General features: G+C 52.0%; 2 protein-coding genes across 4 annotated transcripts in view; one reads left to right on the forward strand and one right to left on the reverse strand.

Annotated features, from left to right (window-relative positions):
- Positions 1 to 4987, forward strand: part of PPP2R2C (protein phosphatase 2 regulatory subunit Bgamma) — a 161491-nt gene extending 156504 nt beyond the window's left edge. For both annotated transcript variants that reach the window (XM_040237297.1, XM_040237298.1), the window contains exon 9: positions 2176 to 4987. In XM_040237297.1, the coding sequence (XP_040093231.1) occupies positions 2176 to 2467 (292 nt within the window). In that variant the 3' untranslated portion in view covers positions 2468 to 4987. The remainder of the gene's footprint in view (positions 1 to 2175) is intronic.
- A 21026-nt stretch (positions 4988 to 26013) lies between these two features.
- Positions 26014 to 57212, reverse strand: WFS1 (wolframin ER transmembrane glycoprotein). Of its 2 annotated transcripts, none has more exons than XM_040237301.1 (8): positions 57058 to 57212; positions 49058 to 49290; positions 39927 to 40009; positions 39320 to 39464; positions 37221 to 37391; positions 35529 to 35609; positions 34506 to 34651; positions 26014 to 28789 (listed from the first exon to the last, which is right to left on the reverse strand). In XM_040237301.1, exons 2-8 carry the CDS (start codon positions 49287 to 49289, stop codon positions 26981 to 26983), a joined length of 2667 nt encoding a protein of 888 aa, XP_040093235.1. In that variant the 5' UTR covers position 49290; positions 57058 to 57212; the 3' UTR covers positions 26014 to 26980. The 2 variants fall into 2 exon arrangements, with proteins under 2 accessions (XP_040093235.1, XP_040093236.1); XM_040237302.1 differs by lacking the exon at positions 57058 to 57212 and adding an exon at positions 51106 to 53620.
- Positions 57213 to 70751: the final 13539 nt, after the last annotated feature.

Raw genomic sequence — 70751 nt, forward strand, 5'->3', positions numbered from 1 at the left:
CAGTCCTTTTATGGAGCTCCTCCCCAACCACCCAGTTGGCATGTGCCCTCTGCCCCCTTCTGCCTGGATGCCCCCAGAACAGCCTCGGAAGAGCCACTTTATGCAAGGGGTGTTGCATCCTCATGGCCCCCAAACACCCACCCACCCGTCTCTGAACACGAGGTCAGAGAGAGTTTGGGTGTCAAGAGGAGGTGGCGCCCATCACTAGCCACTGCAGTGGCTCTGGCCGCAGGTCATAGGTGCACGGCGTCTCCAGGAAACACACAGCCTGGGCAGGGAGCCACTCGTGGGCTGGAACCAAAAGAGCCTCTGACCCAGACGCACCAGGCCCCAAGCCAAGGAAAATTTCCTTTCTGTGAAGAATCAGAACTCAGAGGGCAAGACTGATCGGTGAGAAGGGAGACACAGAGCTGTGTTCTCACATGGGGAGACAGAGGTCACCCTCCCCTCGGCCTTCTGCTGGGGCCCCCCTCTCCCTGAGCAGCGTTAGTGACCTGGCAGGGGCCTCCCTCCCCAACCCACATCCAGGCCACCCCCATCAAGCCGAGACCGACGTAAGAGATGGTCTACAGGTGAGTTCAGTCCAGTTCAGTTCAGTTCAGTTCAGTTCAGTCGTTCAGTCGTGTCTGACTCTTTGTGACCCCATGAACCGTAGCACGCCAGGCCTCCCTGTCCATCACCAACTCCTGGAGTTTATCCAAACTCATGTCCATTGAGTCAGTGATGCCATCCAACCATCTCATCTTCTGTCATCCCCTTCTTCTGCCTTCAATCTTTTCCAGCATCAGGGTCTTTTCTAATGAGTCACCTCTTCGCATCAGGTGGCCAAAGTATTGGAGTTTCAGCTTCAAAATCAGTCCTTCCAATGAATACCCAGGACTGATCTCCTTTAGGATGCACTGGTTGGAGTTCCTTGCAGTCCAAGGGACTGTCAAGAGTCTTCTCCAGCACCACAGTTCAAAAGCATCAATTCTTAAGTGCTCAGCTTTCTTTATAGTCCAACTCTCACATCCATACATGACCACTGGAAAAACTATAGCCTTGGCGAGGTGACTTAATCACAACTTGTCCATTCTCAGGTGGGCCCCAGGGACATGGGCTTGCCCAGGTCTCCCATAAAGATGCTACAGGTCGGGGCCTCAGCTCCCACACTCTCCTGGTCCACCCAGGTGGACCCCTGCCCTCTTGTGTCTCCTCCACATGAGATTATTCCTGTAGCTTGGATGAAGCCATGGCTCACGTGTGTAACCCTTGTAAACCTAGCGGTCCTCGTGGCTCCTCTGGAAGCAATGACACCATCAGGAAGTACAGTTCATCTCCAAAAGGGAAGAGGAGTTCCAATCAACCCACGTCTCTCCTGAAGAACACTGAAGGGGATCACTTCTGTACCCTCAGTATTGCTTTCCAGAATCTGTTCCCACCTCCCCAGTGACTTTGTATGCTCTACCCCCAGATGCTCCAAATCCTTAACCCCCTTCTTTCTCCAGGCCCAGATCCATGTAGCTGCTATTCTTTCTCTCCCAGCTCTTACTGTGTAGATTAACATCCTTTCTCTGATTCAACAGGAATGCCTTCTCCTTAGGGGAGGTGGGGGAGAAGAGGTGGGCAGTGAATAGACAAACAGAGAATGGGCTTTAGCTGGACGTGGGCGGGGTGTGTGTCTGTGAATGCCTGCACATGGATGGTGTGCGGAGTGATCGGTTAGTCACGCAACTGCTCAGACAGCAGGAGGATCCTAGGTTTCTACCAGAAGGATATGTCTGGCTGATTCAGGGGGGCCTGCCCTTTTTTGGTGCTGAGTTTATAGCCCTGTGTCTACTGTTTGTTTTCCTTTGCCCTCCTTCTGCTGTTGCCTAGTCTCATTGAAAGTCTAGGGCTCTCTCGCCTGGGATACAGGGCAAAGTACAAGGGAATGTTTTTATGATGCTTGGGGCGCGTTTTCAACGGTCTCAGCTCCCGGCTCTGTCTGTGTGCTGATGCAGCCCAGATATGGGGTGGGGACAAGAGGACCCCCACCCCCACCCCAGAGAAGGTGGGAGGAGGCAGGCCTGTCCCCGTCTGCTCCCACGGGGTCCCCATTCCTGCGGTGATAGCTCTGCAGCCCCGGGAAGGAGCGGCAGGCTTCCTTCCTCCTCCTCCGGGGGCCCAGCTGACGCCTGCCTCTCCTCCCACCAGCGTCATCATGACTGGAGCCTACAACAACTTCTTCCGCATGTTTGACCGCAACACCAAGCGGGATGTGACCCTGGAGGCGTCGCGGGAGAGCAGCAAGCCCCGGGCGGTGCTCAAGCCGCGGCGGGTGTGCGTGGGCGGCAAGCGGCGACGCGACGACATCAGCGTGGACAGCTTGGACTTCACCAAGAAGATCCTGCACACGGCCTGGCACCCGGCCGAGAACATCATCGCCATCGCGGCCACCAACAACCTGTACATCTTCCAGGACAAGGTGAACTCAGACATGCACTAGGTGCCCCGGCGGCCACGCGCCGGAGCGGCCACTGGGGGGTGCGGGTGGGGGGGTGTCCCGGGCCCCGTCCCTCCAAGCATCCCAGGACCGGACCCACCTTTGTGGATGATTTCTATTGGAACACAGGACAAACAAGGAGTCACAGTAAACCGACGGGATCGTCGGCCTGGAAGTTCACTTCTTGCCTCCCGTACTTTAATCGCGTGCAGTCTTTCCCGCCTTCTTAGGATGTTTTCCGTCTGCGCGTTCACTTTTCACGCCAGCGGTTTCCTTTCTGGGGGCCCCAGGAGCCCCGCAGTGGTGTGTCTCGCGCGCCTCACTGGCCCCAGTTGAGGGCTCCGGGGACAGATAACGAAGCTCAAACAAGCCAGCCAGGGATTCTTTTGATGCTAAATGGAGCAGTCGCCACTGTCTCAAAGCCGAGGGTCTCACCGTTTTGCATTTTGGATCGTGAATCCATGCTGAGAATTTGCGAGCTCCTCTTTTAGGTTATTTTAATGTCTTTCAGAATATCCCAGGTCCCTTACAGTTTCTCGAAAGGAAGGGGAGCGGAATCCCCCTACAGTGGGTGCGTGTTTTCTTCACCACTTAACCACCCTTTTCAGAGCATTTGCCCAGTGCTAGGCGTGGTGCCGGCCCTCCAGGCCCGCGGGTGTAACCCCCATGGCCTCTGTGCCAGCTCGCCTTTCATTCTGCAGCTGTCCTCTGCATCTCCTGGATGCAGGAGATCCAGGAACTCGTCCTGGCTCCCTCTGTGATCTTCCTGAATCTTCATCATGACCCTGAGAAGCAAGGGCCCGTTCATTTCCTCCATACGTGCCAACTGCACACTGAGTGCCAGGCTCCATGCCAGGGATTAAAGGTGAATAACTTGTCATTCCCCACTGTGCGCATGGGAAAACTGAGGCCCAAGGCCTGCATCAACCAAGGAGGGGCCAGGAATTCCGTCCAGGCCTTCCACAAGACCCTTTCCCTCCCACCATGTTGGTGGCTCATGTTAAAGCAACATTCCAGCCTGGAAGGTTCTGGAAACATCTCTTCATCTTGTGAAGCAGGACAGAGCAAGTAGGATGATGATGATGAGGGTCGGGGAGAACTGAGACGCAGAAAGGAGAAGACCCCCCCAGGTCTCCTCACCTGTTTGGTGATAAGGAACTCTGCCCTCTCTCCACCTCAGATGTGGACCCCAGCTCCTTTTCCAGATGCACTGAACTGTCTCCAAAAGAAAATTGCATGTTATGACCATTTTAAGATACCTTTTCTTTTCTGACCCCTTGTGGGCCAGTGAGAATGCGGTGTTTCCAGGACGGTTCCCTCCTACTTTGTCAGGATTGGTTTGGCCCACCCGCCAACCACGCCAACTTGTCTTTGCCCTTGGAACTCCCAGCGGAACCACGTGGCTTGCATTTTGATTCAGAAAGCAGAGTGCAGAGGCCTGACTGAATCTTTTTGTTTGTTTGTTTTTAACAAGATGTAACCTAACCCAGGAAATAGACCCAACTCAAGATTTTTCTCAGCGATAATGGTCTACTTTTGTGTGTGTCAAAGCACAGAACGCATGTGCACTCACTTCCAGCCATACAATAATTACACAAGGAAATGGGTCCATTGATTTTTTTTTTAATCAACATGAATGAAGAATGTTTGTTTATATATCACTGTAAAATCCAGGTGACCTGGACAGTATTATATGTACATATCTATTCTAATTAAAACTAACAATCACAGGATTGGATTCCTTTTTTTCCCTTTGTAAAGAGGTTCAAGAATGTGATAAATTGTATAGAAATCTTGTTGAAGCCAAAATCCAGCTCTGAGGGCCTTATACAATTATTCGGATATTTGGCACGATCATTTCCCTTTGTGATTCAGATGCTGAGAGGCAATTTGCATTTGCAGATGGAGGTTACTGATCAGATCATAGATTTAACACAGACCATTTCTACAAAGCGCAAAGCTTACACTGCATTCAAAAGGAGGTCTCAATACAGTTCCTGGTTCCTTACTCTGTTTTAAACTGTGGACACCAAACCGAAAAGGGAGAAGAAAGGAAAAGATCTTCTCAGAAGAAAAAGCATGTCTTTGGATCCCTGGAAAATAATGATGTCCGAAGCGTAATGAATAAAAGCATTGTGAGTAAAATGTGTGTTGAGAAAAGATGTTGACGAGGGAAGATGTAAAACTAGACATGGCAGAAGGGCCAGTAACATAGTCACAAACTTTGCTTCCTTCCTGTTTAAACTTCCTGCTCTTTTTGAATGTACGCGCATTCACATAGTCATTGTGAAGTTGTTGGGTTGTTTTCGTTTTCATTTCAATACTCTCTGAGGACTGATTGCTCGGTGGCTTCGGATACGTGGTGGTAGATTAGACAGGCCTGACCATTTTGGACTCTGTAACTCATAGGTGCATTCTTGTTTTCTTGGGTGTCTCACAAACTATCCACCTGTTGAATAAAATTATAAATATGTTAATACCAGCTTTTTCCAATAAAATAACAAATGTTACATCGAAAATGAGGCTCGGAATGCTGTTTGTTTTTAATGGGCTCCCAGCAAGAGGCACATGGCAGGTGGGAACACACATGAAAAGTGGGGTTCATCTCCAGGCTTTCCGGCCTCCATCTCCCAATGCAACTTTTAACCTTCCTCAGCTCTATTTCATCACCAAGGAAATGGAGCTAATAATAATACCAACCTTGTGGTCTGGGGGTTGTGGGGGGAAGGGCAAGATTAAATTGGACAACGGCCTGCAAATCACAGTGCCAGGCACATAAGCGCTCAATAAATGACAATTGTTTTATTTTGGTTTTTTTTGTTTTGTTATGTTTTGGAGCAAGTGAGCATAGCCTACCGTGATTTCCAAATATTGCCAGATTCTCCCATGATCATTTCTAACCCTCACATCCAACTTGAGAATATGGTACAGATGAGGAAATTGGGGTTCAGAGAAGTTAGGGAACCGGCTCAGAATCACACAGCTAGGGGATGCTGGAGCCAAGTTTCTAGTTTGGCCCAGTTAACTCCTAATATAGTGCTCACCCAATGGTACCACTACACACGTGCCTCCGTGTCCCAAGGAGCACGAGCTGGGAGGAGCCAGGCTATAAGGCATCTGAATTAGTTCTAGAAGCCAGAGAGGCCCAGCCCCGCCTGCTGCGATGGCTGAGATAAGCCGGAGGATGTGTGGGGAAGCCCTTCACGTCCCGCATGGTTACTCTGCACCCCTCTGGGAGCCCAGGCCTCACCTCTTCACTTTCAAGAGGAGGTTTTAACTTCAGGCCCAGCAGGAGGAAGTCAGAGGCTGCCCTGGTGGGTCTGCTGGCAGGATTTTGATTGACTTAGTTCTCCATCAACCTCTCCACTCCAGGACAGAGGAGAAAGGAGGAAAAGCCACTTCTGGGCTGTGTGACCTTGGACATGGGGCTAACCTCTTTGAACCCCATGTGTGAATAGAAGGTGTGTGTGTGTGTTAGTCACTCAGTCATGTCTGACTCTTTGCAATCCCACGGACTGTAGCCTGCCAGGCTCCTCTGTCCATGGGATTTCCCAGGCAAGAATATTGGAGTGGGTTGCCATTTCCTCCTCCAGGGGATCTTCTTGACCCACATTGAGGGCGACTCTTTACCATCTGAGCAACTAGGGAAGATTAAAAATAGAGGGTGATGCCATTTCTTCTTGAGGGAAAACTAGTGAGGTAATGAAAAAATGCCTTGTTAAGCTCTGTGGCCCCACCATATGGGGATTTTACACATAGTATCTCATTTAGGTTTCATGTTATGCCTTTTGTGGCAGAAGGGGCAGTACTATTGTTAAACCCATTTTATACGTGAAAAAACTAAGGGTTAGATTAAGATTTAACTTGTGCCGAAATTCATAGAACTTGAACATACGTGGAGGATCTTGGATTCAAACTCAGATGATGAAAGCATAGGTGGATGCCTAGACGATAGTGATGACACCGTGATCTCAGCCCCACTCAGCGCTGACTTGAGCACCAGCTCTGGGACTTCACAGGTGTGATTAAGGTTATGGACCTGAGATGGGTGTCGTGGTCCGTGAGTGGGTTGGGAAAGAATTTTCAGACATGAGGCAGAATGAGAGAATAAAGTTGATTAGAATGGGAGACAGCAGGCTGGCTCAAGGGAGAGCTGAACCGTTTCGCAGGCTAGCAGCCATTTTTATAGCCTCAAGACAGAGAAAATTCCTACTGGAATGGTGGCATTAGGTGATTGGTTAGGATGCTATAAGATGGATAGTAGGGTGGGTATTTTACATAATATGGGGTCAGGGAACTGGCCGATCTAGATCTGGAAGCTCATGGCAACAGTTGCTATGTGGCTTGGTCAGTTTCAGAGATTCTTATCCTGTGACCTTGGTACACAGCTCCACACCTGTGACCTTGGTACAGGGCTCCACAATGCGGAGCATATCCTCTGTTATCCAGTGGAGAACAGTCTCTCCTATGAGTTCCAGAAGGTAGAGAACCTCTGTTGACTGTACTCATAGGGAGATGCAGCAAACAATGAGGACTCCCCCTTCCACTGCTGGCTCTGAAGATGGAAGAAGGGGCCACAGGCCAAGGAACGTGAGTGGCCTCCGGAAGCCAGAAAAGACAAGAAGATGGATTCTCCCCTAAAACTTCCGGATGGAGCACAGTCCTGCTGACGCCTGGATTTTAGCCCAGTGAGACTGTCGACTAAAAAATATAGTCACAACCTGAAAGCTGACAGTTATTTTGTTTGGTGGGACTGTTTAGGACTCCGAACCCAGAAGACAGCATCTCAGTTATCTCTGAGAAAACTGCTCCAATGAGGTAGAAGGGGAAATCAGACTCAGGTTTGCAACAGAGGGAGCAAGCAGTCTAAACATCAAAGATCAGGTATCAAATAACTAAGCATTCTATGTATGCAAAGATGCAAGCTTCTGGGCTCACTGAATTCATTCTTTTCCTGTGCACTTCAGCTGTCTTTGGCCCATCCTGTTTCCTTGTTTACCTGAAGGAGTGGCAGGTGGCTGCTTCTTGCATTCATTCCCCCAGCTCCTCAGCCATCACCGTTGGGGAGGGGCAGTATCCGTTAGATTGCAGTTTGGGGAGCCCTGATTCACGTTTGGAGGCCAGTGATTGTGGATGGCTGTGACATTTCTTATTTATTAATATGGCAGGAGACATTTTCATTTCATAAGACCACGTGGGACTTCTGAACCCCCGACTGTAGGAGAAGATGTGTGTTGTTTTAAACCCCTCAGTTTGTGGCCCTTTGTCACAATAGCCCTGGGAAACGAACACACTCAGGTACCTTCATTCTGATCTCACAGTCAACCTTTTCAGCGGATTCCTGCCCACTTTCACAGATGAGGATCCCAGAAAGATCCAAACACCTGCCTAAACCCCAGCAGTAAAGGTGGGACCAGCCTCCACATTGCCTTTCTTGAGGGCAGCCAGGGTGGAGGGCCCTGCAAAGGTACTCTGGGCAATACTTGGGGGCTGGCAGCCAGATGGTGGCACAGAGGGGTGGGTGGGGCTCCTAGAAGGCCAGGTACCCAAGGGGAGCTGCATGTGTGGATGGGCCTCCTCCTCCAAGCCAGGCCCTGGGCTGCGCTGTGGGCGGGCCACAGGGTGAGCAATCCAGTTCAGTTCAGTTCAGTTCAATCACTCAGTTGTGTCCGACTCTTGCCGACCCCATGGACTGCAGCATGCCAGGCCTCCCTGTCCATCACCAACTCCTGGAGCTTACTCAAATTCATGTCCATTGAGTTGGTGATGCCATGTAACCATCTCATCTTCTGTCGCCCCCCTCTCCTCCCGCCTTCAATCTTTATCGGGGTTTTTTCAAATGAGTCAGCTCTTCGCATCAGGTGGCCAAAGTATTGGAGTTTCAGCTTCAGCAACAGTCCTTCCAGTGAATATTCAGGACTGATTTCCTTTAGGATGGACTGGTTGGATCTCCTTGCAGTGCGAGGGACTCTCAAGAGTCTTCTCCAACAGCACAGTTCTAAAGCATCAATTCTTCGGCGCTCAGCTTTCTTTATAGTCCAACTCTCACATTCATACATGACTACTGGAAAAACCAGAGCTTTGACTAGACGGACCTTTGTTGGCAAAGCAATGTCTCTGCTTTTTAATATACTCTCTAACTTTTCTTCAAAGGTGCATGGAATAAGGCCTAAACTCTGTTTCCCTCCCCAATCTCTCCCAACTACAGACCAGGCTCTGCTCAGATGAAAGCCTAGCTGTCACCTGTCTTCCCTGAGCCCTGAAGGCTCTGAGGCTCCTGATGCCCACTGGCCACTCTTTGAGGCTTGACCTGGAATGCTTGCCTCTCAGTGATCTGCCCAGCTGCCCTGTCAGCTTTCTTACCCAGCACAGGTCAGGTCATTAGTCATTACTGTATTAACAGCAGATACTTCTGAGGTGTGGGCTGCTCCAGGCACTGTGCTGAGAGCACCGTATGCCTCATTTCATTTCATCAGCAACTCACCGTGAAAGAGGATGCTCATCTTACAGAGATGGAAACTAAGGCACCAGGAGAGAAGGAGTACCTCTCACAAGGCCACAAACCTGTGGGTGCTGGAGCCAGGATCTGACCCCAGGCAGTGTGTCTCCAAACTCTTTCCTGGACTGAACCACTTTGGGTCCTGAACCACTGAACCACAGGTGGTGTCTGAGGGATGTTTTGGGGGCACTATTCCTGCTTGTCCTCTGCCAGGAACACAGCTTAGAATGACAGGCTAGGTCAGGACCTGCAGAAGTTCAACCGCTTGATGAAAAGTTTAGCAAAGGCTTATCAGTTTGGAGAGGTGGTTTCCTAGCAACCGAGAAGCTTTCAGAGCTCCAGATAATTGCCCCAGTTGTGAGTGATTCATTTCAAACAGCCATGTCCTTTTTAAAAAACAAAGCCCCATTGTCTCTACCTGGATGCTGTTAGATTTCCACATTGGGCCCACACAGTCAAGTGACATGATGGATTTCAGAGAAGAACTGACATCCACAAAAGCAGCAATATTGGAAGGGCAGAAGTGAAAATAAAAATGGAAAGGAATCCATTAGCAAAATTAAGCAAAAAGACGTCCAAACATGCAAAATGGAGATGGATGTTTGGAGAAATGACTTATTCATTTCATACACATGTAATGCCTGTGAGAGGTGCAAATGACTGCATTATTTATAGATGTGCCAAATAAGAACTGACTTCACCATTTGTCTTTGCTTAATCACTCATTTGTTCGTTCAACAAATGTTTTCTGGGCACCCACTAGGTGAGCAGCACAGAGGCTAAGTGGTTCAGGGTGGGGACACTGGTGTCCAGCTCAGGGATTCAAATCCTGGCCCTGATAGCAGCTCTGGATCTTCGGGATGTTACCAACCTTTGCCACACCTCAGTTTTCTCATCCGCAAAGCATGGAGAATGTTAGTACCTATTGTTATGCCCAGAGTCCAAGTCCTCAAAACTGAGAGAATAAGACGTCCACAGCAATGCAAAAGCATAAAGGGGTTTATTACCAGCTCGAGCCAGGGCCTAGGTTCCATCCAGCACAGTGGAATCTGACAAAGGCCCTGAGCTCTGAATCACATATACTTTTATACAGACGGTTCTTTGTTTTTGTAACAGCATAGCTGATTGGTTAAACCATACGCGCGCGGGGGACTTTTAAACCTCGCATCCCTATCTGGATTGGCTCGAGTCTGGCGCAGGCGGGGGCTATGGGGATTTTTCTGATTGGTCGAGCTACACTGCCTGCGGGAGTTCCCAGAGCCTCAGCTTTTCTCCGGCCTAGCCTCCCCGAGTGTCTATCCTGGCTTCCGTTTGGTCCTAACATTCCCCCCTGTCTTTTTATCCTTGAGAGGAATCTTCCTCTCTATTCTGAGACACTGCCTGATATTGTTGCCTCAGTGCCATTACCTGAACGGTATTGACATGGTCTTTTACAAAGGCAACAAGCTTAGTTATTATGCATGGACCAAAAGTAAGTATTAATAGTAGCACTATTAGAGGGCCCATCAGGGTGGAAATTAGCGTTGTTAACCACAGGGACTATTGGAACCAGGACTCAAATTAATCTTGAGACATTTTTTTTTTTTTAAACACAGCACATAGGCTCCCTGAGAGACTTCATACTCAAGATATTTTTTGGGAATTGGGACGGAGGTCTCTTTCTTCTGTAATTTCTTCTTGCTGTGCATGGGCGTAGGCCTGCTTAGCAGAGCAGAAGTCTCTCTACCTGATCTAAGTTGGGGGTTTTTACATCTGAAACCAGCTTTTACCCTTATAGTTGCAGCAATTTAGTTGGCCCCTCTCAGAGATGAAATAGACAAGGGCCAAACATGAAACCTAACAGGATGGTCATCTCTGGTCCCCGGAAACAGAAGGCAACATTTGGGGTGAGGGTTACAGGGTTTGTGACCCCTTCTGATTGGTTGGTGGTGAGGCAACAGAGCTATGCTCCAGGAATCTTGTGTTCAGTCTGAAGTTACCATCTTTTACCTGGGTGGGGGCTCAAAGACATGGTTATGCATATTTCTTTGAGTAGGAACCAGGACTCTGTCTGGAGGCTGTACCAACCTTTGATAGTTTTTGTTTTTGTATCTCTTCCCTTCCCTGATTAGCAATTGTTTGAATCTATGCTTTGGAATTCAGGGAAGGCCAAGGAGGCTGAACAAAGTCTATATCCTACAGATAAGAAATGGAGAACACAGAGCAGATCTGTACTCCAGAACCCCACAGAGTCCCGCTCAGTTTTAATTTTAGGGAACTAGGCAACAATGACTATGATAACTTTCTGTCAAAATGGGGCATAGGACTGCCCCAGCTTGGAGTATAGGCACTGAATCGGAAGTATTTCTGAGTTCCAAGTTTTAGATCTGAGTCTTGTATGATTAAAATCTTAATCTCATTTTTTTTTAGAAGAATAGGTCTGAAACCCAGTCTGGACCTGGCACTTCAGGGAGGCTTGTAGCCATGTAGCCAGTTGCCTAGTTTTATAAAAAGTGAGGTTAGTAGCTTCCAGCAGACATTGTTTTGAAAATGGTGGCATCCAAGCCTGACACGACTCAGAAAACTCAAGTGTTTAGCAATACAAGGTCTAATCTGAAAGTACACCCATAACATCACCTAGTTATTTCCCAGGATATCTGAACCATAGCTACTTTATTTTGACTTTTAATGGTAAACTATTTTTTTTTTAATAGCCAAAGCAGATTTTACCATTAATGACGTCTGTGTTTTTCTAGATATGAGAAGATGCAAGAATTGGGACTCATAAAATCTTTTCCTGAAAAAAATCTAACTATCTGATGGCCTGTTTTGCCAGTTTTTCACAGAGCACAGAGTGCCTCATTCCTGATTTTTACCCTGAACTCCTTTCAGGGGCGTTGAAAGTCAGCAGTTGCAGCAGCCATGATTTAATCTTTGTAGATGCAGATGGCGAGTGTCAGTCTTCAGTTGGCAGAGCCCCTTTTTGCTCATAAACTTGACCACGATTATGAGGGGGGGCACTTCATGACCATTTTATCCCATGGTGCTGAGAATGTCTTCTCAGGTTTGGCAAAGATTCTGTTGATAGGCCACTCAATGTGCTGTTACTGGACTAGGCCATAAAACAGTATCTAAAATTCTCTGGACCACCTGTCTTACTAGCTTTTTGGTCCAGGAAAATATTCCCTTGTTGCTTCTTGCCACATCTAGAGTTACACTGTTACCATCATCGATCTCATATGGGACTATATATTATTTTATTAGAGGCCTCACACACACATTTGACAGTGTAAGAAACAGCAATTTTGTAAAACAGGGGAAATACAAATAACATAGCCAGCAGTATTAGTAAAGTCACAAGTAAGACTTATGTTAAGAACTTCCATTAGATGTAGCCCAGTATATCTTTAGGTCATCTGACTTAGTCTGCCCTGTAGAATCTTTATCTTCCAGGGAAATTACATGTTGGCACCATCTATAAGGCACATCACCCAGTTTTTTAGTGTTATTAGACTGATTATCTTTAGTATGATTTACTTTATTTTTTTTTTAACATAGTGGAGACTTTAAACCTAAATTGCTGTAGCCTGGTATTATCTATATAAGTCCATCCCATAATTGTGGGAGATTTTTCCCTCCTTTGCAGAAACTTGTCTCATTCTGAATGAGCTTGGGTAATAGAAAAAAACCTCAAATGTATAGCCAGAGTCAGAGCAGGCATTATTAATTGGCCTGGTGAGGGGATCCTATCTAGTAATATCACAGTGACCTGAATATGACTACTTTTTTTAAGTAAATTTTCTCAGGGCCAACCAGTTAGAGTCTGGTAGTAGAGAAATTTACCAAGGTAACCCAGAACTAGACACAGGTTATTGGTCACAAACCCAACAATTGGATTGATTTTTAAAACTAGCATAGGATCAGGCCTATGATAGAAAAGCATTTGACTTATATGTAAAGGTCTAAGAAGTCAAGAAAACATAAATGATCATACGAATCAGGTCCAGCATCTTGGGGAAGCTGTCTACCTCTGATGTCGTCGTCTTTTCATCCTGGTGTAGTGTAGTTTCTCCTGATAAAAAAGTCCTTCCATCCATGTTGGAGACAGTCCCTTAAATTATGTCTTTTTCCAATCCTGGTTGCAGGTCATGAGGCATCTGATCTTCATCCAAAGATAGATTACTGAGATAAGCTACAGAAACAAAGTTAGGGTGTTTTTTTAAGAATTTAATTAAATTTTATATTAACATCACATAACAGCAAAGAACTATGTAAGAGATGAGTCTTATTAGATGCAGACCTCCATTAACAAACTGGTATTTAACATTTTGAATTATCGTTTTTTTTTTCCTTAAAGTTACCCTTATTTTTATTAAATATAACCAAATTAAGGCTAGTTTGTTTGCAAAATAGGTCTGTTCTCACTGATTTTGGTCTGATGATTTTTATAACCATAATTGATTATAGGCTTTTTATTTTGCTGAAACATTTATAGAGTCTCAGACTGAACTTTTAAAATAAAACAGGGCTGGGAAACTCACACCAAAGGCTTATCACAGATTCTGCCTAACAAATCTAGGTGAATTTTTCCCTTTTAAGGTCTCAAAAATTTTTTTGAGATTTTTGTATCCGTGAGATAACCTTCCTAACTCATTTGATGAACTTACTGGAAACCTAAGAACTTTCAATTTCTAGAGGAGTCAGAAAATATAATTGTTTTGTTTATAACATTTAATTTTACCAAAGTATTGTCATAATTAGTTTGAGAGGAAGATTTTCTCTACTTTCTGAAAACATACGATTTAAACCCATGATTTTCCAGATAGAAACCATAAAAGTTATAAGCATATTCACTGGTTCATTTAGTCTCTTTGCTAATTTTAGTGAAGTCATCAGGTTTTCTATTAAAATACCAGGACATATCAGAATGTTAAAAACTCCATATAATTTTTAGGATAACTGTATTAGTAACTTTACCCTACATTATAATATGAGCAGATTTATTACTCATTTGATAATCTTTTTATGTAATTTAACCAACCAAATAAACACAGTTTAATATCTCTCTTTGGGATGCTTCAGGGGCCCTCTGAAGCACCCCAAAGTTAGCTAGAAGCCAAAAGTGCTTCATAGAATGATTTAGGAAGTTTTGTCAACAAGTATCAGAAAGCTTTTGAGCACTCAGTCAGATGGGACTATAGGTCACTGTGGAACAATAGCTATTCACTCAGTTAAAGTAACAATATGGGATTTCAGAGGCAAATACAGAACAGACCATTTAAGAGGCAAATGAACTTAGATCTATCGTCAAATGCTGTTCAACATCTGAAGAAAGTGTGTCCTTTTAACAAAGAGAAAAGCCAAATTCAAGTTTTTGCGCCAGCTTATTTTTAGTCATTAACAGTCCCAAATTTCTTTAGCTTTTTTTTAAGAGGAAACTAATGTTTAGTAATAAATGTTTTAAAATTTTACTCTATTTGGAAGTGAGCTAGCTAGTCAGTGAACTTCTATCACTTAGTTTAGCACAACCCAATTCAAGTTACCCCAATTTGGACAGACTATTTTAGACAGACATTTCTAAAGCATAATTATTTTTAATAGAGTTTATCTAAAAGCTCATATCTCATTTATATATATATTTTTTTTCAGTGTCAGGCGTTAGAGATGGTCTAGATAAGTGTTTTTAAGAGCCCTGGTCTCAAGGCACAGGGAAAGAAAATAAAGTTCTAACAAATGGCGGCAGGTCTAAACCACATGGTGGCCAGACAAAGCAAAATGGCCATCAAAAATCACTACACAGATCACAGAGTTAAAACACATACATATAAACCCAGCAGTCCTCATCAAAGTGAAAGTGAAGTTGCTCAGTCGTATCATACTGTTTGCGACCTGCGGACTGTAGCCCACCAAGCCTTTCTGTAACATCAAAGATTTTAAGGGAGGAAAGGAAGCCAGGTTGAAAGAAGAAGGGGGAGGAGGCGGGAGAGGGGGCAAAAGGGGTGGCCTTACAGACTTCTCCTGCCACCTACAGATACCCAAGCCTTACGGGACTTTTTCCTGGGCTTCCAGAGAAGGGAGGACTGGAACTCGGCCCTACCAGAAATCAGAACCAGAATTTGAGTTCTCTGCCAAGAGGAAGTGATCAGTCTCCAATCCTCAACTCAGGCTGAGGGCCCTTCGACCAGATTTTTTTGCGTCTAGGACCAGGGGACTAGAAAAAAAGAGAAGGATAGGAAGGGTTAAGGAGAGGAGACAGAGAGGGGAGGGGAGGGAGATCAATAAAGTCTCTTGTTTCTTACTGGTCGGGGCACTCTGGCCAGTTGTCCGCGTCAGGAAGAGACCAGGGACAAAAGGGTCCCAGTTGCGGCCGCTGGGTCTGGTCCATTGGCAGGCAAGCTGGCCCCTGAGTACCCCGAGTGGTCAGGATGTCAGTCTCGGTGAAGAAGAATCCCACCAGAGTCACCATTTGTTGCAGGAAGAGGGACCCCTTCCAGGGCCCGAAACTGGTCTCTTGCCTAACACTCGGAAATGAATTGTCCTAGGAGACATATGTGCTGACAAAGCAAGAGATTTTATTGGGAAAGGGCACCCGGGTGGAGAGCAGCAGGGTAAGGAAACCCAGGAGAACTGCTCTGCCGCGTGGCTCGCAATGTACAGGCGGTGTCTCCTTTAAACCTTTCCGGAACTCTTCCGGTTGGTGGAGGCTTAAAACAACTCATGCAAATAGTTACTATGGTGCCTGGCCAGGGTGGGGCGGTTTCAATCAGTGTGCTTCTCCTAACAATTTCCCTTGTAAGATGGGGTATATAGCAGCGCCGTTGGTTCAGGCTCCTTGAGATTCTTTGGGTTTTTTTCTTACATGTGTCGCCAACACCTGAGGGGTAGAAAATCCCTGTTGAGGCAAAAAAGGTTTTACCCAAGGAGGGGGGGCTTGGTCAGGGTGTCCGATCCGCGGTCGGAAGACGATATTTCGGACTTGGTGTACAGTTCCCAAGTCAAAGGTGCCTTCTGAGGGCCAGCCTACATGGAAGGTCGGCCATTCTGCACAGCAAAAAGTTATTAATTTCTTCTTCTTCACCAGCACCGATAGATTCTGTGCTCTAGACTTAAAATCAGAAAAATGGTCAGTCATAAGGAACAACAGAGTGGAAGTCTCTTGCCCCATGATTACAGGATAGAACACAGGAGACAAGACGAACACACAGAGAGCAGTGACAATGCCGGCACACACAAAGATGCGACAAACAAAGGAGAGACAAACCTCGGCCGGGAACACAGTACTAGGTCTTCCTGGGCCCCCTGAACCCTCCTATCCCTCTAGGTTATTTACCAACAAGGTGTTCACAGAGCCAGCCGCCTTCCCAGCACGATGCCGGGCCTCGGCCTTACGCCGACTAAGACAACTAATTCGCCCCGATTAGAGCTCTCTTCTCACCAGAGCCAGCTGCCTTCCAGCGCGTAAGCTGGGCCTCGGTCTTATACTAGCTAACCAGACTTAACACCTGTGTTCAGATAGCTTTCCTCCAAGTGAGGAAACCCCTTCTACCAGGAGAGTGTTATTCTTTCCAGTTAAAGGGATCCCGGACGAGCCCCCAAATGTTATGCCCAGAGTCCGAGTCCCCAAAACTGAGAGAATAAGACGTCCACAGCAATGCAAAAGCATAAAGGGGTTTATTACCAGCTTGAGCCAGGGCCTAGGTTCCATCCAGCACAGTGGAATCTGACAAAGGCCCTGAGCTCTGAATCACATATACTTTTATACAGACAGTTCTTTGTTTTTGTAACAGCATAGCTGATTGGTTAAACCATACGCGCGCGTGCGCGCACAGGACTTTTAAACCTCGCATCCCTATCTGGATTGGCTCGGGTCTGGCGCAGGCGGGGGCTATGGGGATTTTTCTGATTGGTCGAGCTACACTGCCTGCGGGAGTTCCCAGAGCCTCAGCTTTTCTCCGGCCTAGCCTCCCCCTGAGTGTCTATCCTGGCTTCCCTTTGGTCCTAACACCTATCTCATGGGGTAGTGCAGATTAAACAAGAAGATCCTTGCATAAGTGGTCAGCACAGAACATGGGCCCCCTGGAAGCCTGTTTAATGACATCATCGCTCTTCCCTCACACTGGGACCAAGCTTCAGGGAAGTCTTGCTAAACCCTGCAGCTTGGTCCCCTGGGGGAAATCAGGATAGCGTGTGTCCGTGCTGAGAATGAAGAGACCTTGTGAGAAAGATGGGAGGACAGCCTGTAGGAGGGAGGAGGGGGCTGGGGGAAGCGGAGGTAGGGGAGGAAGAGAGGCTGCTGCAGGAGGCCGAGCAGGACCACCAACACTCCCCAGGAGGATGGTCTGAGGTCTGTATGCATCCCTGGGACCCCTGGCACTGTTGGCCAGAGCCTGGGTTGCCTGCAACCTGGGAGGGCACGGCAATGGTGTTGTTCATCACCAGCACCAGCCACCAGCCACTTTCCCTTCTACTGGTAATTCGGCTATGAACTGGCTTGGGAGAAATTTCTTCTCCCTCATGTGTGCAGGCTGAGAGCAGGGTTGGCCCAGATGTCTTGCCCTGTTTAGTCATGGGGTCAGTGGATGACCCAAGCAAGGCCAAGCCAACCTCTCCCCTGACTCTCAGGCCAGGAAGAGAATGTTGTATGCCTTCTAATTACTCCCAGTAGCCAGAAATTAGAAACATGGCAGGGGAGGCTGGAAACAGGGCTGTTTCAAAGGTCCAGCTCAAGACCAGGGTTTACTACCAGAGAAGAAGGGGACCTCCGAGGGATAAAGGAAAACAGAGTGATGATGCTTCCTTCTAATGCTGGAACTGAGCAGATCTCTGCAGGCCCTCCCAAGTACTAAGGCCCCTCTGTGTCCCATGCCTCTTGTTCATAGAGATAGTGAAGTCTCTCGGGCCTCCCTGAATCACAGAAGAGCAAGCTGGAGCAGGCTCAATCAGTCAAAGATTAGGACCCTACAGTCACAGATTCAGTATCTGATGTACATTCCTGAGTCTTTTTACAGATGCTATATGGCTGCCACAGAGGGAACAGTTAACTGCATGATGACCAGGCTGCAGCCAGGACCTAAGATGCTCCATCCTGAGCAGCACTGAATCTCGGGCTAGAACAATTCCAAGAACTGGCCTCAAGAGAATGAGACGAACACTATTGCTCCTCATCTATATCTTTATGAGCATCAAAATAATTGTAGATGCTTGTTCTGCCTGTATACGTAAATGGGCAACTAAAACTGTCTGCAGAGAGATGCTTCAAACTCATGTTGATATCTTTCAGCTGAGACCTCAGCCCCCAATCTCAGCATGATGCGGTTACAGAAGACGGACCTTCATCCGTAATCCCCTAGAAATGAAATGATTATCTGACAGAGCGGGGTTTATAAGCAGCTCTTTACAGGAAACAGCCCTCAGCAGGAAACCCCTTTTGTCTTGTCACTTTAGCAAAGCTACATTGAGACTAATTTTTAAACCAGGCCACTGCCCGCCTCCCTGTTAGGACCAAATTGAAGCCAGGACAGGCTCTAAGGGGCAGGCTAGGCCTGAGGTTTAGTCTCTAGGAAGGCTGAGGCACTGGAAACTCCCGCAGGCAGTGTAGCTCGACCAATCAGAAAAATCCCCGTAGCCCCCTGCCGGCGCCAGACCCGAGCCAACCCGGATAGGGGTGCGAGGTTAAAAGTCCTGCACGCGCTTATGGCTTAGCCAATCAGCTATGCTGTTACAGGAACAAAGAACCGTCTGTATAAAAGTAGATGTGATTCAGAGCTCGGGGCTCTTGTCTGATTCCACTGTGCTGGATGAGACCTGGGCCCTAGCTTGAGCTAGCAATAAACCCCTTTATGCTTTTGCATTGCTGTGGACGTCTTATTCTCTCAGTTTTGGGGACTCGGACTTCGGGCACAATGCTCCCCACCATGGTCTACTCTGGCCCAAATTCACCCTTCAATTCTTTTAATCGTAGAATACCTTGCCTAATGTGTTGGTCCCTTCTGTAGTTCTAAAGAATAGAAATAAAGAATAAGTAATTAACAGATGACAGATCTCTTCCCTGGCTTCTCCTTCAGTGATCTCATAGACAAACTGTGTGAACAAGAAAGACAGTTTCTAAAGAAAGATCACAAGGACTCAACAAGGCTGCAAAGGAGCCTGTAACAGGGGGAGATGGTGATGACCCTACCCCTCTCCCATCTCAATGATTAACTAAGATTACATCCCTTTTTATCTTTTAAAAACTTTCATCACCAAGAAAAACCTTCAGAGTTGATTTTCTGCGGACACTGAGCCTCATCTCCCCAAATTGTTGGCTTTCTGATTAAAAGCAGGGTTTTCCATTTCTAACAATATTTGCCGCTCGTGTTTTGATTTTGAGCAGCAAGCGGCCAGACCTAAGTTCAGTAGCAATGCTTGTGACCAGACAACTCCCAGAGAAGCCCTTGTTTTCAGTTCCAGTAGCGCTTCTCAGCCAGAGTCAGCCAGTTCATTTCTGTGAGCTACCAGCAAACAGTCCTAATGATGGAAAAGATAGATGCCCACTCAGCGTGCCAATTACAATGGGATCAGGGTCTGATTCTGTGGTGGTGGCAATGACTTGCCCTCAAACATCCACACACTCAGGACAGGAAATGACCCAACAAAGGTACTGACAGTGAACTCAGTGAGGCAAGTCCAGAAAAGGATAGGAAACTCAGGAGAAGGGGCAGCTGGGGTGAGGATCCAGCCTGAGGGCAGGCAGACAGGTGAGTCTGTGAGGAGAGGTGAAGACACTCTGGGTGGAGGGGATCGTACAGGGATCCAGCTTTAGCCAGAGCGCTGAGAACCTCTGAGAGTTTCTAGGTCCCATGGGTGTCAATTACTTGCCTAGGCAGGGCCTTCAGACCCCATGGTGGGGACAGAGACCCTCAAGGAGGCCAAGCAGGGAGATGGGGAGTTTTAATCAAAACAACAAAAAAAGCCTCACTTTAGGGGATAACAGGCAGACAGCCGGAATCCATGGGTTTCCGGGGGGCACCTCTGGGTGAGAGCAGAGTCCCAGGAGCCATGCCAAGGGGCTGTGGGTGCTGGTGCTGGGGTCTGGGGACTTGGACCCTACCACTGGCCCACATGCAAGTCCCTGTCAGTCCTGCCTGGGGGGACTGGTCACCATCAAAGGGCCTGTCCTGTCCTCCCCGAAGCAGCATTCAAGGGGGAATCTGGGGCAAATGGGCACCACCTTGGGGGGTGGAATCCCCAAGGGCGGAATGGGGCAGGAAGGAAGTGAAAAGAAAAGGAGAGCAAGTACCCAGGTCCCAGATTCAGGGAGAAACACAGAGACTGGGACAGTGTCCCAGGCCTGAGAAGGGTCCCAAGCTCAGGAGCTAGACCCCATCCATGGTGTCCCCTGTCCTCAAGCCCCGGCCTCAAGGGGTGGTCTGCAGCCCTGCGGTGGGGCTGGTGGGACCAGGGCCGCAGAGAGGCTAGGAGAGGCAGGACTGAGACTGAGCAGAATATAAATGCTGGGCTTACCCAGGGATAGCGACTTTAGGGTGTTTAGCTCTTAGGGAGTGGACAAGGGCTTCTACATGGAAGGCGGATGGGAAGGAGTCAAGAAGGAAGAGGAAGTGGAACAGGGAGAAGCCTGAGATATCCTCTGGGTGTCGAGAAAGGTGCTCCTGCCCAGCAGGGATACACAGGGCAGCATGTGGTGGGAATCTGGCAAGGGGGGCTGGGGCGTACCCTCTCCTCCCAGGATCCTGCAGAGCAAGCCATGCAGGGGCCCAGGGAGAGTGTTACCTCCTCATAAGCCAGCCAGACTCATGATGCTGTGTGCTACCCTGGTACAGGCTCACATGAGTGACAGGGAACCCAGGGGGAGGGTTTTGACCCAGGCGTGGCCAGAGCATGAGAGGGGATAGAAGTCCCCCAAGAAAACTCGGCAAAGGAGGCCAACCGAAGTGAAGAAGGGTATAGAATGGGGCCCTCAGACCCACCTGGAGATCTTTCCCACACTAGTGGTGGAGAATTTTAGGTTCATACCACTTTTTTTTTTTTTTTACAGATTTTTTTTAATGTGGGCGGTTTTTAAAGCTTTTGTTGAATTTGCTGCTTCTGTTTTATATTTTGGGTTTTTTTTTTTTTTCTCTTTTGGCTGTGAGGCACGTGGGATCTTAACTCCCGACCAGGAATGGAACCCCCACACCCCCTGCAGTGGAAGGTGAAGTTGCAACCACTGGACCATCCGGGAAGTTCCTCACACCACTTTTAAGAAAGTGACATAAGCGAGTTCCCAAGAACACATCAAAATACAAGTGGTTGGGTGCACAAATAGTTAGATCATGGGGGAGCTTTTCATCCCAACATTTTATTATAAAAATGTTAGCTATATACCCTTTGAAAACTATCTTAATCTCTTCCTCTTGCTACTTTCTAAAAGTAGCTACCGTGTATATTTTATTTTTTCATCCATGAATTTCATATATGATTTATAACCCCTTTTTCCCCTATCTGCTGTAAGGGTTTGAGGCCCCTGGAAATTTTCATCTGTCAAGGGCACTGTCGTCATAACGCCGAGCCTTTCTGTCCTCCGTGTACCAGGAGGACAGCCACTCTCCTCCTTCATCAGCACTGCCTTTGGTGTGTGCTTCAGCTTCAGCAACAGAAGAACTTCAAACTGCTCTTCACCAATTTGTTGAACAAATGAATACTCTTTTTTTTCATGGTGACCGAGTGGCATTGGTCCCCAGGTGGAGACCCAGCCAGCCGAAGTGCACTCCCCAGAGCTTCACAGGGAGGTTCATGTGCACACAGCAGACTGGTGTGGGTTCAACCCTGATACCCGGACGTGCAGATCGGGAATTGGGAGGGTTAAAGGATTCTGTGGTCTCACAGCATGTTCAGGAACGACAAGGTCCTGCTTTATGGACAACTTTGAAATAGGTACTTGGAGAAATTTGAGCTTTTGCAGGTACATGAGGTGTGTTCAGGATATAGGAATGGAAATGAAAAAAAAAAAAAAACGGAAAAGAGCATTTGAATAAGGGAATGTTGAAAAATTGATTTTTTTTTTTTTTGGCTGCACTGGGTCTTTGCTGTGGAACACAGGCTTTCCATGCTGGGGTGCATGGGTTCTAGAGCACACAGGCTCAATAGTGTGGGGCACAGGCTTAATTTGCACTGCAGCACAGTATTCTTGCCTGGAGAATCCCCATGGACAGAGGAGCCTGGCAGGCTACTGTCCATAGGGTTGCAAAGAGTCGGACACGACTAAGGACTGTCACTGCTTCTTTAACTTTTTCATGCGGGATCTTGGTCTCCTGACCAGGGATCAGACTCATATTCCCCTGTATTGGAAGGGGAATTCTTAACCACTGGACCACCTGGGAAGTCCTGAAGAATTGGTCTTCTGAGGCATGTCCACAAGGGGAGGGAAGCCTTTCTTTCTTTTTTAAAAATTTTTATTTATTTTTAATTTTTATTTTTTTGAGGGCAGTCTTTCTGATACGGCTCTCCACCCCCAGAGAAGATGGACAGGGAAGGTTCTGTGAAAGATGCCCCTCCGAGTCCTGGCGTTTGGCAGTATCAACGCACTATATGGGAAATTGGTACCAAACCCTCTCCAGGTCTCAACAGGGTCTTCCCTGTGCAGTGCAAAGGCGGTGATGGTTTCATGGTAGCATCGTGAGACCCCACTCCCTACCCCACCACATTGCAGACCCAGAGAAGGTGAAGGCCCCTGAGGGTGCTCAAACACGGGGTAATCTGCTGGTGGCTCCTGTGGTCAGCACCGTTCTTTCCTGGCAGGTCTGAGGGTGACCCTTCTGTTCTGAAGAGGGATTTTATGGCCCAGGTAAATGGTGGTTTCTTCACAGCTCTGTAAAAAGAACAGGCTTTGGTTCTGTCCAGCTCTGCCACCTCCTGGCCGTGTGACTTTGGCCAAGCCCACACAACACAAACATGAACCTTCAATTCTCACGTGTGTGTTTGGGAGGATCAGGATCAAATGGCCTCACAAAGTGCCAGGCCCACAGTGATGCTCAGAGACCTAGGTCCCCTCCCCTCCTCGCAGGGAGTGGGGATCAGTTCCCGGAAGCAGGAGCCTTTGCTCCCAACAGCCTGACCTCTGTAAATCCCTCCATGCGTCTACCATCTGGTCCTGGGCCCTGCAGGCACGGCCTGTTTATCAACAGGAAAGGAGGATGGCGAACTGGCCAGGGATCTTCAGGACCACAGGGGCCAGGGGCCTTTTGATGTTTACAGTCCCGTGGAAACTGTTCAAAGAAGCAGCATCTGCCTCTGAAGGGCCAGCCAGCCAGGTCTGCTGGGAAAGCGGGGATGATGGTCTTTCCACTGTCCATTTCCTCCTCCACACTGTGCCTTAAAGTGCCCTCAGGTCCATTTTCCTGACCTTACCAGGGCCCTGGCTTCAGAGCCAAGAGAGGGGTTGCAGCTGCCTGCAAGACCAAGACTCAATCCCACCCTGGCCCTTGGACCCCAGGCTCCATCCTCTGGGACCCCCTGCATTCCGGGCAATGCCTGAGGCTCCGATGGGTGCCCTGAAGCTTGAAAAGTCTTCCTCTGACCTCGCCAAATCCCACCCTTCCCCTTGTTATCAAAACAGGGTGGACCCCACAGCCTCCCAGGAGCCTTCTGGCCCTGTCTCCCACAGGCTGGGTTCCACCCTCTCTGGGGCCCCACAGCACTTTCTGTGTGTGAAGGCAGGGAGGCACTTCTGTCTGAATCAGGGGCCCACTCACATCTGACTTGGGTGATTTTCCCGAGGGTGGGACTTGGGTTTGACTCAAACCATGGAATTACAGCATCTGCTCAGCATCACAGTGCCATAAATATTTGTTCGAGGGCGGCAGCGAACGCATCCAAAGCTCATTAGTTAGGTTAAATAAGGAACGTTTGAGATCATAAGCCACACTTACCAGCCAACCTTTTCTGGATGTGTAGTCATGAGGAATTAAAGTCGTGATGCAGAGAGAAAGGCAAGACGGTGGGTCCCGGGGGGTATAGTGTTGGGGGAGAGGGTATAGACAAGAGCACCATCCAACACCAGGCTCCTGTTGGGATTCAGCCACTCCAGTAAGTTCTGTTCAGCCAAACATGAATTATTTTCACAAAGGTTAAGTTTTTAAAAAGCTAGAAGGGACATTCTTCTGGTGAGGGCTTATACGTGTGTATGTGTGTGCGCAGTCATACCTGACTCTTTGCAACCCCATGGACTGTAGCCTGCCAGGATCCTCTGTCCATGGAACCTTCCAGGCAAGGATACTGGAGTGGGCTGCCATTTCCTTCTCCAGGGGGTCGACCCGGGATTGAACCCACATCTCCAGGATTGAACCTGCATCTCCTGCATTGTAGGTGGATTCTTTACCTCTGAGCGACCTGGAAAGCTCAAGGGCCTGTATAAGGTTTTTAATCGGTTCTGAAGTTCCATGAATGTTTAACTATGTTTAAAACATTCACAAATGAGTATTTACTAGTGCCTGACACTGTTGTGACCACCCTGCAATAAAATTAACTAGTCTAGTCCCTAAAAACAACCAGTGAGGCCAGCCCTCTTACATTCCTGTCATAGAAGAGGCACCAGAGGCCTGGAAAGGGTGAAGCTGTCTGAGGTCACATAGCTGGGACGAGGGGTTCGAACCAGCCAGGTGGCCTCCTTTCTCATCTGCTGTGTAGGTTACATCGAAACTTACAAATAACACTGTTTTCACTTGGAGTTCTGTACATCTAACTTTTAAAAAAGGGTTTCATTGCTAGGTATTGGGTTGGCCAAAAAGTCTGTTCAGGTTTTTCCGTACCCTCCTATGGAAAAACCCAAGTGAATATTTTGGCCAACCCAGTAGTTTTTGCAAACCACTGATCTAACCCAGACTCACCATTTTATAGATCAGGATGCTGGAACCTCGGAACAGGGGCTGAATGGCAGATCCAGGGCAATCCCCCCATGAGACCACCCCACCTTCTGCTCCTAGGGGGCAGCTCTGCTGGGGAGCAGAGTAACAGCGTGGCCCAGGGGACCACGGTCTAATTCTGGCCCCGTTGTTCGGTGTGACCTCCTCTCCCGAAACTGTTCTCTGAGGATCAGTGTTGTCACGGCACCTCCCCCAGGCCCAGGAGGATGAGATGAGGTCATCTGCATTCACTCAGAAAACCAGGCAGCTCCGCCCGCCCCGCTCTCCTGGACTGGACCATCCGTGGGGAGTCTGGGAGGCAGAGCTGAACTATGAACCCATTTCAGGGCCTCACAAACCTCCAGATCAGAAGAGGGGTGGGGCTGACCTTTAACCTCATCTCACTGCCTGGGAAGAAACCTGGGAGCAAACACACAGCTCTGAGGGCCACTGCCCTCCTGAGCACTTTCCAACATGTGGGATGTCAGGCAGAACTGACCAGGCTGGAGGACAAAACTGGAAGGGTCGGCTGTACAGGGACGCAGCTGCTGGCCACCATGCTGAGATGTGTGTTCAAAACGGAGGCAGCCGCTCCCTGAACCAAGTCCTGACCACAGACGAATGTGTGAACAACTCCAGGTTTCCTGACAACACAACAAACTGGACCTGCTGCTCACTGAGTTGGGGCACAGCCCACTAGGGGACAGCAAAGGTCGCCAGGGATTAGAGGGACCCAGGCGGACATGTCCTCCTGCCCAAGAGACCCGGACAGACAGGCACCCCCACCTAGGGCGCTAAGGTTTCTGAGGGACCCCAAGCTGCTCGAGCCCCCAACATGGCTCAAGTCTGATGATAATGCTATGGGATTATCATCGTTCATTTCTGAACACAGGATATGGTTTCAAAAAGCACACTCCTGAACAAGGCGGCAGCTACTGAGTCACGAACGACCATGTAATGAACCTCTCAGCAGCGGTGAGTTTCTCAAATCATTGAAACCATGTGCATTTCACACCTAGTAAGGCCTGAGTGGACAGCTGGGTGGTGGGGTCCCTGGCCCAGTGGGGCTGGGGTTACTTATTGAGAATTCCGCTCTTTGTAACTCAAACTGTACTTGTGTGTAATTCAGCGCAAGTGTAGACACCTGTTGATTCTCTAGCATACGCTTAAAAAAAAAAAAGACTTAAAGGATAGCAAATTTCATCAAAGGTTTTTATTTCAGCTGCTTCAGGACCTTGACTTTCTGCTTTCTGGTTCTGAACACGGTCTAGCTTTTCTGAGCACTGGGAAGGGTTTGCAATCCAGATTCCATGATTTCCAACTCTTTGCGACCCCATGGACTGTAGCCTGCCAGGGTCCTCTGTCCATGGGATTCTCCAGGCAAGAATACTGGAGTGGGTAGCCATTTCCTTCTCCAGGGGCTCTTCTTGGCCCAGGGATCAAACTCACATCTACCCAGGGATGGTCCCTGTAAATTTGGGCAAGACCCTGGCAAACTCACCCACAACCCACCAGGCAGGAGAGCCTCCAGGTGGGTAGGCTGCTTAAAGCAGAGCTCAGGGCTTCTGCCCGCGTGGCCTCCATCTCAGAGTCAGGAGGGGTCCCAGGCACGTGACAGAGCAGCTCTGCAGCCCCCACCCCCCCAGCCCTGGGCTTGGCAAACAGCTGTCAAGGCTTAGCAGTGATCAAATAAATAAGAAAGGCTATCAAGTTTACACAGCAGCACTACTGGTTATTCAAAGAACAAACTCAAACGAAAGTAAATGAGGGGGTGGGGGGTGGGGGTCGTGCGTGGAGGAGGTGCAGGAGGGAGAACAAGTGTCTGTAAAGTGCTTTCCGGGCGCCAGAATCCTAGCCTGGCTGGCACACCAGCTGCACGCGGAGAGGTCGGTCAGGGCTACGGGTGGAGGCCGTGCATGCAATTTCCAACCACACCGGGCGCTCAGGGTGGAGAGAGCTACAGCGGTCAGCCTGTTCACGGAGGTGTGAGCCGGCTGTGAGCGACTGAGCATCTCCGAAGCCCTGCGTTTGCACACGCGCACACACACACACACACACAGATGAGTGTTGTGCCGTCCAGCTGGGTGGGGGGGAGGGGGGTGCACACAGGGGAGGTCCTGGCAGCCACGCGCAACCGCCGCTCCTGCAGGGGACGCGTCTTCAGGCCGCCGACAGGAAGGGGAAGAAGAAGAAGTCGAAGGCGAACTTGACGGCGCTGTGCACGACGCTCCGCCAGTCCTGCTCTACCTTCACATGCCTCCGGGCGGGCGTGAGGTGCGCCATGCAGTTGAGGCAGCTGATGGCCTTGAGCTCAAAGACGGGCCACTTGCTGCCCAGGCGGCCCTCCAGGACGGTGCTGAACTCGATGACGCTGCCCTGGCGCAGGTGAAGGAGCACATCCTTGAACTCGCTGCTGGCCCGCAGCACGATGTCCTTGGTGACGTCGTCCTCCTCAGGCCCGCGGCTGCCATTGGCGCCGCTGTAGGGCATGCCCACCGTGATCTCGAACTTGTAGCGGTCGAACCTCTTCATGTGGCACGGGTGTTTGGCCAGGAGCTTGAGGCGGCAGAGCTCCTCCTCGGCCGTGGAGACGTTGCCCGGACTGCAGGACGGGTAGGCCTCGCCGTACAGGCAGCGCAGCCAGTCGCCCAGGAAGAGCGGCAGCATGTGGACGGCCGACTCGGCACTGTTGTCGATCTCCGTCACCCGCACGTACTTGAAACGGCCAGTCCACGTGACCCGATGGCCCTCCAGGTGGCTGCACAGGATCTGGGTGCGGGCCATGTTGGTCTCCTTCCAGGCCCGTGGCCCACACAGGAAGCCGTACTGCGGCCAGGTCAGTGTGGAGTTGTAGACCTTCATGCCCTCTGAGCGGTACAGGTAGAACCAGCAGAAGAGCACGATGGCTGTGAGCCACACCAGGATGAGCTTGACGATGGAGCTCCGAGTCAGGGACTTGACCATCCCCACCACGGAGAAGTTGGCCTTGGTCCACCAGCGGGCCAGCAGGGGGACGCTGCAGAGCACCAGGGTGACCGCGATCTTGGTGAGCTCCAGGGACACAAACCAGCGGGCCAGCTGTACCACGCCCATCAGCGCCAGGCCGAACACCAGGATGGGGAGAGCGAAGAGGAAGAGGAAGTAGCCCACGGACGCCCGCACCAGCCCCAGGCCGGTGGACTCGAGCAGGATGACCACTGACAGCTCGCACCACATGAAGCAGACCAGGTAGGGGACCAGATAGCAGTAGGTGCCTTTGAAGTTCCTCAGCTGGGCCATGCGGAAGAACAGATAGAGCAGGTAGACGTACAGCAGGCAGGGTACACTCACGTTCAGCACGACCAAGTGGCCCACGGGCACCGTGAAGAAGGTCTGGCCCAGGAGCTTCAGGTAGCGCCAGTCGACGGGCATGGTGGGCAGCAGGGAGAGCAGGCCGGCCGCCACCTCGGTCACCAGGGCCCTCCTGGTGTAGGGCTCGGCCGAGGTGCTCAGGCTCATGTAGCTGGTGGCCGTGAAGAAGACCGACACGACGGCCAGCTCCGAGCAGGGCATGCAGTCCTTGCTGGCGATGGGGAAGGAGACGATGACGAAGAAGACGGACAGCAGGAAGTGGACATAGGGCTCCAGGTGGTTCCAGCCGAAGTTACCCTCGGCCTGCTCCACGTCCAGGTTGGGCTCGAAGCGCAGGAGCAGGCTGGTGAGCGCGCGGAAGCTCTCCCAGGCCTTGCTGTCCTGGAAAACCTTGAGGGTGCAGATGACCATGGAGATGAAGGACAGGTAGAAGATGACCAGGGGCACGAAGAAGGCGAAGAAGTCGATGGTGAGGTTGCTGATGATGAAGAAGAAGACCAGGGCGTTGATGTGGTGGGTGGGCACGAGGGTGGACAGCCAGTGCACGCCCGCCCGGGACGCCAGGTCAATCAGGTACTCCTTGAGCTCCATGATGACGTGCAACGGGTACTTGACCACCTGGGAGGAGGGGTGGAGACGAAGGAGAGGCGTTAGAACCTGGACCGCTCTGTGCCGCATCACTGCTCCCTGGTTGGCCCTTCCAGTCTCCCTGAAACCGGGGCCTGGCCCTGGGCAAAGTGAACTCACCCACTGTTTCAACCAATGGCGGGTCCCTCGGTCTGCAAAGTCCTTCCACCTGTAGCTCTCTCTCTAGGTGGTGATGCTCCACACGTCCCCACAAACCTGCCCTTGATTCTACCCAGTCCTGCAGGGTCTGCCCTCTACTTCCTGCCCAACCCTAGTCCCTGACTGTACCCGACAGTCCACAAGAGTCTCCAGGCTCATGAGTGCCGGTCTCCCCTGTGAGATCTTGGGTGCCTCGGGGAGCCCACCTGGCCCCCTCTTCCTTCCCCATGGGGCCTCACACTTGCAAAGACAACAGAGGACCAGGCTACTTGCATCTCAGCACCCCTGTGATGAGGACTTCACCTCCTGAGCCTCTGTCTCTGGTGGATTGGGGGTGGGGTGGGTGATCCATCCAGGGGGAGAGAAAGTGCTGCTTTACCAGCCTACTCTGGGCCCTGCCCATCCCAGGAGCAGGGACTCCAGAAAGGAGAGTTCACGCCACGTGAATGGAAATGATTCAGCTGTAACAGGGCTAATGTGACATTTTCACTGCAGCAGGAGCCCCGACACCCGCCGCCTGCACCACCCACCCCTGCACGCCCGTGTGCTCAAAACAGACACACAGCCCCCAGGGCGTGCTCCCTGCATCGCTTCCCACCTCCCCCACCCCCAGACTGTACACAGAGCCAAGGGCAGCGGAAACCCTTGTCCTTTCCTGCAAGAGAAGAGGAATGAGGGGCTGGCAGGGAGGCGAGTAGGGGACCAACCTCGGGCAGGAGGCAGGGACGGTCCCGCCACCCAGGGTGGCCCCCACACCTGCCTGGTCCTGAGGCTCTCAGCTCTACCAGGGCTCCGGGGAGATGGAAAAGAAGCTGAAGGAGCTGAGAAGAGAACGTGTCCATGACCGTGCTAGGGCTCACGCAAGGAGGTCAGGGGCGTGGACTAGACCACACTGGAGAGGGGTGGTCCTTGTGAGGAACACCCACGTCAGGGCAGGAAAGCCCAGTGGAGCCCACAGCCCATTTGAGGGGCAATGTGATGGATGCCCGGTCAGTAGCTGGGTGAGGTGAGTGGCACTGCCTCCATCTACGTCCTGGGGACACGCTCCTTCTGCCCCATGAACATAAGGGCAGAGGAGGAGCTGGGATCCTGGGGGAGCATGACTGAGTGGCAACATTGGGGTGTGGCCGTCATCTGCCCAAGAGGCTGGGGTGTCAACCCTGGATGACCAGGACACCCGGGAGAAGCTGGCAGCGTGAGTTTTCCAGGTAAGAGGGACCTGGGCTTACACGCTGGAGGGGGTTGCTCCAGGGAATCTTCTTGACCCAGGGATCGAATCAGTATCTCTCGAGCTTCTTGCGTTGGCAGGCAGGTTCTTTTACCACTGAGCCACCTGGGAAACCCCACTTGTATATGTTCAAAGAGCTGAATTCCTCATTTAACTAACAGTCCACTTACCCTCTGTTTCAGAACAAGCAAGAAAATGGCGAAACCAACAAACCAGCTCAGGGCTCCCCCAGCTCACTGGGGCCAGCTTCCCCAGGAGGAGACCCAGTGCTCACCCTGTCTGGAGGAGGGTACCAAGGAACTTCGGATACCATAAAGTCAGCCTTGGTGGGGATTTCTGACACTTGTTGTTGGTCAGTTGCTAAGTCAGGTCTGACTCTTTGCGACTCCATGGACTGCAGCACACCAGGCTCCCCTGTCCTCCACTATCTACTGGAGTTTGCTCAAATTCATGTCCATTGAGTCGGTGATGCCATCCAACCATCTCATCCTCTGTGGTTCCCTTCTCCTTTTGCCCTCAGTCTTTCCCAGCATCAAGCTCTTTTCCAATGAGTCAGCTCTTCGCATCAGGTAGTCAAAGTATTACAGCTTCAGCAACAGTCCTTCCAATGAATATTCAGCGTTGATTTCCTTTAGGATGGACTGGTTTGATCTCCTTGCAGTCCAAGAGACTCTCAAGACTCTTCTCTAACACCACAATTTGAAAGCATCAATTCTTCACCTCTCAGCCTTCTTTATGATCCAACCTCACACCTACACATGACTACTGGAAAACCCATAGATTTGACTATCCAGACCTTTGTCAGCAAAGTGATGTGTCTGCTTTTTAATACACTGTCAAGGTTTGTCATAGCTTTCTTTCCAAGGAGCAAGCGTCTTTTAATTTCATGGCTGCAGTCACCATCCACAATGATTTTGGAGCTCAAGAAGTAAAATCTGTTACTCCTTCCACTTTTTCCTCTTCTATTTGCCATGAGACGATGGGACCAAATACCATGATCCCGTTTTTTAAATAATGAGTGTCAACCCAGCTTTTTTACTCTCCTCTTCCACCTTCATTAAGAGGCTCTTTAGTTTATTTTAACTTTCTGCTATTAGAGTGGTATCACCCACATATCTGACACGTGCCAGACAGCAAACCAGTATCTCCAAAAAGAACCTGCTCCAGCTCTGCAGGAGCCCCTTCGACCAAAAGCCAGACACACCAACAACGGAAAGAACTCATGCATGCATCAGCCGCTGTCTGCTCTGCTAATCCCTGTCGACGGGGCCTCTCTAACCAGACAGACCAGAGGCACCCAGTGGCCCTGTTCTCACCTCCATTCTCACTCTGCACAGCAGTGGTGAACAGCTTTGGGGGAGCTGGCCTGGAGGCAGCCAAGTAGCTGGCACCTTAAAATTAACCTGAAACTCCTAATGCTCAAAACCATTCACATTATTTATTGGTGTTTTTTTTTTTTTTTTTTTTTGTCTATTGAGACCACACAATCACATGGTTCAGAGGACATTTAAAAGACAACGAAGCTTCTAGAACCTGAAGTCCAACAGTGCTGGCCTCTGCTGGCACAGGGAGCCCCTGTGGCCGCCGTGACCAGAGCTGTCCTTTAAGGCCCCTGTTCTGTCCCGTCGCTTCTACCCAAGCCCAACTACTTGGGACCCCACCAAATTGTGAGACTAGAAACCTTTTCTGTAGAGGCAGTCCAAATAAATCAAAACGAACTTTACTTTGAGCAAGAAAGAAGTTTTTTAAAAAACGAGGAGGGAGTCAGTTCATGACAGGACGGGAAAGAGCACCCTGACCAGGGGTTGCGGTCACCGGCAGCCTTCACCCTGGACACGCCTGGCCGACGTGAAAACCTGAAAAGAACTGCCTGGTACCGGCCTGGGCAGCCAACCAAGGAGGCCACCACTTGCCCAGAGGGTCCCGGCTGGTTCATCAAGACCCTCCTCAGACCCGAGCACACGTCCACGTGCTGGACTTTCAATAATGTGATGCAAACGCAGTTACGATTTTAAGACATTTCTGAATCCATCTTTAAGAAGGTTTCATCTGTCACAAAGGCTGGAGAAGCTTGGAGCCTGGAATGTCCCTGGGGGGTCACATCAGTTTGCAGAGGGGTGTCTGGCACTTTCCACTGGGGGTGCCGGGCCCTCCGCAGGCACGTGCGCCTTCTCTGTTCCCAGGGGGTGGTTAATAAAGGCTGGGACAGCTTTGAGTGCCAGGAAATTCATTCTGCTCCAATTCATTCTCTCTTTTCCAAAACACTATTTTTTTTTTTTTGCTGAGATGGGTCTTTGTTTCTGCGCAGGCTTTCTTCTCTCGCTGCAGACAGCAGGGGCTACTCTTTGTTGTAGTTCATGGCCTTCTCACTGCAGTGGCCTCTCATCGTGAAGCACAGGCTTTTAAGTGCACAAGCTTCAGTAGTTGCACTTGCGGCTTCAGTTGCTCCACCGCATGTGGGATCTTCCCGGATCAGAGATCGAACCTGTGTCCTCTGCGTTGGCAGGCAGATTTCTTTACCACTGAGCCACCAGGGAAGCCTTCCAAAACACTTTTAATGAGATAAACTGTAAAGCAATCAAAGTGCTCTGACAACAATTGCAAAAAATGAAAAAAATTTTAAAACAGCCTTATTTCTTATCAGGATACTTTAAATCTCTTTTTCACAAAAAGGAGTTTCAGACATCTTACAGCACCGAGTTTGTCGCCCGCAAGGAATGTGACATAACTTGCTGTCCAAGCTGAGATGTTTTTGAAAGCAGGCATTGTTAGCAAGTATGCCAGAACAACGCAAACTAGGATGTCCAGGCCGGGACCACCTGGCCCACAGGTCTTCTTCCCTCACCTTTGACCCTCACTGGCATTTGGGGAGCACCTCCTCTTTAGCCAAGAACCATGGCAAACGCTCCACCTTTCCTCTCTCATGTTAGTAAGAACATGCCTCTCTCATGGCATTTCGAACACACTTAGCCCAGGCCTGCCCCCAGGTGGGCTCTCAATAAAAGCGGTGACCTCCCTGGTCCAGTTCCTGGGCCGTCCTGACCCTGCACCTCAGAACCTTCACCCCGACACCCTACCTGCCCTCAGGGGCTCTCAGGAAGCTTGCTGGTCTGGAGCGTGGCCTTCACACCCACCCTCTGGGCTGCAGCTTCTCTGAGGAACTTGCTTCCCAGAGGCGGCCTGCCCACCCACGGGGGCGGCTCTCTGAGCCTCCATATTCATCCCCCAGCACAGGGCTTACACTGAGGCCGTGTCTGGGATGAGGACACACCAGCACTGGTCCCATCACCGGCCCATCCTGCTCACACTCCAACCGCACTGTGGGCAGGTCACACTCGGGCCTAGGAGCTGGGGAAGCACAGAACCCTACGGACTCTTGGGGACCAATGCCAGGGGCTCTGTGATGCTCTGTCTGCCCAGAGGCCCCCTGTGCTGGCTGGGTCCCCTTGGCCACGCATGGGGATGGACCTGTCTGGGGCCAGGCAGCCAGATTTCTGAAAATCCTGGTGCTCCCAGCAAAGGGAGATACAGAAGACGAATTCAACCCCCTGAGCTGAACTTGGGGAAACTGGTGAACGGGGGGGCGTGGTCACACTTCACCAAGGCATATATCTGCCCCCTTTAGTCACAAACCACGTGGCCAGGAAAACAAAAGCTGAGACTCCAGGGGCATGAGCAGCCACGCCTGGCTGTCGGCACAGATCTGGACGCACCACACTCATCCCTTGTCATCATGCCTGCTCACTGGCGGGAGGCGGTGGCAAACACAAGCTTCCTCCCACCACCGCCATCCACCTTCAGGTTGCCCTCAGTCACCTCCCCTGCCACCCTCTCCACACCCGCTCACTCCCCGAACCCCTGCAGATCCAGATAAACAGGCACCACTGCAGAGCCCTCCTGAACACAAGACTGCACTTTGCTTCTGGGGGGAGGCACCTTCAAGGAACTGACCTCCCCTCTGGGCCATAAATGGACAATTTTTCTGAAGGATGGAGTCTACGTGAAAGGCGGTCTCCAGCACACAGCATCCTGCCCCCCACACAGCGTTTTGCAGAGAAAGATGCAAAGATGCCCATGCACGTCCAGCAACCACTGGGCCCGCCCGATCCCAACAGCGCCCCTGCCTCCAAAGCCTGAGCATGTATGGGAGGCCTCCTTTCACAAGGACGCGTCCTTATGGAGCTACGTGGACGACCTGGAGGCACGGGCCTCCCCAGGACAAGCGACACAGCCCTGGAGGTTCCCTGCTGGGTGAGGTCTCCCACCTACAGCCTACTGGGGGGCACCCAGGCGGGTAGGGGGCCCAGGTCAAGGGCTCACCTTCAGGCGCAGGGGTAGGTCCTCGGGACTCTTGCCCGCCACCTCGTCGTCATCATCATCCTGCAGGAACAGGTCGGCGGGGATGATGCCCTTGGCGTACTTCTTGGTGATCTCCACGAAGTCATCCAGGGCTATGTAGCTCTTGGCTGAAGCACAGGAGAGGACACATGCGGGGTCGGTGAGACCACGAGCACTGCCGCCCCGTGGAGATGGGCACGTGGTGGGCAGCAGCTGTGCCAAGGTCAGGCTGGAGACAGGTGACCGCTCTCAGACCCAGATGATGAGAGGAGAGAGAGGCAGGCAGGCTTGCCGAGGCCTCCTGGACTTGGGGACCCGCCGTCCCTCCCCCGAAGCGTCCCCTGCCCTTCAAGTCCTGGGAGGCTGCCTGAGCCAGGCTCCACGCGGACCCTTCAGAACGTTTTCCGCCCATGCTGCTTGGATCCCCTTACTCCCTTGGCCCTAACCCCTGCAGCCCAGCCACCTACTAGCCCCTCCAGCCAACACACATCCTCCAAGGGCCTACTATGTGCCAGGCATGTGCCCAAACCTTCATTACCCCCTACCCCTGAGTTCATCCCGACATCCCCACCTCCCCACAGCCCATGCTGGGGGCAGCCCCCACTCCCTGCTGGATGCTCCCAGGCCTTTGCCAATGAGGTTCGCTCACTCAGCCTAGAGCATCCACCTCCTTGCCCCTCACGGGCTACCCACCTCCCCACCATCGCGGGCTCACAGCCATTACAGCCCCAGCATCCTTCTCCATCAGGGACAGTTACACTGCCCTCTCGTCCCTCCAGGGTGTATGTCCTTCCAGTGGGTGGGGTCCAAATCCCAGAGCCCAGAACACCGACGCCCAACCAATAGCCCCAAAGGGACTGGACGGAAGATCCGTCAGCCTCTGAGACCCGGGGAGCCAGGCCTGGACTGATGGGGGTTGGGCGGGCACAGACACGATGCCCCGGGTGGTGGGGGCGATACCATGGCCAAAGGTGTCGTTGGCACAGGACTGGCGGCCGTACTCACATTCGCTGCTGACCAAGCGCTCCAGCACCCGCCTCTGCTTCTGCAGGGACTTGGGGACGGGCCCGGGCTGCACCCCGCCATCTGCAGGGACAGAACGGGGGAGAGTCAAGGCCAGCTGACTGCCCCATCCCCTGCAGTGAGTGAGTGAAAGTCGCTCAGTCATGTCTGACTCTCTGTGACCCCACAGACTATACAGTCCATGGAATTCTCCAAGCCAGAATACTGGAGTGGGTAGCCTATCCCATCTCCAGTGGATCTTCCCAACCCAGGAACCAAACTGGGGTCTTCTGCATTGCAGGCGGATTCTTTACCAATTGAGCTATGAGGGAAGCCCCCATCCCCTGCAAGCCCCCAGAAACTTGCCAGTGTTCCCCATGCAGCCCTGGAGGCCTGTACAAGGGCCAACCCTTGGGACCCCCACTGCTCAACCTCCATCACAAGGTGACCCAGGCCCCGTTGGGCACAATCTGAGCCCTGGACACACCACACTCTCTGATCAGCACAGCCTGCCCCCGGACACCTTTGCTGGCATTGTCCCTTGGTGTGATCTTCCCCTGGAAGAGACCGAGCTCCCCAGGGCCACTGGCCAGGCCTTCCTGTGTCCCCGGCCCTGGTGCAGAAGTTAGTTCAGTGGGTGAACACTGAGCCAGGACTGAGATATCCTGCCCTCTGTCGACACCTTCCCCCTGCAGCACCCACACCCAGGCAGGCGTTCACTGGGCTCTCCCGTGTCAGGCTCCAGGTGGCCTTTGCAGGGTTGGGTCAGGTAGGGGCTGGACCACAGGGTGAGATAACACAAGGGGAGGGGCGCTGTGACTGAGAGGGGCCGCGGGATCACAGGTGAGCCCAGAGCCGGTGAGGGGGCAGCAGGAACGGGGCGGGGACGTGGCCCACAGGGTCGCTGGGGCCCCACGAGGGGCGGCTGAGCCTTTCAGGTGGAGCATGCCTTTCGGGGGTCCTGCCACTGGAGCCCCAGGCCTCACGGCCGCCTCTGTCAGACCCCAGAGGATCAGAGATCAGACAAGAGTCCTGCCCAGAGAAGGGGCAGAGGTGCCCACCCACCCATCTTCTCTGATGCGTGGCAGGTAGCCCCAGCCCCACCCCCAACCCCAGCATCTCCCCCTCGGGGCAGGAGGAAGCTGGGTGGAGCCCTGGGCAGGTGCTTATCAAGGTTACCAAGAGACAGAAGTCAGCCCCGACCCCGGAAATGGAGAGACCACACCCAGTCAGGGATGCCCATCTGGTCCATCTGTCCTTCCGGCTGTCCATGCCCTTCTAGGAAAGCCGGGTTAGGAGGTGGGGGCACTGAAGAGGCTGGCAATGGGGCCAGCCCTGGAGAGGCTCTTGGGGATTCGGGGACCCAGGTCGCTGCTGGCAACTCTCACCCTCCCCACGCCCTGTCCCCTTCAGGAGGAAGAGGAGGACAACCTGGACACGGCAAGGCCTGCAGCTCCACCTGTGGGCAGCAGTTGAGAGAACCCTAGGGGTGGAGTAAGTCAGGTAGAACCAGAGCTGGGGGGGCCCTGAGGGGCACCAGGAACAGGACACCCAGGAAGGACACTCCAGAGCCTTATAGGACACCTGCGAGGCCCCTGCAAGAAGCTCCCTGGAGCCCCCCACGCCAGCTCCCATAGAGGATCCCCCAGGATCCTGGCACAGAAGCCCAGGAGGCTCCACGGGCAGAGCGCATACCATGCTCGTTGACCTGCCCCACGTTCTCCAGCAGCTCCGCCACAGCCACCTGCTTCTTCTTCTTGGGGTTGAGCTTCCAGTACATGACGAGGGCCGCCTTGCGCACGGCCCGCTCCAGGTCGGTCTCAGAGGAGAGCTGCCTTACTTCCTGCTCATTCTCGGAGGTGATGCCTGAGAGAGGGAGGTGTCAGAGGCCTGGGGCTGCCCGCCCACCCATCCGGAAGCTGGCAGGGACGCCCCAGCCCCAGCCAGCCCTGCCTGAAGGGGCTTGGGAAGCGATTCCCACGAGTGGCTTTGCAGGCATCTTCATCACCAGGGCGGAAATGAGAGTCCAGCCAGACGAGTGTCTGGCCTGAGTCCCTGAGGGTGGGAGGCTTGGCCCGGCCTTTCAGCAGATGCTCGCCGAGTGGCCACGGAGGGCTGGCGCTGGGCAAGGCCTCCCCACCTTCCTGGCTCCTTCCCCTCCCAGGTTCCCCCTCACAAGGACCCCTCTGGTGGGGTGCTATTCTTCCCATCTCACAGATGGAAAAACTGAGGCACCCAGGGGTGGTGGCCTGGTCTTGGCGCCAAGGCCACAGAGTCAGAGAGGCTGAGCTGGTCTCAAACCCTGGTCAGTCTCACTGCAGTGAGCGGCCAGGCTGCAAGACGGGGGGCACCCCTACACTCACAGCATCAGCCCTTCCGAGGGCAGCCGGGAGCAGTGTCCCTGCATAGGCGGCCCTTTCCCAGGGGGCAAGACTAGCCCACAGAAAGATGGGGAGCAGGTTTCATGGGCCATTTAGAGGCCGCCTTTCCCCCTGCACACAGACCACCAGGGACACCAGCCCAGCCACCCCCACCCCAGGGGACAGTGAGAATGAGGCTGGAGGGCTGATATTTTTTTTCTCCTTTTGAGCATCTCCCTAACCTTCCACGGGAGTCCACGTTTCTTTTATGATCAGGACACGCTCAGTGTGAGAAGGTGGAGGGTGTGGGCCACGTGAGACCTGGCCCCCTCTCTCACAGTCCTCAGGCCTGCCCTGGCCCCCTCAGGGCCTCTGGGAAGACCACTGGCTCCAACCGTGAACTCTGGGGGTCACACTGACTCAACTGGCCAGGGCAAGCCCATCCCACCTGCCCTGGAGCAAGGGAGGCTGGCTTGGTAAGAAATTCTAGCCAGCAGAACATGACCGTTCTAAGTCATTAAAGCCATCAGCCTAATGTCCAGAGAAAGGAGATTCTATACAATAATAAATAATGTTAATAAATATCATTTCTATACATTATATATACATACATAATAAATATATATACATAAAAATAATGAATATAAATTTTGTTTTTTATATATGTATATGATAACCCTAATGTTTAAAAAAAAATATTCCAATATAAAACCAGAAGGAAAAATAGTAAACTATGGAGCACTTCTCTCTGGGTTTCAAGATAATTTTTAAAGATAATTTCTATCTTTATGTCTTCTATATAGTTCAAGTTTTCTATAACAACCATAAATACTTCTGCAATCTGAGCGGGATAAAAAAGGCCCCCTTTATGACACACACACTTTCACCTTTCTTCTGAGGTTTGAACCTTCAGGAAACACTTCCCTGACACCAGGAATGAACCATTTCCCTTGGGCAGGATAACATAGTAAATATCCCCAAGTGGCCAGGCTACACATCACTGTCCCCCAGCACCCACGCCCATCCTGGCAGCGAGTGCCTGCCTGGGTGGGCCCTTCGCTGGCCTCCAGTCCCCAGCTGCTCCACTTAGACCGGATGGAAAGTCAGTTCAGAAAGCGCTACTCCTACCTCAGGCCTGTCATGCCCTCCAACTTGGCTCCACGGTCTACTCCTCAATTTGGATGAGAATCCAGATGGTATATCTCCTTGTAGACCCCACCACAAGTTAAAGAGGATGAAAATGGCTTTGTTCCCTAAATAGCTCATGTTATACTCCCAAACCATCTACGTGGCAAAGCCACGAGTGCAGCAGAAACCACACTCACTTTTCCCCATGGCGTCACCAGCATCGGGTTCCCCTGTTGCCATTTCGGTTGTTAATTTAGCAGAGTAGTACAGCATCCCTCGTGGGTCCCTCCGAGCCACCTCACCTACCTCTTCTGTCCGCGAGGCATCGGCGGAGAAGCTTGACGGCCTCGCGCCGGCCCTGCTTGGCGGCGAGGGTCAGCCAGTCCACGGCGGTGCAGTTGTTGAGCTCTTCGTCCCCATCGCCGGCCAGCTGCAGGTAGTGCTTCCCCACCTGCAAGTGCGATCTGATCACGCCACACACTGCAGCAGCCTCCCCGCGCAATGCGCGGGCCCCCAGTCCACGTCCTGCCTTGCCTCACCCCCAAACCAGGCAACTTTGGGCTCCCTCAGCCGGTCCGGTCCGCTCGGTGCTCCCAAGCCAGAGCAGGGTGTGGGGACCCCACCCCTCCACTGATGAGATGAGAGAGGGGGTGGGGTCATGCGGACAGGCCGGAGGCAGGGCTGGCATCAGAGGAGGTGATGCCCAAGTTCAGGTGTGAGCTGGACAGAGGTGAACACGTACATGCTCCCCGGAGGGTGGTGGGAAGAAAAGCAACACACCACAAACATGGAAACCCCACACACAGGGCCCGCGCATGGCATGTGCAGGCAGGCTGTACCCACGCCCAGCTAGCATGCTCAGCACCAGCTTGTCCCGGGCCCCCTGAGCCTCCCCGCGGACACTGATCCTTACCTCCGTCTGTGCCTTGGGGTCCCCAGCCTTGGCCTTCTCCAGGACTTCCTCAAAGGGGGTGTCCACATCTCCCTTTGCAGGTCCTTTAACACAGGAAAGCAAGCAGACGGACTGTCACCATGCTGGTCCTTGTCGCTTGTTGGAGGACGAGAGGGGCTGGCAGAAACAGGCTTCAGCCCCGAGTCAGGAGCATGAGAGCAGGTGTGGAGAGGACCGGCCAGGATGCTCCCTCCATTGCTGCACAGCCAGGGAGCAGGGACTGCAAAGCTGCTGAGGGGTTCCAGGAAGGAACCCCTGTTCCAGGCACGGACAGAGCAGGGCACAGACCAATAACCACTGTTGCCCCCGGGGTTCACTGCAGCCAGAGCGGCTGATCTCAGGCTTGAACAGGGCTCTAGAAAGATGCAAGAGATGGAATGAAAGTCCCTGAGGTTCTTTAATGATTTAAAGAACCTGCACCCCAATGCCAAGCACCCCAATAAACAAACCAAATATATGTTTTCCAAGACAGTCATCTACACACGATTGACTTTGGGAGGTCATAATCACGGTACATACATTTTGAAATATACACATATAAATTTGTAATATTGAATCACAACCAACTTTGCATGTGGCTCTGCAGTTAAATGTACCACTTCAGTGGCTCAGAAATCCCACCGAGGGGACACTCAGGGCCTCTGGGCCCCTCCTCTCCATTGGATCTTTAGATTATTCCCAGACTTCGTAATTTTATAAAACGATGCCACAAACCAGTCTGTGCATGTATTTTTATTCGAGAGGCATTCTCCTGGCATGGGTTCTTCAGGTGAATTACTTGATCCAAGGGTCCAAATATCACATACCTCGTGCAATATTTACTTTATAAAATGTTATCTTAAGTTACAAAAGCATCATGTAACTTCACTGATTTCACTACAACCTCTCCTGTAGTGTGTAGCATAACAAAAAGTTTTTTTTTTTTTTTTAATCACTTTTCACCAATCCCTTTTTCTGGTTTAAGCAATCAATACGGGGGCCTATGCCCGACACCACACCCTGCCTCCACCCATGGTCACCTCCCTTCTTAGCAGGTGCTTATCTGGGGTTAACAGACTCTCGATCTCTAGACACTTCAGGAAACGGAAGGCAGAATTCAGGGAAATAAGAGCAGTCCCTAGGAACAGTCCTGGATATCTAGCTATCCCGATCCATTCCTCCAGACCTTTCCCAGGACCAGCTCCGTCCACCAGGCTCAGAGTTAGCCCCTGTGTGCAGGGTGCCCAGTTGGGAGGCAGCAGGGCAGGGGCCTACGGTGACACAGCTCTGAAGTTCAAAGGCAGAGCAGCCGTGTCCAGTTTGGGGCACTGAGGAGTGGAAACGGGTGGGCTGGGGATGGCTCAAAGGGGAAGATTCCTCCCGAGACTCACAGCCCCGGCCCCAGACCTCGGTGCTTCTTAAGTCATCAAGGTCAGCTCTCCCTTCTGGCTGCTGTCACACTCTGCCAGCCCTGGAATGCACTTTCCAGCCAACGGCTCAGACTAAGAGAACAAAGAGGAGGGCAGGGAAGGAGGGTGTGCGGGGTTAGAGAAATCCGACCTGAGTGTGAATCTGCCTTTAGCACTCTGAGCCTTAGGAGTGAAAGAACACTGCTACCCTATCAGTAAACTGGAGAAGGGAATGGCAAACCACTTCAGTATTCTTGCCTGGAAAATTCCATGGACAGAGGAGCCCGGCAGACTACAGTCCACGGGGTCCCAAAGAGTCAGATACGACTGAGTGATGGAGCAGCTATCGGTAAACAAAGGACGTGGCAGCCCCTCCTACCATGCACTCTGGGGAGACACAGGATGATAAAGCACAGGATACTGACCTCAGAGAGCTGAGGGGCAGATCAAAGGAATGATTTCCGTGAGCCCAGACTCTTGCATCTTCCCCGTACACAGAAAAGCACTCAATTCCCTAACTCAACATATCTGGTTTTCTTTAATTAACAGTAATCTACTGATGTTCCGACTACCTGATCTTTGCTGCGAAAACTCCTGTGTATCCTGGCTCCTCCCTTGTCTCTTGAGAGCAGTATTTCAGAGCAATCTGAGATCTGAGAGGCTGTGTTCCAGGGTTAAGTCTTCGATTTTGTCCACCAAATAAAACATAATTCTCAGCTTTTAGGTTGTGCTTTTTTTTTTCAGTTGACAGTATCAAAGTGTTGTGTGACCATGCGAGACTCATTTCCAATCCCATCGTCAATATCCAGCCGGTAGGACTGTTAATGAAGAATGGGACACTTGGGATTAGGTGCCTGGTCCAGAGTTGGGTGTTCTCAGGGTGCGTCCCCTTCCTTCCTCCATGCCCTACCTCTCTCTGCTGACCCCAGGGCCTCCCTGGCTCACTGAGGCCACGTGTCCTAGTTCAACACCAGGTACCTCCTGCGAGTTCACAGCTCTTTTCCTGACCGACTGAATTCACAAGTCCAAGGTCATGGAAGATTCAAGCGTAGATCTATTGGCTAAAAAGATTATTCTGTCCATGATTAATTTTCCACAGAAGTTATTCATAGCCTGACATTTTGTCATGAAATGAAAGGAGGGCCCTGGAAACTGTCCCCTCCCCCGGCACAGCCCATCTCCTTGTTCCTGCATCTCTCATGGTCCCACAGGCCTTTAATGTAGATCATCTGTGTCCAGCAGGTCTGGCCCATCTCCATCCTCTGGGGCAGGACACAGATCAGCAAATGCTGAACAGACAGAGGGATGAATGGATGGGGGACCGACAAGGAAGGGTCTCCAGCTCTGTCTCCCCAAATCCTTGCACAGCGCCTGGGACATGTGTGGCCCAGAGATTGAACTGCCAAGCTCAACTTCCTGATCTGAGCAGGTTCTAAGTAGAAATGGACAAGGATGAGAACTGAGCAAGTCAAATGCTCTCACTCTTCAGGACCACCCCAGGTCCGCGGGCTGGGGAGCCTCAGGCACCCCCTCCCAGCAGCCCTGAGGGCTCTGCCAGCCCCTTGATGTCCACCAAGTTCTCCTGGAGTCAGCTGGGAGCAAGAGAGAGAAGCTGGCTTCCAGTTTCACCCGGCCGTTGCAATCTAGATTGGCTGGAGCACATTGTTTAAATTGCTGAATGCACGCCAAAGGCTCTGAGAAGAGCACAATCTGAAACACGCAGTGAGCAACTGTGTTGCTCCTGTCTCTCGGGGCTGCTGCCCTTCTACATCTTTACTCACTGGTCCCAGGGCAAGGCCTTGGCCTCCCAGGGTCCCTGGTCCTCCCCTGATGCCCGCCACGTGGGCTGAGCTGAGGGAAAGGTGACAAGAACCCAAAGGCATCCCGCGTGTCCTTCTCATCACTGCGGGCAGCTGGGTCACCCTGCACCCTGGGGTGCCCCATCAGCCTTCGAGATGCTGGTTCTCATGAACACACAGGAAGGACAAAGCCTTGTGACCTTGTCTCTCCCAGGGGCCTAGCTGAGTTCTAAGGCGGGGGGTCCCAGCCAGGAGGTCCCAGCTTCCCACAGGCCCAAGCAGGGGTCATGGACCTTGCCCCTCATCACTCACCCAGCAGACATTTGCCAAGCACCTGCCCTGGACTGGTCTAGATGCCGGGAGCCAAGGGCACTGAGCCAAGAGAGGTAGGAACGCCAGCTTTCCCTGCCCACCCAGGGTGCCAGCAAGGACAGCCACAGTCCAACAGTGGAATCTATGGAGGTGCCAGGAGTCATCAATGCTGATGGGAGAGGCTTTTTGGGGGAGGTGACGCCCAAGACTCGGAATTCAAAGAGGAGGGGAAAGGCAAGGGATGAAGGGCATATTGTCAAGTTTCCTGAGATCTGAGGAAGCCACTAGACCCAAGAGAGCCTCACTGCCCCAGCCATCTGTCCTCACGACAGGTCATCCTAGAGTGAGGGGATCACAGGGATGCTACGGCAACCAGACAGATCAGGGCTTCCATCAGAGTCAGGATAAATAATCCAGGTACAGAGCTCCTGAGATCATCGAGCCAGCACCTCCACCAGACAAGGAGAAACTGAGTTTTTATGGCTGTGACTTGTCCCCAGGGAAGCAGGGACTCAACGCTTTGCATCCAGCCCCTCACCCCATCACATCCCAGCCTTCCTCTCACCTCCTGGCCTTCCTCAGGGCCCATTCCTGCTGTCCAGCTTTGAACCCCACTGCGAAACTGCCTGCCTGCCCCCCAGACCCACCTGATGACTCCAGCCAGAGGCCTGGACTCAGTCTAGCTCCCCTGAAGCCCAGTCTACCCACCGCCCTGCATTGCCACTGGCCTCAGCTCCCACGGTTGTCCACGGTCATCTCCATGTAATAGAAATCACACTGCTCCTCTCATTTAAAGGCTTTAATGCTCCCCGGAACACCCATTCCCCATACCCTGACCCTCGAGGCCCTACTTGAGACTCTCCGACCTCTTGACCCCACGTCCAACTGCTGCCCAGAGCCACCAACCTCGGAACCCTCATGCTCTGTGTGTCTTGCATTGTTCGGGCCTCCCTTCACTGACCCGGGGTCGCCCTCCTAGAGGCGGGCCCTGCCTGCCCTGCCCACCGTCTCCTGCACCCGCTGGGCAGATCCTCAGTTAACACTGGGGTGTATGCTTCCTGGCAAACAGAACCCTCACCAGGGGTTCCAGACACCATTCCTGTCTGCAGCCCTGGGGCCACCTCAGCGAGCGCCAGCCCCACACTCAGAACTGGAGGCCTTGTGGACTTGGCACTCCTGAGGGCCTGTGAACCCTGCAACCCACCGAGGTTAGCAGAGAGGGCGCCTCGTCCTCCGTGGCCCCTGCCTGGTGCCCCCCACAGAGGACAGAGTTACTTGGTTCTTCTGTCTCTCCCTTCCCTTGAGCCTTCACCCCCCTGAGTCTGAAGACCAGCCTGGGCTCCAACCCTGGCCATCCCTGCTGTGCTGGTACACAGGGCGCTGCTCTGAGCCGCGATGCAGGAGGCAGGCCCAGGGCTCCGGGCACTCCAGAGCTCCATCTGTGGTCACCACCGCCACCAGAGGCCATCACGGTGGCTGAGCACAGACTCGCAGACTGTGTTCCATCTCGACTTGACCCCTCACCAGCTGGTGGCCTGGAGTCCTCTACTTAACCCAAGATGCGTGCTCCTTGGAAGAAAAGCTATGACCAACCTAGACAGCATATTAAAAAGAAGAGACATTACTATGCCAACGAGGGTCTGTCTAGTCAAGGCTATAGTTTTTCAAGTAGTCATGTATGGATGTGAGAGTTGGACTATAAAGAAAGCTGAGTGCTGAAGAACTGATGCTTTTGAACTGTGGTGTTAGAGAAGACTCCTGAGAGTCTCTTGGACTGCAAGGAGATCCAACCAGTCCATCCTAAAGGGAATCAGTCCCAAATGTTCACCAGAAGGACTGATGATGAATCTGAAACTCCAATACTTTGGCTACCTGATGTGAAGAACTGACTCATTTGAAAAGACCCTGATGCTGGGAAAGATTGAAGGCAGGAGGAAAAGGGGACGACAGAGGATGAGATGGTTGGATGGCATCACCGACTCAATGGACATGAGTTTGAGGAGACTCCAGGAGTTGGTGATGGACAGGGAAGCATGGCATGCTGCAGTCTGTGGGCTCACAAAGAGTCGGACACAATTGAGCGACTGAACTGAACTGAACTGGACGTGGCTGGAGAAGCGAGTTAACGTAGACAAGGAGCACAAGCGAGGCCTACCTGGGAGGTGCGATGCCATCTTCCTCTTGCTGTTACTTACTGGTACTTGACTGATGCTCAGAACTTTGCTAGATGGACAGGGGAGTTAATGAAAACTAACCCCAATCCCTCCCTGGGTGGGATGATCTCTGAGCTGTGCAGGGCTGGCAGGGCGGGGTCTGTGTGTTCAATTCAGCGATGGTGACAGCACTAAGGAAAGGGACACTGCACAGCCCAGAAGTGTGGGGTCGGGAGCCCGAGGCTGCCAACCTGCCCAGAACTCGCTCAGGACTCTCTGCCCCTCCCCTCGGGGGCAGAAGCCAATCGAGACCACATCTGTTTCCTGACTCTCCTTATCTGAAACTGGCAGTCTTGACTTTGTCTGTCCTCGGAGGCTGTTTCGCTTCACCCAGATTGAAACCAAGCATGTTTCCAGCCCTGGTCTCCACTCCCTGCGGCTGCAGGGTGGTGTTTGTGGCTGGACCAAGATTCCAGATCAGGCCCGGGTCTGCCCTAAGGACCTGGAGACAAAACACAGATCTCTGAAGGAGATGTGGAGCTCAGAAGGGCCCAGTGGGTGTGTTTCTGGGGTAAGCTGGGCATTAGTCCAGCACGATTACAGACGGGAGCTCAGGCTTGGTTCACCCTCCAGAGTCTGGAGGTCCCTGCAGCTCTACTGGGGACAGGAGGCCTTATGGGACAGGAGACTGAGGTCACCCCTGCACCCACCATCACTCAGTGCTGGCCACTCTGGCAACGCAGGGGCTCGGTTTCCTGGTCTCTAAATGGGGACACGGACAGAGCCTTCCTCTCGGGCTGCCGTAAGGGATCATGTAAAGCCTCCGGGTCCACAGGGCACCTGGCAGGTGTTGCCACCACGCGTCTGGTGCCTCTGCACGGAGTAGGGGTGGTACGGAGCTGGGGGTGGTCACCTCAGGCATCTGGCTTCTCAAGGGGAAAAATGAAACGACAAGGCTGGCTGAGCAGGAGAAGGGTGGGGTGGGGGCTGGGACCCCCTTAACTCACACGGAGCACCTGGGGGAGAGGAGGACCCTGTGACCACAAAGGTCACAGCATCTTGCCTTGTGCTGGTGCAAGACACGAGAAAGCACATGCACACATGCACACACACACGTGCGTGTGCACACACACGCACGGTCTGCAGCACAAGCCTCCCAGGGGGAGAGAAGAGGCTGACACTCACACAAAGCCGCTGCATGCAGACACACAGGGCCTAAAGCCAAGGTTAAGGCCGGTCACCCAAGAGGGACTGGGTGGGGCCCTAAAACTGGACGGATGCCTCAATGCACATGGTGATGCCCCAGGAGGGGCCTGAAGAGAAAGGGGTTGGGGGGAGGCTTGATGATACCCACGCAGCACATTGGGTTCTGCAGCTCGAGGCACGGACCCCTTCCCCCACACCACCACACAGGCACCTAAGGGACCAGGGGCCTTGACTCAGCACCGCGTCCCACGGGCCGGGCTGATGAGCACCCAGAGGCCCAGCATGCGGGCTCCACATGGCTGCTCTGACTTCACAGAAACAGTCTCAGAGAGGCCTCCCGACTCCCAGGAGAGGGCACACAGCTCAAGGTCGATAGCCCAGCCAAGTGTCCCACCCCGGCTGTCTGTACCCTTCCTGCACCACCTCGTGGCTCCGGATGCTCCATACATAAACAGCTCGTATGGAGAGACGCGTGCTCCGGCGTCCCGGCCAGGGTGGGCAGGAAATCAGCACTGGCGCCAAACCAGACAGCAGTTTTCAAACTGCAGACGTCGGCCCAGAAGGTCACAGAACCAAATGAACTGCCCAAAGCAGCATTTGTTTGCACATAAAAGCAAGAGCATGGAGACCTACCAGACAGCCAGGCATACACAGTAAAGGCAAGTATTGCTTTGGAAATTTCCATTCCCACTGCGTGTGCGTGTTGTGTGCACGCAGGCATGTGGGCGTGGGCACCAGGTTATGACTACGGTACGTGTATTTCTTACTGTGGGCAGAGGTCAGAAAGTCTAACAGGCAGTGAGTCATGAAGAGAAGCCGCAGGGCTTTCACCATTCCTGGAGCTCGTGTCCCCAGCGGGCTCTGTTTTGATCACTGTACCTACAGTGAAAGCCAAGGCCCCTATTTCACGGGGTTGGTCACTGTGAGTGTAAGACAGACATACTGAGAAGCACTGAGTGAGTTATTACAAAAAGTAACATTGATGCCAGCTATATTTTCCCCAAACATCACAGCCGGAGACCCAGGGATCCTTGCTTTTATGAAACTGACAGCAAGGCTTGAGGCTTTTTTTACCTACAACAGCCCCTGAAGCGCAAAGGAGCCTTTCACAACAGCTCCTGTTACAGCCCGCTGCCCAGTCCTGCTCACTCCTGCTGTAGCTCAACCGCAAGCCTGACACACGAGCATCACACATCTGATCCTTCCATCCTTCTTTCCACCCCGTCACCCAGGAGGTCCAGGGCTTTCTCTAGGCCAAGCCCACCCAAGGCGAGGTCAGTTCTTCCATCTGGCCCTTGCCTATGCTGTGCTCTCTGCCCCCTGCAGGCTCCAACTTGCTCAGGCATCCTTTCTTCCCAAGGCAGGCCTCCGGCTCCCTCCCCAACCCAGCACCAGGGCCACCTCTGTGCTCCCGAGGCCCCCTCAGAGGCAGGGCTCACCTGTGCCACCGATGGCCACTCAGGGCTGGCACCAGGCCGTGCTCAGTGAGCAGCAGGTGGACTGACCAAACCCTGGCGACCCTCCCCCAATGTCAATGGCACGACAACCAGTGGTCCCAGCCCACCCGGGGCCTCACACTATCTCGTCTGGGCCCCTGAGAAGTGCTTCCTGGGACAGACTGGAAACCTGAGTGGGGGGCCCAAGAGTGGACTGGGGTTTGGGGCCATCCTTGGCCGCCGGGCCTGGGCATGGAGGATGGTGGTCCAGAGGGCAGCGGGGACCTGGGCCAGGGGCCAGGGGCCAGGAATTCCAGGGTGTCAGCTGGCCTCCAAGGGCAGTGGCCACGGGGGGGCCCCAGACCAGGCAGAGAGACCTGACCAAACGGTCACCTAAGAAGTGGCCATGGTGGACAAGGGATGATGACATGGGCCGCCCCAAGTGCTGGGGGGGACCAGAGGGGAGCCTGGCTCCCGCCACCTCCCACCACACAGTGCCTGGTGCAGACCACCTGCCGAGTCCCTGAGCAGGTGGGAGCTGGTGCATTCGATGATAAAAAAAGGAAGGAAACATGACATCTGCTGCAGCCCAAGTCTATGATCTTGGGAGCACATCCTGCTGGGAGGTGGGAGTTGACAGGCCTGGGTGGAGTGGTTCGGCCCGACTTCAGGGGATGCCTGCCCGTGGAAGGAACCTTGCAGGGACATCTGGCCCATGTGCCAGGACCCAGGCGTCCATGGTGCCCACAGAACAGCCCCCAGGGAGGATAGTCCGGCATCCCGCGCCCTGCCCCTTACCTGTTCTGTCCATCCTCTCTCGGCTCCTAGCCCGTGAGGCCTGGGGCATGGCCGGGGCGGCTGGGTCTCTCGCATCTGATCCAGGTCCAACTTGGGGTCCAGGAGCGGAGGGCGCCCCGCTGAGCTCCTGCTCTACCGAGGTGGTGGCGTTGAGCCTTGAGCGGGCTTGTGGCTGTGGTGGCAGCGGAGGCTGGGTGCCAGAGGGGCTCAGAGGAGGGGCGCTGGAAGCCATTCTGAAGCGAGAAAAACCGGGGGGTCAAACACACGAGGCCAGCCAAGCCCAGGCTGCCCTGGCCTCTAGCTTTTGGTGGAGAGACCGGATGGCAAAGGGAAATGGAAGGGCGCTGCCCAGCATTCCACGTGATCTCATTCAATCTCACAACAGCCCCCGCAAAGACATTCCCATTTTACAGATGAGGAAATTGAGGGAGGAAACTCGCTCAAGGCCCGCTGGCCTGGCAGGTCCCACAGCAGCCATGACCCGGGCCCTCAGTCTCCAGGACTTGAGTCCTGGGCCTCGGGTGTGCTCATCTGAGAAATGGGGATGTGGCAGGTTGGGAGGCTTCAGTGAGATGGTCCACATGGAGCCCTGGGCACAGCATTTGGCTGCGCTGGAATGAAGCTGGTCTCCCAGTCTGTCCACCCAAAATCTGTGCAGGGGACCTTATTTGGAAGATGGGGGTCTTTGCAGATATAATCAAGGATTTTGACAAGAGAGCATCCTGGCTTAGGGTGGGCCCTAATCCAAGGACTGGGGTCCTTATAAGAGGGTAACACAGAGACAGAGAGGAGGATGCCACATGGAGGAGGAGACAGAGATGAGAGATGCGGCTGCAGGCCCAGAGACACCAGCAACATCCGGAGTCAGGAAAGACAAGGAAGGACTCTCCCACAGAGTCCCCCAGGACAACCAACCCCGCCGACATCCTGATCGCGGACTTCTGCCTCCAGAGCTGTGAGACGAAAAATTTCTGTTGTTTAAAGCCACCAAGTTTCTGTCAATTTCTCCTTAGAGCCCTACAGAAGGAATACACTGGCACAAAGTGGAAGTTTAAAATAAGCTTGAGAGGGGATTCCCTGGTGGTCCAGTGGCTAAAACTCTGAGCTCCCAATGCAGGGGGCCCAGGTTCGATCCCTGGTCAGGGAATTCGAACCTACATACTGCAACAAAATTATCCTGCATGCCTCAGTGAAGACCTGGTACAGCCAAATAAATAAATTATAAAATATTTTTAAAAAGTAAACATGAGAAGCAGAGGGAGGGAGGGAAAGGGGGAGAGGAAGAGGGGTGGAAGACAGGTGTGGGGCGAACATAGCCCCTGGAGCAGGATGTGGTCAGGCCTGGCCAACTCCAAAGCCCCCACACCAGGCACGAACCCCAGGACACAACTCAGCGAGCCTGAGGACACCGGATACGAACCCATGCTAGACGTGGGTGATGGAAACCGGGGGGCTGGTGTGTCGGAACCAATGACTGGAACAGACTGGCAAGCAAAGAGATCTGATGACAAACAGGGGCAAAGGGCTCGATTAGTCAATGCTGCTGTTTAGCAACAAGGCGAAAATCACCGCTGACACAACTGAGAGCGACCATGAGCCCCAGACTATGGGGCTGAGAGCTCCAGGCCTTCCCCAGCCCCAGGACCCCAGACCGGGGCCCTGGGGAGCAGGGATGGGCTTCCATGGACACAAACACTGAAGCAGATAGGACTGCGTACACTGAGCGGGGTATCCCCAAGGATCCCATGGCCCTCACCCCAGGCTCAAGGCCACGTCCACCCTTGAGGAAATGAGAGCAGAGATGAGGAAATGAGAGCAGAGCAGGGAAAGGCCGGGGGTGAGGAATCCGGCTCCCAGACTAACCCACCACAGCCACTGTGCTGCCAGTTCTGGGGTCCTGAGCGGGTCACATTCCTCTCTGCCCCTCTTTCCTCGACTGTAAATGGGGGTACTGTGCAGACTACATGAGATCAGAGACCGGAAGGGCCAGGCTCCCAGGTATCCAAAGCGTCCAGCTCCGGCTCCCTCGAGCCTGCAGAAGTGGGTACCTGAAGCATGCCTGGAGACTGCCGTCACCAGAAGAGTCACAGGAGGCCCCAGAGATCAGACCTTCATTCTCCAAAGGACCCTGGAGATTTCAATCTGGGCACGACTCCCTTGGAGGGGCCAAGCCCTTATTTTAAAACATCCCCTTGGCTGCGAACCAAAAGCATGTCAAGCCACACGGATCTCTGCTTGGAAACCAATGCAGAGCTCAGTGTTCCCGAACGCCAGGCTTCCGGGAACCAAACAAAGATGCAACTTTTGTGAAATCCATCATCTGGGTAGACGGGCAGGCAGGCCCCGTGGGCGGGCGGCCAGCTGCAGGGGGGCGGGGAAAGTCAGCCGTGAATTCTGCAGACAGAACCCAGCTGTGCAGGTACCCGGCCGATCGGAGACAAACCACGCGGAGTCACGTCTGACCTCACCATCTCCTGTGGCTCCCACTGCCCCGGAATCAAGTGCTACCTTCCTGGAGTGGCAGAGGGCAAGCTGGCCTTCAGAGAGCTGACTTACACCAGGGATCCTCTGTCACTACTAACAACGCAACAAGCATGTCTGGAATGTGCCCTTCTCAGCAATTCCCACCGATTTCTCCTGAGGGTGCGGGTGGGGGTGGTTGGCCCGGGAGGAGCGTCCTGCTGTTACCCGGCTGTCGTGGATGGTGAGATAACTTGTCCTTCCACGCTCACCCCCTTTCAGAGACAGCAACCTCGGCTCCAGAAAGGTGAGATCCCTACCCAAGGCCTCGTAGCTCAGAGTCTTGGAGCTAGAATTCAAAACCACAGAGCCTCTCATTCAGAAAGACCTCATTTCTGAAAAAGAGGCCTCTCAAAATCTGCCCACCTGCCTCTGCGATCCAGCCCCACCGTGCCTTCCCTTCCCCCATCACTCACTTCCAAACCTACAGTTCTGTGACCCCCATGCCTTAGCTCTCAAAGCGCCCCCCAGACCTGGAAGTGCCCTCTCCGCCAGGACCAATCTGACATGTCATTCCGACACGTCGTTCAAATCAAGGGCCCAACTCGCCCCCTTCTGGGAGTTTCCCAGCTGCCTCTGCCCCGAGTCCTGTCTCCATCACCTGCTCTCAGGTAACCACACAGCACCCAGGGCATGTCTCCTGGAGAGCCCTCTCTCTGCCAGGTGGACAAGAAGGACTCACATCTGTCTGTCTCCCCATCTACAAGGAAGGATGGGTCAGGAGGGACAGCACCATCCCTCACCATCAGGACACAATTTTTCCACCAATAGCCAACACAGGGAGTGCATGTCAGTTCTAACTTTCATTAGCTACTTAGGGCTTCCCTGGTGTCTTAGTGGTAAAGAACCCACTTGCCAATGCGGGAGACACAAGAGACGCGGGTTCAATCCCTGGTTTGGGAAGATCCCCTGGAAGAGAAAATGAAAACCCACTCCGGTATTCTTGCCTGGAAAATCCGATAGAAAAGAAGAGCTTAGCGGGCTACAGTGCATGGGGTTAAAGAGAGGCAGACAAGTGAGCGACTGAGCACATAACCTCACAAGGCCTCAGTTTCCCCATCTGTGCAGAAGGAATAATGCCTCCAATGAAGGGGTGCTCTGGGGCGCAAGGGTGTGAAGAAAGAGAAAGCAGCAACCATTAAAAAAAAAAGCCATTTCTCCCAAGTGCAAAACAAAGGCACATTCAGTTGAGAGACACCTTATAATAGAAATTTCAGGAGAACAAGTAGCTTCTGGCTGGCCTCTTGGGCTAAGTATCATGCATGCCACATTACAATCACAATGAAACTTTTAAAGTGAAATCTCTAGTTAGTGAAAATGGACGAACAGAGGAGGATTAATTTTCAGATTTCCTGAGAGTCGGCCAAACCTTTTATGGATCAAACGCCTTATTACTTAAAAACAAACAAAATGACCCATTGCCATGGAGAGGTCACAGAGAAGACCACAGATGCTGTCCTGGTGGAGGGACCCACAGTGGCGTCTGGTCTTCCTTCGCTGACAGTCTTCTTTCTGGCATCTCATTCACTCAGAATACCTGCCTCCGTGCTTTGCAAGGTACATCTGAGGTAGTCTGGCCTGGGGGGAGGAGCCCTGGCAGAGAAGAGCTGGGTCCATCTCACTGTGTGACCAGAGAAAGCAGGTCCCTCCCTCCGGCCCTGCTGGCATCCTGAATCCCAACCACAGAACCAGAGCATCAGCATCGCGCTCCGCCCCGCCTCCAGGGCTCCTCCAATGCCTATGAGGCGGGGCGGTCAACCCCGACTGCCACCCCAGGGTCAGGGCAGTGGCTTGGAACCTGTCATTGTGTCAAATCCAGAGTGGCTGGCATTCTTTCCACATGAGCACCCAGGCATAATTTTACCCCAGCAAAACACAAAAACGCCAGCAACCACAGAGCTCAGTTGAGGGTCTGCCACCCCTGGAAGGGGGCTGCTGGGACCACACAACTACTGACAGGTGGAGAATGGCAGCATGTGGACTTCAGCCCACGCTCTCTGCTGCTGCTGGTAAGTCACTTCAGTCGTGTCTGGCTCTGTGCGACCCCACAGACGGCAGCCCACCAGGCTCCTCTGTCCATGGGATTTTCCAGGCAAGAGTATGGGGAGTGGGTTGCCACTGCCCTCTCCCAAGCTCTCTAACCCTTGCTTATAAGGGCCACGTCCACTCGGCTCTCGACCCCCAGGGGACCACCCCCCCTCTGAAACATGCCCTCAGGGGAAAGACTCAAAGACGTTCACGAGCTCTGATGCCAGCTGCAAGGGGATAACCTGGGATGCCCACTGTTTCACACCCACAATCACACCCAACTGTGGACCTCCACATCTCTGCTCTTACAGGACACCTCTCAGGTGTGTCCATCATACATTCCAGCGCCGCCCAGAGAGGGCAGATGTGAAACTCACAGCCCCTCTAGACGCTGCTACACCATACAGCCATTAGCCACGACTTGTGTAAGAATATTTAAAGTTAAGGCCATGTTTGTATAACTCTGTTGAGCAGGATTTAAAGCAGCATGAGATACTGCCCTGAGTCTATTTAGATGAAAACAAAATGCACCTTCAGAAAAAGATGGAAGAAAATGCCCCCTCTCCAACAGACAGCAATAGTGTCTACGTCTGGGTGAAGAGGCTAGGTGTGTGCTCAGTCCTCAGTCATGTCTGGCTCTTTGTGATCCCATGGACTGCAGCTTGCCCTGCTCCTTTGTCCATGGGATATCCCAGGCGAGAATACTGGAGTGGGTTGTCATTTCCTCCTCCTGGGGATCTTCCCGACCCAGGGATCGAACCTGTCTCCTGAGTCTCCTGCATTGGCAGGCAGATTCTTTATACCACTGAGCCACTGAGGTAGTTTTATTTTATTCTTTTTTCTAAATATGCTCCCCTAATTTTCTATAATGAGTGAAGGTTTCTGGAATTACAACAAAATGTCAATTCTGAAACCCATCTGTGACTGAGCCCAAAGCTAGAGGGTTCAGGGGTGCTCAGGGTCTGGGATGTCTGCTCTGGCCTGGACAGCCCAGCCGCCTGGCATGAGGCTGCTCAAGACAAGGGCACAAAGCCCTTGGAGATTCCCAGGTATCTATTTTTGTCCCAGAGTCTTAAGGGCCAAACCAAGGAACATTCCAGCTCTACCAATGTGCCAAGTTCACAGGACTAAGGGGGAATCAGGCTGGGGATGCTCCCACCTGGCCAGGGTGGGTCAGTGGGCATGGACTGTGGGCTGATTCTGTGCCCAGCCTGTGCTGGGCCTCCCCACCCCACTGAGGATCCCACAGGGCCGGCCTTCTCGAACTCAGTCCGGATGGGAAGGATGACACCTAAACAAACCACCACCAGGATGGCGCACTTGGCAGGGGTGGGGGGTGCAGCAGGCACAGAAGGGGTCCACCCTCAGCTGTGGGAAAGGAGCAGGGCGGGGATTCTCCACGAGAGGCCTGGACCAAGCCTTCAGGACAAGCCAGGACAAGCCAGGCAAGGGTGAAGGAGGGGGAAGAATGGAGATGTTTGGGCATTTCAGTGGGGGACTGCCCAGGAGAAAAGGCAGTGGACAGAGAAGGAGCTGGCAACGTGGTGGGGAAGGTGCAAGTGGCACAGAACTGAGTCTTGGCAGAGGACACGGGGAGGAGAAAAGAGTCTGAGTGGACAGCCAGGAAGCTGGGGCAGGCCCTAAACAAGTGCCAAGCTTGGTGCTAGGGCTGAGCCCTGGGCAGAAGGAAAATTGAGGGCCGAGCTGCAGGGCAGCGGCAGTTTGAGACCCATCCAGGCTGCGTGGGGATAGGCCAGGGAGACCAAGGAGGGAGCCGGGCAGCCTTCCAGGGAAAGTGAGGAGGCCTGGCCTGGGGCAGGCATCTGAGGACAACTCCTGGGCCAGGAGAGACAAGAGCATCCCCAGCTGAATGAGAGGGTGTAGAAGCAGAATGTGGTCTGACTGATGGGGCAGGGCCATGGTGGTGGTGCCACTTTCTGGGGAGGGGATCTGAGGGAGGGGACGGAGTCATTTGAAGCATGGAGCAACCTCTCTACCAGAACCCTCTCATCACCAGCATTGTGGACCAGGGTTAGGTCTCTGTCCAGGCATTTTGGGGACTGAACTAGGATCCCCTCTTTGACCAACCCCCAAAGGCCTATCCAGCCTTGGCCTGGGAGGGGCAGGGGTGGCCTGAGTGGGGAGCCCTCCAGATTCCTTCTATCCTGGGAAAGAAGATGAGATGTGGTCTCCGGGCAAACTTTCCTGTGTCTAGTCAAGGCCCAGCTGCTGGGGGGAGCAAAAATATAAAGGAACCTTCCTCCAAATCCCCGTCAGATGCCAAGGGAGCACCGGTGAAAATCACAGCCCCTTGGAGACGGGCAGCGGGAAAGAGTGACCTCTGGGCTTCTCAGCGTGGCTTCCTCACTGGGGCCGTAGCGAGGGAGGCAGCCAGCACACCAGGTATCCAGGGCACTGCTTCCTGAGTGATGGATCCCGGAAGAAGGGAAAGCCCTTTACAAATGGGCCCTGTGCCAGGGGTCACTGTCCAAGGTGAGGAGAGGCAGGCATTTGTTCTCAGCGACTGCCCAGGAGGGGCACTGATTTCCACCAGGCTCTGCCCCATCCACTGTGAGGTCTTGGGCAGGTCATCAAACCCTAATGAGCCTTGGTTTCCTCATTTGTCAAATGGGCCCATAATCTCATACCCCTAAGACTACTGGGAGAGTCAAATACTGTGTAAGTGTTAGTTCCTCGGAATTTCTTAACATCAACTACAACCACTGGTGTGAGAGGTCCCAGATCCATCACACCCAGAAGAGATGGGTCAGATTTCTCAGAAAGTTTCCATCTGTCAAAGCAGAAATTGATGTTCCCCCGAGGGCTGGGATCACCTGAACCCTCAACACACACACACCATCAGCAGCCCTCATGGCGGGGTAGGGGGTGACAAGCGCCTTCCAGCGGCCCCAGGGGCGCTGAGGGCAGCTCAGGGTCTCATCGAGCAGGCCGAGAGCCGCGGGGGAAGGGCCATCGTGACGGGGCAACTCGAGATCCATGCTGTGGGGCGCAGGGGGCAGGGGCGCCCCCTTCCACCCACCGGGTCCCCAGCGCCAAGAGCCGCCTTCCTCTGAGGCCGGTTTTCCCGCTGGCGGTGGCGGGGGCGGGGAGAGGGACGGGGCGCGGGGAGGGTTCGAAGCCAGGCTCGTGGGCGTGACGGTGCTCAGAGCGCGCGGTGCCCCCACGATGCCCGGGGAGCCCAGGCTTGGGGTTGAGGGGGCGCGCATCCCCGGCAGGAAGCCGCAATCCAGGCCCGGGCAGGGGGAGCCCTGAGTGTCGCGGAGAGGACGGGACCCTGGCCCTCCAACTTCTGGGGAACTTGCAAGGGACATTGGTACCAGCCGCCCACCGCTCAGATGGGGAAACTGAGGCCGAGGCGGGCGGCCAGTCCAGGTGCTCTCGGTTCGCTTTCCAGGTCCCGCTGCAACCGCCCCTCGCCCCGAAGTACTCACCGGCCCGCGAGTGGGCCTCACGCGGCGCTGCGACGCCCTTGGGCCTCCGAGCTCGCCACAAAGTTGATCGGCAGCAGCTGGAAGGACCAGGGCCGAAGGAAAGCAGCCGGGACCAAGCGGGCTGTGCTGGTTTCGGTGGAAGCCGGTGAGCGCAAGCAGCAGCGCGGGGAGGGGAGGGGCCTGGGCGGGGCCGGGGCGGGGCCGCAGGCCGTCCTCCACTCCCGACGCGGCCCTGAGGACGCGGCGCCGACTCGGCCCGCTGAGCGGTCAGTCTGTCTGCCAATCACTCCGCACCTTCGCCAATCACAGAGCGCCTCGGCGGCTACAGCCTACGGGCCCACGGCGCGGCCAAGCTCGAGGTCGCCGGGAGGGCGGGTCCGGCCCGCCCACTGCGAAAGTTTCCGAGCTAACTCGGGCGGTGCGGTCCAGACCGAACCCTTGCACGCCACGCCACACCCACTGGGCGTCCGCGTTGCTGTGCCCGGCTGCAAGCCCACAGGCGAGGCTCAAGACGACCTTTCACCCACTACTCTGGCCCCAGGCTCCCCAACTTCAGATTTATTATCATTGCTTTTACAATATTAACTGACACGTTGAGGGCCTACTATGCACCAGACGCCTTAATTTTCGGCCCCATCAAAGATGGAGAGGGCTGCCCTAATGGAGGAGCACGAATTGGAAATCCCATTAAATGTGACTCATTTAACCAAGGACTGCTTAAAAGCACAAGATCAAATGCAATATAGCATGCGTTCACAGAGTAATTGTGAAATTCGTTTTAAAATATCTATTACCAGCCCAAGAAGTGGTGTAAGGATGAGGCAGTCAGGAAACCCTCTTCTTTCGGTCCTGCTCTGGGGTCTGAGCCTGAAGAAGGTAATGATAACCCTCTTCAGTATTCTTGCCAGGAAAATTCCGTGGATAAAGGAGCCTGGTGAGTTACAGTCTGTGGGACCGTAAAGAGATGGCCTGGACTGAGCGACTAACACTACCCCTGGGGTCTGAGAGGGGTGGTTTGGAGATGAGGGCAAAGGTCTATTCTTAAGCCAGGCCTTGGGGCTGAGAGGCCCGGGGTGGCAGCAGGGGCACCCCTTGGGCTGTGTCTGCTCTATGTCTGATCCTCACAGCCAACCTGAGATGGCTGTCCTGGGTTATCATTGCAGACTGCGGCTCAGAATGACCGCTGGAAACATGTTACCAACAGGTTAGGAGCAAAGATTCCAGATGGTTCCGGAGATGAGGTCTATCTACTGAACACACTACCTCAGGGAATTTTTAAAGCCTCGTGATTCACATCAGTTTCCTCAGTTTATTCCCAGGTGCCCCACCTCTATCCCATCGCCATCTTCTTGTGTGACCCTGTGAGGCCCACAGAAGAACGAAGGAACCAGCATCCAGCAGCACTTGCTTTGCTCCAGGCGCAGTTTGGGGGGCTTTTACATGTTTTTCATTTCACCCCCCAATAACCCTGTGAGGCAGGTAGCATTGGGTTCATCTTTCTTGATGAGAAGATTGAGGCTCTAGGCATAGATGGTTTATCTATCCAGAGTCACACAGAATTCTTTCCCCCATACAATATACTAATTACAGAAAACTTGGAGGATTACACAAAATAGAAAAAAGAAAAAAAAAAAAACAACACCACACAGGCTATTACTGTTCACATTGTGTAATGGTTTATGCATATTTAAGGAAAGGTTTCCAGAAATCACTGTGATTACACTGCACGTGTTGGTGCATGTGTGTGTACCTTAGGGCAGGGGTTCCCAGCCCCCTTGCCGTGGACCGATACCAGTCAATGCCCTGTTAGGAATCAGGTTCCACAACAGGAGGTGAGTGGTGGGCGACTAAGCAAAGCCTTATCTGCCACCTATCATTGCTCCCCATCATTCATGTTACTGCCTGAACCATCTCCCCAACCACCCATCCATGGAAAAATTGTCTTCTAAGAAACTGGTCCTTGGTTCCAAAAAGGCTGGGGGCCAAGGCACTAGGACAAAACCCTAGAAGCAGAATCACTAGATTCTGAGAGGATTCTTCACATCTATAGATACATTTTTCTAAAACAGGCTTCTCAAAGTTACTTCCAGTGTATCTCCAAGGGGCACACACTAGCTTGGGGAATTACCTTATGTTTTACTCTTGCCTAATATGGTAAGTGGAAAATGTTCTCTTTGCAATTGCAATCTGCATTTCCATGGTAACTCAGAGGCTGGACATTATATATTTCTTAATTTTGAGAAGCATTCAGTCTCTTGTTTATATATTGGGAGCTTAGAGGCTCTTTGAAAATGAATCAGATGAGTTTCTTTTATTTCTAACCCAATGATGGGTATCTTTGAAGGAGGAAAAGGCAAGCCACTTTGGAATTCTTGCCGGGAAAATGCCATGGACAGAGGAGCCTGGCGGGCTGCTCCCTGTGGGGTTGTAAAGAGTTGGAAACGGCTAAGCGCACGCACACACGTGCCCTCGTCCTTACTGCCCACCCTCTCCTTCAGCTCAGAGAGCTGGAGGCTGACCCGAATGGCTCCTGCAGCCCACCCTTGAGAACCAGCAGCCCTCCTTGCACCTGCAAACCTGGGAGCAGAGACGCCTCCTCCAGCATCTCGACAGGACTTTTCCAATTCATTCGTCACTGTCTACAAGAACATAAGAGGCTTCTCATCCACTCCCACTGGCTGGCCACTGCCTAGGAGACCACCATCAAGTAGAGGACAATACCTTTGAAAGGACCCAATAAATAGAGGGAAGAAGACAGAGTAAACAGTTCCTCCTGGGAAAGGAAGAGAGAAAATAAATTACAGTCAGAGCACAGAAACATTTAACATACGCCATGGGCTTCCTTGGTGGCTCAGAGGGTAGAGGATCCGCCTGTAATGCGGGAGACCTGAGTTCAGTCCCTGGTTTGGGAAGATTCCCTGGAGAAAGGCATGGCAACCCACTCCAGCATTCTGGCGTGGGGATCCTCATGGACAGAAGAGTCTGGCAGGCTACAGTCTATGGGGTCACAAAGAGTTGGACACGACTGAGCAACTAAGCACAACACAGCGCATGGAATGAAAAAGCTTTAAAAGTCATAGGTAAATTCAGAAAGAAAACAGTCAAGGTGGAAAAAAAAAGTGAAAACCTGGGAGATAATGTGGAGGAAAAACACGTGAAAATCATCAGGGAGAAAATGGGAGGCTTGCAGGCAGTTCTAAGAGGTACAGCATTTAAAGAACGGGCACTCCAAAAGGAGCTTGAGGGGAAGCAGAAATGAAAGAAATGCTAGTAGAAAATGTCTCGGGGGCTGAAGCTATGCCATAAAGTCTCCAACTCCAAGGATAAGGAGAAAGTCTTCAGAGTTCCAGAAAGAGCCAGTCACATCCAAGAGAAGGAGAATCAGAGCAGAGTCATATTCCTCAGGGACTTTGGGACAATATTTAGGGATTCTGAATGTTGGACATGAGACTTTCCCATCCTGTGCTAAAATTCATGTGTCAGGGCAAAAGAAGGGAAATATCTGACATGGCCAGACGCAGAGAAGGTCCCTTTTACCCACAGAAGTTTCTTTCTCATCAACACAGTTCAGTCAGAGTTGATATCCCAAGATAGAACTCAGAAAATTGTGGTGAGCAGTGACCCTTGCAAAATTGATGGTTTAATCTAAATATGCCTGGGATTCTGTACCAGAATTGCTAAGTAGGGATTCTTGAAACATAAGCCACATACTGTAAGGGAAACCTGTGTAGCCTGGAAGTAAAAACATAGAATTGATCTTAGCAAAACCCAGGAGAAGAGGGAGCAAGGGGTGGAGTGGAAAAGTTCAAGGAGCTGAGTAGAATTTCTGACTTAATGGGTGGACGTTGGGAGGATTGAGAGAGTATGCATAAAGAGACAAAAAGGGGAAAAAAGAAACAGCAGTAACAATAAAACATAATAAAAGATGAAAAATTAAAACCATGGACATCAACTTTCATAAGAAATATGAATGGGCTGCATTTCCTATTTAAAGTCCACTAGACTGGGGAGATGAATACAAACCCAGGTTAAGTGCTATTTCCAAGAACTGCACCCGAAATGCTGACAAACAGAGGTCCAAAGTGGACTACATTTGAAAACTGAAATTTAAAATGTAACAAGAGTGACAAGTTAATGTTGCATAAAGAATTCAAGGCATAAAGCATTCACAGGAACAAAGAGGGCTATTATGTAATGGAGCAAGATACAATCTGCAGAGATTCAATGGTTATAAATCTTAATTCACCAGGAAATATAGCAGCTGTGATGGTTACTTTTTTGCATCAATTTGACAGGGCCGAGATTTGGTCAGACATCAGTCTAGGTGTTGCTGGGAAGATAGTTTTTAGATGAGAGTAACATTTTATATCAGTAGACTCTGAGGAAAGAAGATGACCCTCTGTAATGTGGGTGGGCCTCACCCAATCAGTTGAAGATCTTAAGAGGTAATGACTGAGGTCCCCTGAGGAAAAGCAAACTCTGGCAGCAGATGGCCTTCAGATTTGAGTTGCAACATCAACCTTTTACTGGGTCTCCAGTCTTCCCTACTTATTTTGGACCTGTCAGCCCCCACAATCACATAGGCCAGTTCCTTGAAATCTCTGTCTCTCTCTGTCTCTGTCTCTATCTCTGTCTCTCTGTCGCTCTCTCTTTCTCTCTCTCTCTATATATAGCTGCTTTTGAATTGTGGTGCTGGAGAAGACTCTTGAGAGTCCCTTGGACAGTAAGGAGATCAAACCAGTCAATCCTAAAGGAAATCAACCCTGAATACTCATTGGAAGGATCGATGCTGAAGTGAAGCTCAAATGCTTTGACCACCTGATGCAAACAGCCAATTCACTGGAAACGAACTTAGTGCTGGGAAGGATTGAAGGCAAAAGGAGAAGAGGGTGGCAGAGGATGAGATGGTTGGAGAGCACCACCGATTCAATGGAAATACATTTGAGCAAATTCCAGGAGATAGTAAGGGACAGGGAGGCCTGGTGTGCTGTAGTCCATGGATCACAAAGAGTCAGACAAGACTCTTTGGTGCCCACCTGGACAATCCAGGATAATCACCCCGTCTCATGTAATGACATTATGTGTCATTTAAAAACATCTGCAAAGACATTTTTTTTGAGTGAATAAACAACATACGTATGTTAGACACAGATGCAGATGTTGATACAGATATAAGTACAGATATCTCCCATTGATTCTGTTTTTCTAGTGAACCCTGACTGATGCAGCACCCAAACTCATAGGACACTAACTTAGACCTAGTAAGAGAACCTACCGAAACAGCTCTTGTCCTAATTCAATGCCATCTCTCTAGGAGGCCTGACTTCACTTCCCCACAAAGTCAAAATAACCCTGTGCTTCATTGTTGAGTATTGAATGAATGAATGGCTTCATAAGGAGCTCTTTCTTGCATTCAGGTCAGTGTCCAGACTCTTTAATGGAACATCTAAAAAAGCCTCCCACAGACTTCCCTGGTGATTCAGTGGTTGAGACTCCATGCTTCCGCTGCATGGGGCGTGGGTTTGATCCCTGGTTAGGGAACTAAGATCCCACATGCCACACGGTGCGGCCAAAAAAAAAAAAAAAAGCCTCCCACACTTCATTCTTACTTTCCCACTGCAGTTCTCTAATGCCTCACTGTTTTCAGATTCTGAATTCATGTGCTTGCCCACTTCCTTCCTATTTAAGATATTAAGATACTGTTAGTTGTTCAGTCATGTCTGACTTTGTGACCCCCTGGACTGTAGCCTGCCAGGCTCCTCTGTCCGTGGAATTTTCCCGGCAAGAATACTAGAGTGGGTTGCCACTCCCTCCTCCAGGGGATCTTACCGACCCAGGGAGTGAACTTAGGTCTCCTGCATGGCAGGCAGATTCTTTACTGATAAGCCACCAGGGAAGACCACTTTAGTTTACTCCACAAACATTCAGCGATGTCCTACCAGCTCCAGGCCTTGGGCTACATGCCAAGCGTACAAGGAAAAATGAGGAAGGCCATTGGTGAGTTATCATCTGAAAGACAACAGAGTTGGGGCCTTTTTCAGATCGTTATTAGGCCATAAATGGTTCCCTAGAAATCAGGCCCTACCTCCTGGAATCTGTGAATGTTACCTTATCTGGAAAAAAATGTCTTTGCAGATGTGACTAAATGACAGATAATGTCATTACATGAGATGGGGTGATTATCCTGGATTGTCCAGGTGGGCACCAAAGACTTGCAGATACCCTTGAAGGAGAGAGGCAAAGAGAGGTTATACACACACACACACACACACACACACACACACATACAGAGAAAGTGATGTGGAGATGGAGCAGACAGATTGGAGTGATGCAGCCAGAAGCCAAGGAATGCCAACAGCCACTGATGCTGGAAGAAGCAAGAAATGGATTTTCCTTGATTTCGGTGCAACAACACTAATTTCAGGCCTTTGGCTCCAGAACTGTTGTTTAAAGCCACTGAGTTTGTGGCAGTTTTTCACAGCAGCTCAGGAAGCTAAGGTAACCCTGATGTTATGTTGTCTCTATGGTCTTGCTGTCACCTGCTGTTCACCAGGGTCTTGCAGATGAGCTGAAGTAAGGCATGGAAATTCCAACCTTTGCAAGCACAGCCTTGGGATAAACATAACCAGAGCACTGAACCAACCCCTTGGCATTCAAATCCATACTCATCAAAATCAAGGAATCAAGGGACCAGGAAGATAAAGAAGCCATACTGAGGGCTGGGTAGTGCCTTTGAATGACCAGGCTGAGAGTTCCACAGACCCAGTGACCTAGGTACTAAGTGTGTAGCCCGCTGAGCTAGTGAGATCAGAACAACATTGGGGCATGTCAGCCACACACTGGGTGTCTAGGACTGTGAGACCCTAGGACCACTCATGTATCCACATTTCTTTTAATTAATTAATTTACTTTAATTGGAGGATAATTCCTTTATTAATAATTGTGGTGGTTTTTGCCATACATTGACATGAATCAGCCACGGGCACACATGTGTTCCCCCATCCTGAACCCACCTCCCACCTTCCTCCCCACTCCATCCCTCTGGGTTGCCCCAGAGGACCAGCTTTGAGTGCCCTGCTTCACAGACTCCCATAAAGGATTCTGATGTGCAGGGAAATTTGAGACCCATGACTGTAAAGGTGCGTCATTGAAAGTGTGGTCGTCCTTCAGCTGGGTGCCTATTAGAGATGCAGAAACCCACTCCACCTGAGACCTCCCGAGTCAGAGTCTTCATTTCAGAGAGACACCCCTGTGATTCATGTGGATGGTAAAGTAGGAGGTGCCCTGCTCTGGGCTGCAGGTTCCCAGCTCAGGTTGCATGCGTCAAAGAACCACCTGGAAAGCCCACCTTGCCCAGGCCAAAGGAGTCAGAAATTTGGATTTATGGGGAGTCCTGGATAGCTGGGAGCAGAAGGGCCATGCTTGGCATTCAGCAAGTTCAGGAGCACACTCCAGCCATGCTCCCTCCAACCCCTTCCCAGCCTCCCAGCTGGAGGCCATTCTCCCTGCCCTTGACCACCTCTAAGACAGGAAACTCTCTTGGTGTTACATCTCCTTGGATCTTCCTGACACCATGACCGGGTGGCTTCCCTCTGTCCACAAGCAGATGGAGGCTCCCCAGATCACACATCACAGGCGGGTCGGTGGCAGAATCTCTGGGCTCCCAAGCCCTGCTTCCTCTATCCCCACCTCTCTAACCATCCCCCACCACCCTCCTTTCTTATGTGCCTTTATCAACCCAAGCTCACAGTCCACTCTGCAGCAACCTTAAAACTGCAACAGAAGTGTCCAGAGTTGTGACAGAGGGCCGGGTGCCGGTCACATGGCTCTGTGTCACCAGGGCCGGGTGCTACATGAGGGCCGCCTCCCACACACCTCACCTACCCACGCTGACCTGCACTTCCACCCCCCTACACTGCATTGTTGCTGGGGAGCTCTGAGCCCCCATGAGTCTGAGTCGTGATTTACTCATCTCTGAAGGCAGTATGACTGCCACTCTCAAGGGCCTTCCGATGGATGAGTCACCGAACACATCAAGAAGTTTCATACTGGAAAAAAGACCTCCCAACATGCCGAGGCAGCTCTGGGGCAGAAGACAGACAAATGCCTGCTCAGGGGAAAAGCAAGGCCCCGGCCTCCCCCAGGGTCCCCATCACCCCACTAGGTCATTAGGGGGGTTCTCTAGAGGGACGGAACCAATAGGACCTATATGGATATATAGAGAGAAATGCCTTAGAGAGGTTCTCACGCAACTATGGAGGTTGGGAAGCCCCACCGTTTGCCTTTTGTAAAGCTGGAGGCCCAGGAAGGCTGGTGGTAGTTCCAACCCAAGTCAGAGCGCCTAAGCCAAGGTCCAAGGACAGGAGAAGATGGACAGCCCAGCTCAGCCAGTGTGGGATCGCCCTTCCTCTGCCTTTTCTATTCTATTCAGGCCCTGAACAGATGGAGAGTGTCCGCCCACACTGGGGAGGGTGATCTGCCTTTCTCAGTCCCAACTCAAGCGCTCTCATGTACACTCTCAGAAAGAAGGCCTTACCAGCTCTCTGCACACCCCTTGGTCCAGGCAAGTCAGCACATAAACTTAACCATCACAGCCACTGCAGTGCTGGGGCGGGGTGGGGGGTGGACGGAGGGGTGGGCACTCACTCCCCCAGCGTTGGCTCCTTTACTTGAGAAATGGGCCCAGCCTGCTGCCCTGGGGTGAGTGGGGAGAGGTAACCGCAAAAGCCACCAACGTGGGGCCTGCCCATGGCATCACTGAAGGCAGCTCAAGGGCCACAGATGGTTCAGTCAACAAGCCACAGGGCTCTGTGTCACCAGCAGCAGCGGCCACGTTTGCCAAGAACCTCCCGCTTGTTCCCTTCCTGGGCACAGCAGCATGAGATGGAAGAGTCTAAGGTATATCCACTTCCTTGTTCTGGAGGGGCTTATGGACTGGTTTGGTCAAGAAGCTGGAAAATACCAGCCACCTGTTAGAGAACAGGAATGAAGAGATAACTAGGGAGAAGTGGTGCTGGCTTACAGATTCCCAGCACGTGAAGAAATTGCCACTAGTTGCAGCAGTCAGGGAAGACTTCCTGGAGGAGGTGCTGACTTTACTTTTGTTGTTGTGTTTTCTAAAAAGTAGACTTCATTTTTTAAAGCCATTTCAGGTTCACAGTAAAACTGAGTGGAAAGTACAGATACTTTTAACATATACCCCCTACTCCTCAACACCCAGAGCCCCCTCCACTGTCAACAGCCCCCTCACCCCTACCCTGCAGAGTGGTACACTTGTTATATTCAATGAACTTGCATTGTACTAAGTCACTTCAGTCATGTCCGACTCTTTGCGACCTAGGTTTCTCTGTCCAAGGAATTCTCCAGGCAAGAATACTGGAGTGGGTAGCCATGCCCTTCTCCAGGGGATTTTCCCAACCCAGGGCTCCAACCATGTCTCTAGTATCTCCTTCTTTGGTAGGTGGGTTCTTTACCACTAGTGCCACATGGGAACCTCTAGTATGATGTCCTTATATTGTTTAAAGTCTATAGTTTAATGAGGGTTCACTCTTGGTCTTAGACCTTATGTGGGTTTAGACAAATTTAAAATACATGTATCCACCATTATAGCATCACACAGAGCAGTTTCACTGCCTTCAGAATCCTCTGTACCCCATTGATTCATCCCCGGCCCCGGTCATCAGCCTGGCAACCACTGATTTTTCACTCTTTCCATAGTTTTACCTTTTCCAGAATGTCATATAATTGGAAACACATAGTAGGGAGTTTTTACAAGATTGGTTTCTTTCACTTAGTAATATGCATATAAGGTCCCTCCATGTCCTTTCCTCCCCTGATAGCTCATCTCTTTTTAGCACCTATGGTATTCCAGGTGAGGATGTGTCTGTTGATCTATCCATCACCTACTGAAAGACATCATGGCTGCTCCCAAGAGGTGCAGGCCTGACATCAGAGAACAGAGCGGAGAGGGTCCTTAGGTAAGTCTGGCCCAGGAGATTCAGGGGTCTCTCTGAGCACACTTTACCCCACAGGTTGCTGGGAAGGTCCATGAACTAACCTGTGGGAAGTGGCCAGTACAGGGCCAGTGCACAGAATGACCAGTGGATTCTGGTCCCTGCACGTCATCACAGAAATAATCAGTACCCCTTGCAAAGGATCACTACACCTGGTGGCTCATTAAATCCACACGTGACCCTGAGAGTGTGTATTATCCCCAGGCTATAGACAGTCAGAAGCTCTGAGAGGTAGAGGGACCTGCCCAAGGTCACGCCATGACACCTCTTTGGTCTGATTGTCCGCAATCCCTGCTGTGATGCCATGCTACCCCCAGACCCCCTGTCTGAACCCTAACAAGCTCACCTGGGCAGAGGGTCGGGTGGCTTTAGGGAAGATAAAACGTGTCACCAAAAGCGCCCTTTTAAACAAACACCCCCAGTCTGTAAGTTCCCAACTTCCTCGTGTACCTTCCTGGGGGAGGGAGTGCGGCTTTTCCTCCCTCCCTTCCGAAGTGACAAGTTCTCAGTCTGAGTCCCTGCTGTCATCTTTACAAAACCCAGAGTTAGTGGGAGAGGGAACTTATCACTCACTTTAGCACGAAACAATAGAAGAAAACTTAGGCACACAGCACTCAAACAATGTCAAGAAGTGCTGAACATTACCCAATTTGAAATCCTCCCCAAAACTTTCCAGACACCCACTTAGCAGCAGCGATAGGAACACCATAGGTATGTGTCAACGCGGAGACTGGCAGAGAAAGCTGGGTGGGGAAAAAAAGCACTTTTGATATTTGTGGGAGCAATTTGGACAGTTTAGAAAAAGAAATATTGTTTTTGACAATTGTTAGAAATATAAGTTACCCAGAGAGCTTACTGTGATCGCATATAATTGTTTTCTCGAAGTTTTTGACACAATGGAAGCTGTCAGACTGTGGTTGCAACTTGCTCTGTGACTTGCAAAAGAACTTTGAGAACAAGAAAGGAGCCTGGGTACAGGAGATTCTCTTGGCTCTTTGAGACTGTGTGGTACACGAAACGCTGCACGAATGTGTTGAATTGAAATTTCTTTCCTGGAGGAAATAAGAGTGTCGGTGGTTAGCCATGGTTCAGGTGGTCTTTGTGTTGCCCTGATGCAGGGACCACGAGCTGCCATCCCAGAGCACATCCAACTTGGTCCCTGAGCCAAGAGGGATGGTCTGGCCTGATGTCTGCACGTACAGTCTGCCTGGAGAAACACCAGGATCCAGGATGTGCCCCACCAAGGGGAGCAGTGTTATTTTCAGAATAAGGTTCAGATGTCTTTGTGAGGGCCTGTGGGGTCCAGAGGTAGCCTGGGGGCAGCTGGAGAAAGGGTGACATTTGAGCTAGATCCCGAAGGAGGGACAGAGTTGTGCTGTAGGAGAGGAGGAGGAAAAGGCTCTTCAGGAAGAAGTCAGGATGGATGCAAAGGCATGAAGAAGAGACAGAGCAGGGTTGAGCCAGGCAGACATCCCGGCTGATGAGAGCCAAGGGGGTGGGAGCAGCGGCCCAGGAGGCCGTAGAGGGCTGGATGGTGAGGAGTTCGGAGGAGTCTGCAGATTACCCAATTGGTGAAGGAATAGCAACCCCTTCCCCAACTCCCGATGTCCCAAAGTGGTCCCCTGGAGAAGAAGAAGGCATGTTTCATGATAATCAGTTAACTACTGCTAGGTGAGAGTCTATGCCCAAACTCAGTGGCCGAAAACAACCAGTTCACCTGCCCTTCATTTTGGGTCAGGAATTTGGGCAGGAATCAGCTGGGTGGTTCTTTCATTGCAGGGGCTAGTGAGGGGTCAGCTGGGGTCCTCCATTTGGCAGGATTCTGCTGGCGGCTGAGCAGGGCTGGAAGGTCCAAGAAGGTTTTGATCTCGGCGAGGCAGTAGTGAGCCGTGACGTGAAGCAAGATCTTCATTCTCTGCCCAGGAAGTGAACCTGGGGAGCATGGATGAAAACCAGGAATCCTAGTCACCCGACCAGCAAGGGCTAGAGGTTAGAAGCTCTTTGCCCCTGGTGATAATGGATTTATCATGGAGGCCAAAACTGTGACTGCAGCTCCAGAGTTTATTAGAGATACAGCACAACAAGTAGGAGAACACACAGTGAAGTTGTTTGCTTAGTTAAGATGGGAGGCAGAGATGCACCCCCAGAGAGAAAGGGTCTGGGTGTCCCCCCTAGTGAGGAGGAGAGCAGCAAACGGGCAGTTAAGTCATTTATACAGGTCAATTCTTCTGGGTCTTTGTTTACCTTTAGCCAGTTATCTGGTTTCTTTTTCCACACCTGACCTATCCTGGGACCATTCCCTGGCTGTGCCTGCATGCCCCAGCCAGGATAGATCTCAAAGGGAAGGCTTCTGGGAGGAGCGAGACTCTTTATGGCCTGGCATTATCCACTAAGTTTTGACCCCTTTTCTGCACATGTATAGTGTCTTCCTTGTTTCAAAAAGAGGGGAAGCAGAGGTCCCTGAATCCTTTACTCAAACAGGATCTTGCCCCTCTTTGTCCTTGCCGAGATTATTACCTTAAGGTACTTATAAGAGACAAAGACTGGCTATTCACCCTGTTTCTGTTGTTACTTCCGTTTCAGAGGGCAAGCAGGAGGCTGATTGTAAATGCCTTAACTGGAGAACACTGTCTCAGGAAATGCTAACAATTTTAAGGATCCAGCCTGAAGCCAACTTCTTCGTACCCCATGAAATGCAAACAAGAGGCCCAGTTGTAAATGTCTAACCTGGAACCCATTGATCTCCTACCTCAGCTTCACTCACATAAAGTGGACATTAGGCTCCTGCACATGGCCTCTGTCTCTCCACGTGGCTGCTTGGGCTTCCTCTTGGCATGGTGGCCAAGGGCAATCAGGCTTCTTATGTGGCAGCTGGTTTACATGAGGGAGGGTCCAAGAAGGGGGACGAAAGCTGAACATCCCTTAAGACCCAGCCTCAGAAATGAACATCTCTTTGCATCATATGTTCACAAGCTATTGTTCAAAATAAGTCACAGGGGAGTCAGCCCACATTCTACATGATAGGTGATGAAGAGTTTGCAGTCATTTTAAATCTGCTGCAGCAATGGGACCCCCAGGAAGTTAAGTAACAAGTTCAATGTCAAGCTGACATAGTGGAGAATCAGAACTCAGGTTCAAGTCCTTGGCTCCTGGCCAGAGGTCTTTCCTCAACACACAGGCTTCAAAGACACTTATCAAAAAAGGAAAATATTTCATCTAAAGAGACAAGTTGTTGGGATCAGGGCTTTGATTTTCTCCTTCCACCAAGTGTCCAGAGACCTTTTAAAGAGTCTGCAGAAATGAATGAAAAGAGCAAAGTGGGAAGCCTTTGTCTTTAGAGAAAAAAAAGAAAAGAAAAGAAGTGGGAGTCAGTGTTACCAAGCAACAAATATAAGGCAGAATGATATGAACAGCATCAAATTAAACAGGGCTTCCTAGCCTTTGTGAAGTCACAGCTCACAGAGAAAATGGTACTTGTGCAGATTAGAGCAAAGGGGTGAGGCTGCTCCTATAGGAGCTCACTCAACCCAAAGGCTCCAGGCATCCCAGGCAGTAGGGGATCCTAGTGCTGAGGAAATCACTATTCCAGCACACAGGAACCCATTTGTTATCACTGTCATTACCACCATCACCAGTACCACAACCGTCGTCAGCACCACTATCACCACCATCACCACCATC

The sequence above is a fragment of the Oryx dammah genome, unplaced genomic scaffold (assembly GCF_014754425.2).
Source record: "Oryx dammah isolate SB20612 unplaced genomic scaffold, SCBI_Odam_1.1 HiC_scaffold_3, whole genome shotgun sequence".
Classification (NCBI taxonomy): domain Eukaryota; kingdom Metazoa; phylum Chordata; class Mammalia; order Artiodactyla; family Bovidae; genus Oryx; species Oryx dammah.

Bases quoted from the DNA above. Each gene is read 5' to 3' on its own strand.
- WFS1 (XM_040237301.1), bottom strand. From the start codon at position 49,289: ATGGCTTCCAGCGCCCCTCCTCTGAGCCCCTCTGGCACCCAGCCTCCG. The intron at 39,465-39,926 runs GTAAGGATCAGT...TCGCACTTGCAG, and splicing joins ACCCCAAGGCACAGACGGAG to GTGGGGAAGCACTACCTGCA. The intron at 34,652-35,528 runs GTGAGTACGGCC...CCTGTGCTTCAG, and splicing joins GCGCTTGGTCAGCAGCGAAT to CCAAGAGCTACATAGCCCTG.